The sequence below is a fragment of the Podarcis raffonei genome, chromosome 5 (genome assembly GCF_027172205.1).
Source record: "Podarcis raffonei isolate rPodRaf1 chromosome 5, rPodRaf1.pri, whole genome shotgun sequence".
Taxonomy (NCBI): domain Eukaryota; kingdom Metazoa; phylum Chordata; class Lepidosauria; order Squamata; family Lacertidae; genus Podarcis; species Podarcis raffonei.
This window is the reverse complement of record NC_070606.1, coordinates 27060693-27132781: the sequence shown is the minus strand read 5'-3', so window position 1 is coordinate 27132781 and position 72089 is coordinate 27060693. Positions and strand designations below refer to the sequence as shown.

Sequence of the window (72089 nt, the reverse complement as noted above, 5' to 3'; positions counted from 1 at the left end):
GAACAGAAATTAAGGGGCCCCAACTTCTTCCTTTACCTGACTTTCCTCTCCTTTTCCTGCCCCCCTGGATATTATGAGAATTTTTTTCTTGGATGCACCTTCCAGAGAGCCAGTGTGGTGTAGTGGTTAAGAGCAGTGGACTCGTAATCTGGTGAACCGGGTTCGATTCCCTGCTCCTCCACATGCAGCTGCTGGGTGACCTTGGGCTAGTCACCCTTCTCTGAAGTCTCTCAACCTCACTCACCTCACAGAGTATTTGTTGTGGGGGAGGAAGGGAAAGGAGAATGTTAGCCGCTTTGAGACTCCTTAGGGTAGTGATAAAGCAGGATATCAAATCCAAACTCTTCTTCTTCTTCCTTGCTTTCAACCCACTCCTTTCCTCTTTGGGGATTTGCTTTCTGACATCGAGAGGATGTCCCAGCTCTGCAATCCGTCATGCCCCAGGCCTTTCTTCTTTCCTGGCACTCCCCAAGGGACCAGCTTGCACTCTACACTGCTGCTCCCTATCCCCAAACAGACAAGCCCCTGCTCCTCCCAGCAACACTAAATCCAGAAATTGGGTGAAGAGCAGTGGACTGTGAGTACAGCATTCTGCCAGATCTAGCCATCCAATCGCTCTAACTGCGTAATAAAGATACAGTGTTATGACCCAGACTGCATGCTGCAGTAAACAGCATCTCATAAAACAAACATGAATCATCTCTCAGATTCCCATCATTACACACCACTTCTTGGAATTAAGGCTGTTCTGGAAAAGCCAACTACAGTCTGTTGTGGGGCTCTTCATCCTCATTTCCTACCTACAGGCCCCAGTGCCAAGATCTTAATACCCCCCCCCCCCCAGTTTTGGTTCCGCTTGCATTAACAATGTGTTGTTTTGGGCAGTCATCCATACCTAGGCTGCTTGGCTATTAAAATGTCTGCTCGGTGCTGCAAATGCGCATTTATTTTCCAATCTGATCAGCCAGTGATGGGTAATTTAGAAGGCCAAGTACATGGCATATTTGGGAGCACCAAAGGGCTGCTTGTTTTATTGGATACAGGCCTGCCTTCCAGCATTTAAGAATTCATTGGGTCAAATTAGAATTATGCTTTCGTAAGTTGGCACACATGGTACGTTAAACAGCAGTAGCCTCAAACACTGTGCACAGCAGAGAAACAAAATCACTAGCATATCCATTAGGGTAGCCAGGCGAAAAAGAAAACAGGAGTCCTACGGTTTTTACAGGTGCATGGGAAAGAGAATGATTACAAATTATGCCTCCTGAAACAATTATTAAACTTTCAGGAGCCCTGCCCTCTTTTTCACCTGTCTATACTACTTAGCGATATTTTAAATACCGGTATATTAAGCAGTATAGAAATTAAATAATCCATGATCTATATCTTCCCCAGGTGCAGCTGGAAATGAGGGAAGGTGAAAAAATGTTTTTTTCATCGTGTGCAGAAGTTTAGGGTTGCCATATTTCAAAAAATAAAAACCAGGACACCCCAAAAGTGTAATGTCTGGGGCGTATGGTGGCCCTATGATTGTTCCTTGGCCAAGGGAAGTGAGACCTTTGGTTAACTTGACCATTCATCATTTCATTTGTGAGAGTCAAGGGGCTGAGCTGTAGGCGGCTGTCTGAGATGAGCCAGGAAACAAGCAAGCATCAGAGCCAGGGAGCAGGCCAACGGAAACATGGGAGGCCTTGGAACAAGGAGTACGTACTAGTTTTCTCCTGTGGATAAAACGGGGGTGGGGGGTGGAGGCAGGTGATTTGGAAAAGTGTGATGTGGAAAGTGTTACCCCCCCCCCCACTCCTATGCTATGGTTATGATCGAACTGACAGCCTGCGTGTTTGCAGTAAGAATATGGAAGGAAGTGGGATAGAATCAGCATCACATCTCAGGCCTGCTTACCATCTCACCTTGAGACTTTGAATATAATGTTTTAAGTGGCATGGGTGAGCGTAGAATCCAAAGTACATAACTGTGATAACATATTCCTTGTTCCTTTAAAATGACATGCGTGCTAAAGATCATGGCCTGAAGCCAACTCAAACGATAAATGTTGCATTAAAACCAACTGAAGAAGTGAGTAATGGTTAACTTCAAGCACATGTTTCTGATCATTTGGAAAGGGAAATGTAGGTACATGTGTATCTTTCTATGGGTATAGCCAGGGGGGGCAGTTGCACTCAAAATAAATAAAAATAAATTAAAAATACATAGCAAACTGAGGTTCTGACCCCCCCAACAAAAATCCTGGCTATGCCCATTCATCTTTCCCCCTGTGATTCTTATAGCAGTTTCTTTAGAGGTGAGAGGTAGATCAGGAAATATCTCATGGAAGAGAGGGTTAAACAATCCCTCCCCCCCCCAACACTGCTCTGATTCTGATTCTCCAATAATTTATTATAATAGTTTAGAATTTAATTTCATTATCAGCATGCCTGTTGCAATTCTACTAAACTAGTGGTTTAAAGAAATATGATTAATTCTGCCCCTGTCCCTTTCTGTGGCTGCTCAAACAGATAACCCTAAATCTTTAGTGCTGCTTCAGTCAGTTACAGCTATATTATTCTTTTCAAAATATGCCCAGTACTACTAGTTCCAGGGTAGTGGCACTGTAGCTGGGAAAGAGGCATTTCCTGTAATAAGAAGTAAATGTTATTTCTGAAAATAGTTGTGTCTGATTAATATTCAAGACACAGAGCTGCATTTGGGGTTTCGCAGCTGCATTAAGAGGCTACAAAAGAGCTGTCAAATCCAAGCTGCCTCTGAGTTGCTAATGCAAAATGGATACCAAACGAGAGCCTATCAAATCACCTACTACATTCTGCTAGTGAGACTTCCTAGTCTCCACAGCTTGTTGCTAAGATCTGTCTCTATCAATTCATGTATGTTTTTGATTGCTTTGAGTCCCAGCAAATTCTACATGACATCTCTCTTTTTTCCTTACGGAGGTTGATAATGGCACGGCACGTTCTTCTGGCTTTGAGGAGGCATACCATATTTACAAGGCACACAGGTGGGGGCCAGAAACGGATGCTAAGTCCTGTAAAACTGTGGAGGATGCTTCGTTGACTAAAATATTTCAGTCAACATAGCTTCCCTATTTTTTTTTTTTATTATTTTAAAATTGCCCTATTGTTTTCTGTGCCAGTATTCACTGGAGCTTTTGAGCCCTCCTTTTAGGAAATTTGTGGGGTCAGTGCTTTTTTCTGGGGGGACGCAGGGGTACGCATACCCCTAAACATTTTGTGAATCTAAGTTTGACCTCATTGAGGGGCAGTATTTCAATATGAGTAGGAAAACGAGAGTACCCCTGAACATTTTTTTTAAGGAAAAAAAAGCACTGGGTGGGGGTATACTGAAATGACATACAAAAGGGGCCAGTGAACACGCTGAAGACATTTTGTAGCGTTGCCCTCACTTTATAGTGGTCAATGAGTCTTTCCCTCCCACACTTCAAACTTATTTTAAGCTTGCTGAGATGTGGGTCTCTTTCTACAAACAAATGCTTACATGTCAGCTATGCTTGCTAGAACGCCCATGTGATGATGAAACATCTCGCCACTGTGAGCATGAGCGGTGCTTTTCTAAAACTTGAGATCAAGTAAAGCTCGGATGTAAAGATGGGTGCAAAGAGTCTTGTACTAAAATGAATGTCTTCATAGAATTAGAGTACTGTAGAATGGGAAGGGACCCCATGGATCAGCTAGTCCACATATATGGTCTGAAGGCGGAAAAGACCTCTCGACCACCCCATACATTTAATAAGGTTAGTGTTCCATGGGATCTTGTTCTCAGGTTTGGTGCAGTCCCATCACTCCCTGCATTAACTGTGACAGCATTGCGTGTGGTGACTTCATTATAAATGCTGAAGGGGCTAAGCCAGAATCAGAAAAGGTCCTTGAGGAGTCCATTCTTCTGATTTTGTATGTCATGTGGCAGAGGATAGCAACACATGTACTGAAGTGACAGTGTGTAAAAGTGGGAGGGGCCTGCTACTAATTCAGGAGTCGGAGCAGGCATTCATTCCTCCTTGGCCCATTCCCAGGCAGAACCATGCTAAATTGGTGCTTTCCAGTTAGTATTAGGGCAACCAATATATAAAGAGCTTAACAAGGCAATCCTACTCAAAAAATATGTCTGCTTCTATGTAAGCATCTTTATGGGCTTGCCCCACACTAGTTCTGAATTAAAAACATTTACTTTGTGATATCCAAAGACGAGAAACAGGGGTGCTGTAACTTTACTGAGGCTGCAATCTGAACTCCACTTACCTGGGAGTAAGTCCTGTTGTGTTCAAAAGGATTTTCTTTTGAGTAGTCATGGTTAGGCTTATGATGCTAGTCAAAGAAAGGGATTGCTGGTCAAGGATAAACATGCTGACACCAAACACCTGGAGGCACAGAATGTATGCCTCCACATGCCACATGAATGTATATAAAGAAATGTTTAAAATGCCTTGTAAGCTATGTCTTCAGGTTTTTTGGCACAATGGTCGTGCAAGAATTGTAAAGCGCCAATCCTAGCACACAAACTCGTTACAGTATGTGCCTATGCCATGTGAAATAATATTGGAGACCAGAACAATATTTCTTTATTTGAAGCTAATGAAAGATGGGCATGGATCTGTCAGCGGAGCTTTGTACCACAGGCATGGAGCCCTTCTATTTGCTGTCAGAGAACTGTAAGGCATTTTCTTCCTTGTGCTTTACATACACGTTATTTATGTAGGACATGATCCTTCCCAACCTAGCACTTCTAAGCCCCATTGATTCCACGGAGGGAGATAAGCATATGCTTCAATCTTTCCCACTAAAATCAATGGAGCTTAAAAGTGCTTGGCCCCAGCCATGCATGTGGAATGAAGGTCAGAAGAGTTACACGGCAGAAAAATAGCTCTGCAGCATTTATGTGTACTTATAATTAAGACTCAAGTTTTTATTGACTTTTCTTTCAAAGGTTGAGGATACAAAAAATCCTCTGGTTTCAGTGAATACAGAGATTAGTTTTCTCATTTAAAATGTGCTTCTTTTTTAGTGTGTTGATTATTGGTTTATTAATCTTAAAATATATAACCTGCTTTTCCACTTGTTCCCTCGAGACGACTTACATATTCATCCCAAGACATACTGAACAGTAAAAAACAAAAACATACCCAGTATATATATATAAATGAAAAGGTAGTACAAGTTGTTGAAATATCCTGTTTACCAGCGCTTTCAAACCATAGGGCCTTCCTCTAAATAATGCAATATGCTGCAGTTTCACGCTTCTTTCATGCATGAAAGGGAATCAAATGTAGAATGGGGCTCTAGGCTCATGTTTCCGGTTCTCCTCTCAAGGTAGTGAAGCACTGCCACACACACACACACACTCCACATGGTGTGGTCAGACGCCGTGCACACAGACCTCTCTGTGTATACGCCTTCCATGCAATATGGAATCCTGCACAACTGCGTCTCTGAAATCCATGGAATACATATGTGTGTATTCTTTCCTTTGGAGATGATTGTTGCAAGTGAAGCCAGTGGCACCATGCAACCTCGATGGGTGGTACAGAAATACAGTCAAACTCATATTCTAAATGATTTCTTTTTATGAAAGCAGTATATAAAGCAAAAGTGGGAGAAAAGCTGTGAATATATGCAGTAAAAAAAAAATAGTTTAGTGTACTCAGCAAGTAGGCTAGTAATGTAGCCTCTAGTACTGTACAGAGTTTTCCAAACTGTAAGTCGTGACACGCCCTGCGGTTCTCCCGGGGCTGGAAAGGAATTATTTTAACCTCTGGTTTGCTAGTAAAACTGAATAACAGTGTCACAGAATGATGCATGTTATGTACTGAAGTTCTCACCCTGGGCCAGCAGGGGTATACTGTAGATAGTTCAGGTCCACATATGCAAATAAGGGGTCGAAAGTGATGTTCAGTGATTGGATAGTTACTGAAAATGGTTACTGTTGCGTTCTAGTGGAGCTCTATATAAGCAGGCTGGCTGAACCTTTCAGTTCAGTTCTGTTCTGGCCTGTGAATAAACAAGAGATGTTTGAAGAATCGCTGTGTCGTCAGATATGTTCACCCACAACTTATCAATGCATGTCTAAAAAGTGTGTCACCAACGTGAAAAATTTGGAAGGCTCTGCTCTAGTTGTTCTCGGAGCCTCTTAGCAAGGTTGAGGAGTGAAAAAATAGAGGCTTACCCCACCCCGGTCCCAGTGTTTTAGCACTAGGAATCACTCTGAGGTGACAAGCATACCCTCCAATATTTCTCTGGGACATCCTATTCCATAATAATTTTAAAATTTATACTCTGGGTGGCTTCCAACACATATAAAAACACAACAAAACACAAAACATTTAAAACTACAGGACTGCCTTCAAATAACTTGGGGGGGGGGCAGATAACTTCATAGCCTCCCACATTTTTCTGATGAAAATAGGGACGTCCTAAGGCAAAGTGGGACATTCCGGGATAAAATCAGAAACAAGAACAGCTTCTGTAGATCTGGAACTGTCCCAGGAAAATAGGGGCACTTTGAGGATCTGGACAAGTGAAGAAGAATGTGGCTAATTCTGTGCCAGACCAGTATGTGGATTTAAGAGAGGATTGTGATTTCTAGTTATTGTAGCCAAGAGCACAACATTCTTAAGTCTAAAAGCCTTATGGGAGCAAGTTTGTGTCACTACCCCACTCTGCCCTGCTTATTAATTTTTTTTTGGAGGTGCTTTCTCTTAAATATTTTGTTTAAAACAAATTTCTTTTTAAAACATGGCCGTTCTCCTGTACTCCCTTCCACCTACAGATGGGATGTTAACACTGCTCTTTTCTAAAAACGCATTAAGATAAATGCAGTTGGGACATGTTTTGTATGACTGTGTAGAATTCCTCATACTGCTGCCAGATACTGAGGCTTGTTAACAATGTAATGCTAGCATAGATAACTTTTTAAAATTCCTTTGGCATTGCTCTCAATTAAATAAATGGAAGATTCAGACCCTTGTTTCACATACCTCTTTTTTCCCCTGCTCCCCTCTGGCACATATGTATCATAGTCAATGAAAGCAGCTGGCCATACATAATTAAGCAGTGTTCACTTGAGACATCAGCCTCTTGTTCATTTCAGTCCATCCACTGTGTGTGCCCATTGTACTACATTGCCCTTGAAAAGAGAAGGATGCTAGGGGCTATAAAAATATATATGACAAAATTGAAGACAACTTTTACAGTGCGTGGTTTAAAATACTTCCAAACCAAACAGATAACCGAAAGCAATTTAGAAATGGAAGAAGGCCAAACACACCATCTACGATGATCCACCTCTTATTGATGATCCTCTTATTGTTTCCCACCTAAGTGCTTTTTCTAATATTACATGTAATGCATCCCCAATAGCAGTTTCCATTGCTGCCTCTAATTGTTTCAAACATTATTTGCTCACCCTGAAAAGTGATTGCTTTCTAAATTTCCTGTTACCTACTGCCATCTGAATCAGATTTTCAGCATACTCTTTCTGTTTTATGTCTTCCTTGTCTGCATGCCTTGGTTTTTGTTATGTACTGAAGTTCTCACCCTGGGCCAGCAGGGGGAGACTGTAGATAGTTATGCAAATGAAGGATCGAAAGTGACGTTCAGTGATTGGATAGTTTGTATGCAAATGAAGGATCGAAAGTAACGTTCAGTGATTGGATAGTTTTAGAAAGTTGCTACAGTTACGTTGTTCTGGAGCTCTATATAAGCAGGCTGACTGAGCTCCTCAGTTCAGTTCTGATCTGGCCTCTGAATAAAGAAGAGCTGTTTGAAGAATCGCTGTGTCGTCGGATATGTTCACCCACAACTTAACACTGGCGACGAAGGTGGAATTGATGGACATCAGAGCACAGCCAGATGCAGCCACCCTCTGAACTGAGCTAAATCACTGAGCTGAATCACTGAGCGAAATCACTGAACAGAACCAATTCAGAGCTGACTGTTCTGGCTAGAGCACTGTGTTCCATCCATCGCCCTTCACGCCGGCATCGGAATCATGGCTTCACTTGTGCCTCTACCGCCGTTTGCGCCAGCCTCTTAATCATGGGACTCCTACCTCGCTCGGTTTGACTGCTACCTCCAAGCCAAAGAGCTGACAGAAGTATCAAAGGAGTGGAAGCTGGGCCTATTCCTCAGCCTCTGTGGGCCTGAGGTGTTTGAGACGGCCTGAGCATTGGTTGCGCCTGAAGCAGTCCAGGCAACACCGTGGGACACAATTCAAGAGAAGCTCTGCAACCACTACTCGCCCAAGCAGTCCAAGATTGCTGCCCGCCATGCATTCTACCACCGGAACCAGTCAGAGGGGGAGTCAATTAACAACTACACTGCCGCCCTCCGACAGGCTGCAATGCACTGCGAGTTCTGAGACTTAGTCGATGCCCTGATGGATCGAATCGTCTGTGGGGTCCAGGACATCCGTCTGCAACGGCGTCTCCTCGCCAAGCCAGACCTCACACTGCAGAAAGCCATTGAGGAGGCCGTGGTCTCGGAAGCTGCCGAACTCTCCGCCCAGGAGATCCGCAAGGCCAGCAGCCCACGTCTTGCTAGGAAGCCAGTTCCAGTGCATCATGAAGAGGCCAGCCGTGATGAGGCATCCTCCAGTGAAGACGATGACGTGCACCAGACAAAGCGGGAGTGCAGGAAGTTCCAAAAGAAGTCCAAGGGCCAATCGGAATGTGCTGGCTGCGGAGGCAACCATTCCTGTGCCAAGTGTCGATTCAGAGATGCCATCTGTCGGAAGTGTTCCAGAAGGGGCCACATCGCTAAGGTCTGCTGATCGGCTCCGGCTGACACCCCCCATTCACCGACTTGCAAGTCCAAGTCTTCACTCCAGTCCGCCAAGGAAAGCTGTTTCGCTCTCACCAACTGCCGCTGCCCGTCTGGAACCACGATTGGCCAAACCGACTCGCCTACGCGACGCAAGCTGAACGTCACGGTGCTCATTGAAGGAGCTCCATGTGACATGGAGATCGATACTGGGCCTGCCCTGTCCATTGTGTCTTGGAGCACCATCAAAAGACTGGTAGCCAGAGTGTCCAAAAGGCAACTCAACTCTCACCGCGTACACCTGAGAGACTACCAGGGAAATGACATTCCCGTGGTAGGCGTTGGCCGGTTCCGGATCGCCTTCAAGGATTTTTCGGGCCTGCTCTGACTAGTGGTGGTCGAAGGTCAGCGGCCAAGTCTCCTAGGGCTAGACTGGTTTGATGCCCTCAGCCTGGAAGTCACCGGCATCAACTGCATCTCTAACGCAGAGACTGAGGGTCTGGTCAAAAACTTTGCCAAGGTTTTTGACGGCACTTTGGGGCAATATACAGGTACGCCCATCTCCTTTAGCCTTGATCCACAAGTCGCCCCCATCAAGCTAAAGCCACGCCGGGTTCCCTTTGCTCTCAAGCCTAAGGTGGACGAACAACTGGACAAGCTGATCGCCCAAGGAGTTTTGGAGCCGGTTGACCACGCCAAGTGGGAAACCCCCATCGTCTCGCCTGTCAAGCCAGACGGGTCAGTGAGAATCTGCGCTGACTACAAGTGCACGATCAACAGGGCACTTCAGCAGCACGCTTATCCGGTTCCTGTTGTCAAACACCTGCTGCATTCCCTGGGTGAGGGTAAGGTCTTCGCTAAGCTGGACCTTGCCCAAGCCTATCAACAACTGCCCATCGATGATGCCACTGCTGAAGCCCAGACGATTGTCACCCACCGAGGGGCATTCCGTTGCCGCCGTTTGCAGTTCGGGGTGAGTGTGGCTCCTGGCATCTTCCAAAGCCTTATGGAGCGTCTCCTGCAAGGGCTTCCGGGCATGGTACCATATTTTGATGACGTCTTGGTGTCTGCAGACTCACACCAGCAGCTGTTCGAGCGCCTCCGTGCCGTGCTGACCAGGTTCCAGGAGGCTGGGCTCAAGGTAAAGAGGGAGAAGTGCCAGATCGCCGTTCCACAAGTGGAGTTCCTGGGCTATCTTATTGACGCCTCCAGCCTTCACCCGACCACATCCAAGATCCGCGCTATCCAGCAGGCCCCCATCCCAAAGAACAAGACGGAGTTGTAGGCATTCCTGGGATTGCTGAACTTTTATAACATGTTTCTGCCCCACAAAGCCACGGTGGCTGAGCCTCTTCACCGATTCCTCAGCACAAAGACACCTTGGTCCTGGGGTCATCGGGAGATGGCGGCCTTCAACGCAGTCAAGGCTCTCCTTTCATTGGACAGTGTGCTGGTACAGTACAGTGAACCCAGGCCACTGGTCCTTGCCTGCGATGCCTCACCTTTTGGCATCGGCGCTGTCCTTAGTCACCATTTTCCAGACAGAAGAGAAGCATCGCTCGCCTACTTTTCCAGGACGCTATCTCTGACTGAACGGAATTACAGCCAGCTCGACAAGGAGGCACTGGCAATTGTGGTTGGAGTGAAGAGGTTCCATGAATACCTCTTCGGCAGGACTTTTGACCTCATCACCGACCACAAGCCACTCCTGGGCCTCCTCGCCGGTGATCGTCCAACTCCACTGGTCCTCTCACCGCGCATGCTGTGATGGACTGTTTTCCTGGCAGCCTACGACTACCGGCTCGTCCATCGCCCGGGGAAATCGATGGGCCATGCCGACGCCCTCAGCCGTTGCCCTCTTCCAGCTTTTGTGGAAGACCCGGCTCCTGCTTCATCACTCCTCCTGACTGAGGATCTTCCGGCAGCGCCTATATCGGCTGCCACTGTGGCCTCCACATCTGCCCAGGATTGCACCATCAGCCGTGTGCTCAACTGGGTGTGGAGGGGGTGGCCACAAGGGCCTTTTGCATCGGAGTTCCAGCCCTTCGCAACCAGACAACATGAACTCTCAGCTCATCGCGGCTGTCTGCTGTGGGGAGACCGCGTCATGATTCCCCAAAGACTCCGTCAACGTGTCCTTGAGGCTCTGCATGTTGGCCACCCGGGAATCGTCAAAATGAAGGCGTTGGCTCGATGTTACGTCTGGTGGCCTAACATGGACAATGCCATCACTGCCTGGGTTTCCGCCTGTCAAGCGTGCCAAGAATCGAGGCCTGCACCACCGGCAGCTAAGGGACACACCTGGGAGACACCCAAGACACCCTGGTCGAGGGTGCACATCGATCTGGCCGGCCCCTTTCACGGCCGGACCTTTATGGTAGTGGTGGACGCCTATTCCAAATGGCTGGAGGTGGCCCTGATGCCCTCCACCACTACCGAGGCCGTCATCCGGGTGCTGCGAGGCCTCTTTGCGACGCATGGGTGTCCTGATGTACTTGTCTCTGACAATGGACCACAGTTCACGTCAGGCACTTTTGAGCGGTACCTTTTGGGACTGGGCATCCGCCATGCCCTAACAGCACCATTTCATCCATCCAGCAACGGGCAAGCAGAAAGAATGGTGCGCTCGGCAAAAGAGGCACTGGTGCGCCTGGACCGGGGAGACTGGCACGAACGGGTCACTGAATACTTGTTCGTACAACACATCACCCCTCATGCGGCCACAGGGCGGAGTCCTGCCGAACTGCTTATGGGCCGGCACCTCAGGTCCCCGCTCGACCGGCTGCACCCAGACTTTGCTGTGGCCGAACCCCCAGGCTGTGCCAACGCACCACGGTCATTTGTTCCAGGAAACCAGGTCTTTGCCCGGAACTATGTGGGGGACATTCCTTGGGTGCCAGCCAAAGTAGTGGGAGTCACTGGACCTCGCTCGTACCAGGAGGCACTCGAAGACGGACGCTTGTGGCGCCAGCACATAGACCAGCTTAGGTGCAGGGTTGGGGACTTGGACACTACCGTGGTGCCCCCAACTGCGCTCGTGGCTCCGGAACAGACACTTACAGATGGTGAGGCTCCACCTACACCTCTCTCGCAAACTGCCGGCGTGGAGCTGAACCAAGCCACTTCAGAGGGTCTGCCAGACTTACCACAGACTCAGACCACTGCCGTGCCTGACATTCCACCAACTCCACTTGCGGAGGTTCCACCCACAGCAGCGGATCCAGGGGACTTGGTTTCAACGCCACCTAGGGTCGCACCACAGCCTCAGCAAGAATTGGGTGCCCCCCCCGGACTTGGCTACCAGTCCCCGGCGGTCTGGCAGAGTTTCCAAGCGCCCAACTTATTTAAAGGACTATGTTGTTGGACATGTATCACTGTTGGTCTAAGTATGTGAAATGTAACCAATGCTTTTGTGCCTAATTGAACCATTACGTGTAGTGCTGTATATAAAGAAACCATTACGATTGCAACTAACGCCTTATCTCGGTGGGGAGGGGTGTCATGTACTGAAGTTCTCACCCTGGGCCAGCAGGGGGATACTGTAGATAGTTATGCAAATGAAGGATCGAAAGTGACGTTCAGTGATTGGATAGTTTTAGAAAGTTGCTACAGTTACGTTGTTCTGGAGCTCTATATAAGCAGGCTGACTGAGCTCCTCAGTTCAGTTCTGATCTGGCCTCTGAATAAAGAAGAGCTGTTTGAAGAATCGCTGTGTCGTCAGATATGTTCACTCACAACTTAACAGTTTTGCTTCTCTCGGTTTTATATAAGCATGGCCATATAGTTTTCTGTCCCTGTACCCCACTTTCCACGTTGCTGTAAACACACACTTTAGAAATTATTTGCCCATTTCAGGGCATAAAATCACACAATCGTGATGCAATAACTGAGCGCCACAGGAGTTTCAGCAACTTTCTCAAGGTCCATTCCTTCCCTAGGATGAATAGAAAACAAGCCTAAATATAAGGTTGTTGTTTAAAATGTATTTTAAGATGGAAGAAAAAAAGATTTTAGAAGACTCCATATGTTTGGCACCAAATTAAGAGAAAGTTAATCATACAACAGTTCCCGTGAAATCAATCAGGCAATTTAGTGATTTTAACTTAAATTAGAATGGATCGGGCCCTGCGTGCAAAGATAAGAGGCAGAAATTCTGCTATTTTTGTTTATCTTGCAACCTCTGCAAAATATATCTGTGTAGTGAACTGAAGAAGTGTGCATGCACACGAAAGCTCATACCAAGAACAAACTTAGTTACACACACACACATCTTCTGGCAGCACATAATGTTGAAAAAAATCACATGAAATTCAACTCTATGGGTTTTGCTATCAGTTTTCTGTCAATAGGACTATAACGGTGAGTTTACCTTAAGGCAGTATGGAGCCAGAGTCTTGCTCTTGACAAATGAGTATTAAGAGCTCAGAATGTCAGGTGATGTGCCCAAATCGGAGCCTATTGTTAATATAAGAAAACCAGATCAGAGAACAGGGTAGATAAGATACTCGCCAGATAAGGATGATGCAATCCAGATCACTATGTGAAAAGAAACAATAAAAACCTGCAGTTTGGGGTCTAGGGCTGAGAGAAGGAAAAGCATTTGGTTTCCTAGAAGGAAAGCATTTGGTTTCTTGGGACTAGACTTTTTAAACTTTTTTTTAACTCATTATGAATCATTTCCCATTTTTCCTTGCTATTCTACAGATCCACCACATGACAGAAAGTTCCTTGCATAATTACCTGACTCTGACTTGTATATTTTTGCTAATTTACTTGGTGTCATATAAGTTTCCTTCAAAGCATAGCAAGCTGTAAATTTCAACCCTGTTTTCCACAGCTTTTCCCACAGGTCCATTTCTATATTGTGACCCACATCTCTTGCCTAACAAATTATTGCTGATTGCACCATTTCATCCTTTGTTTCCTATTCCAACAATAGTTTATACATCTTAGATATTAAATTATCATTATTTTTTAACAATTCCTTCGTGAAATGTGAATTTTGATCAACAAAACCGTATTTTTATCAGCTTAAATGTTTCAAACACATATGGGGTGCTCCAAAATGCGGGGTTTTCGCTACAAAACGGTTACAAAACTTTGGCAGCAGTTTCAACCAGACTGGATAACATTGGGTTTAGGGGAACCCCGTCGCCCCTGGGTTTGAGTGTGTATTGCTCCCTTTGTGGAGTGCTACAAAACATGGGGGGGGGGCACCCTACAAAATGATTACAAAACTTTGGCACCTGTTTCAAGGGGATCCCTGATTTTGGGGTTTGCAGGTAATAAACGCTCACTTCCTAGGTGAAACTTGCTTAAGGGGAGGGGGAAAGGCTTGGGGAAAATAGGTTATTATTCCCTTCGTGGTCTAATGTCCTATGAAAAAGCAAAAGGCTTGGGAGGAGGCAGAGTAATCCCATTCATGGGTGTAGGTAGGCAAAAGTGGGGTGGGTCATTACTTTAGGGCAGCCCTCTATTTAAAGGCTTCTTCTTTCTGAGGAGCTGCCAAGCTTCGTTTAAAGATAAAGGTGGACTTCGGGTCCCCACCAAGCATTGTTTGGACAGATTGAGAAGGAAGCACAAGGTGCTGCCTTCCGTACTAAGGTGAAATATATTTCTATTTAAATGATAGCGATTTCTCTCTCTAAATTTGTGTCTGAAACTGAAAACTAACAGAAAAATTATAACGGTGTCCTTTTCGGGTGTGATGTATATAAGGCCACTATAAATTAGACAACTTTATGTTTTGCAGCTAGCTGGGGGAATATCTCATCCCTCACAAAGCAAATGGTTATTGGATTGTATACCAACTTTTACTCACGAGTGGACCCATTGGAATTAATGGACTAGGTTAGCCATGGCCATTAATTTCAACGCATCTACTCTGTATCCCAGCTAACAGGTTGGCCGGCCATCATCTGTGTCATGTAGGCACGAGCTAGTTGAGATTCCTGCCTTTCAGGGGGTTGGGCTAGATGACCCTGGGGGGTCACTTTCAACTCTTATGATTCTGTGGACTTTTGGATCAAGCCACCGGACGAACGCTACGGCCGCCGGTTTGAATTTGGGCGGGAAAAGCCGTTGTCGCGGGGAAGGGGGGGCGGTGTTTCCACCTTCAGAACGTCGGGATTGGGCCGAAGCACGAGCGGCGCGCGCACTCCCTGCCCAGTAACTGTGCAGCGCGAGACAAGTGATAGAAGAATGGGCGGGGGGGGGGGGAGGAGGAAGGGCGCAGGCCTACAAAGCGAAGCGGCGGCAACAACACGCGTGCGCACTGCCTGCCGCATTACGTCAGCGTCAGCTGTCAGCCGCCGCCGCCGCCTCAGCGGATGGGGCAGGAGGCCGGCTGCGAGTTCCGGGGCGTGTGCATGAAGGGAGGCGGGTTCCTCGGAGGACGCTGGCCGGCTGCGAGCGAGCGAGTGAGGGAGAGAGAGAGAGAGCGACCGAGGCTGCGACCGCTAATCCCCCTCTCCCAACACTGCCGGTACGCTGAGGGACGCCGGGAGAGGCCCACCCGTCACCTGCAAGGCGCTGCTCCTCCCTCCCCGCCTCGCCCTTGGGTGAGTGTCAGCCGCGGGTGTGTTGAGATGGAGAGTAAGGAGCCGGCTGAAAGGACGGGGGGGGGGGAATGAGAAGGAAGGGGCCGGGTCTCTGGTTGTTGCCCCCCTCCCCATGCCCTTTCCAACATCTTCTCCCGCATTGTAAGGTTGGCGGGGCAGGGGGGGCAGCGAGGGGCCTCTCTGCTCGTGGGCTGAGTCAGCGGACAGCTGGTACCTTCGCCCCATCTCTCTCTCTCCCTCTTCCCCCGGGGGCGGGGGCTTCTGACCTCTCTTCTCTCTCGTCCACCCCCCCCCCCATCTGCGAATCTCGTGGTTCTTCGGTGGGCGCGATTGGCTGCACGGCCGTGTGACTGACTGTGCTGGAGACGAAGATGCTGCATCACCGTCGTGACCACTAGCCTGCTCTCTCTCTCTCCCTCTCCGCCCCCCCCTTAAAGAAAAACCAGGCTTAGGAGATGCTCGTGTCGTGTCTTGGAGAGAGAGCGGGGAGGGCGGACTTAACTGCTGCGTCGGGGAGCAGATTTGCTAACCCTCCGGTTGATGGAGGGAGGGAGGGAGATGCCTGGGCTCAAATCTGCTGGGAGAAACGCCCTAGCTCTGCCAGGGAAGCCTTGTCCCTGAGCTTTCTGGGGGCCCCCTAGTTTATGCGGGGTGAGGGGAATTCAGTTTGTGCTTGCTCATGGTTGCCTACAGCATGTATTTCTGGATTCAGCCCAGGCCTTGAAAAGAGATGCTGGGGAGACCTGACAGGAGTCGAGCACTGGTTCTAACTGCAGGCCTTTCTCAATCCACCTTTGCTGGTGTGAGCCAGGAGGTGGCCTTGCGACAGTGTTTCCTGCCTACTAGTGTTCCTGTAGGGGTGTCCTTTTTATGCTAGGGTGGGGGCATGTATATGTGCGTGTGGCCAGGTAACACTTCTTCCGGCTTTAAAGGCCGGATGACATCTCCATATTGCTTAAAAACAGACAAAGGCTGCTGCTTCTGTACCTGGGCTGGTGACTGAAGGAGTGCTACTGTGTTTATCCTTATTTCAAACATACAATGACTCATTATAAGCTTGTCCCGTCAGCGAAGGTAATATTGAGTGTCTTTCTTTGTTTTCTTATGTTTCAGACTTTGAAGCTCTCTGACCTTGGGCAAGTCATCACTTCTCAGCCCATTCTCTCCTACTGCTATTGTGAGGATAAAAGGCAGAATGTTTGTAAAGCACTTTGCAAATGGAAAATGATGTTGAACTAATAATTAACAGTATTTAATTTTTTTCCAAATAGTTCACCATTCAGTCCATTTGAGAGAATTTCTGAAACTTGAGGATAACAACATTCGTGGTTACTTTTTCACACACTCAAATTCTTGCCACAGTCTTCAATGGTTTTGTATGACTAGCTCCTTTTCCCTTGTCCTTCTCTGCTGTCTTGTCCCTTCTGCTTCCTGACAGCTGGTATAAGGAGAGGGGTCAGGCAGGCATCAAACAATTCAATCTGTTTGGGAGAGACTGAGGCTGAATTCAGCTGACATGGCAATTCATGGGTTGTTTTTACATCTGAACCCATGTTTGCTCACTGACTTTGTGTTTTGGGATATAGGAACATTGTTTTAAACTGGTTTGCACTGACAAGCTTGCCCCAGCTGTGGTTGCCATTAAGTATGAGTTCATAGTGCAACAGCCTCTTGAGACTGAGCAGCAGCCATAAATGTAGTTTGTTGATGATTTGTGGAGCTGGAAGTGAATTTATGAAGATAAGTGCTAAACAGTAAATGAAAACAAATAAGCAATTCTAAACCATGGTTTGCCAGTTTTACATTTGGAAGCACAAACTGTGGTGTGGGTTATTAATTATAAGGAAAAATGTTATGCTTGGATGTATGATAGGGTTGTAGAAGGCAGTATGATTTTATCTCTATTGCCGGTCTTAAAAGGGGGAAACCTCTCTGGTAATCTGGTGAGCAATCTCTCAGGTTTCTCACAGTGGATTGACATTCAGCTGTAACCTCTAAGGGCTCATCCATACAAAAGCTTCCTGCACTCCCATTTGGCACTAGTACACAGTTGGGAGTTGATTTCAACTTACTGAAACTAGAGAGGGCAGATTTTGTCCATATATAGAGAGTGTCTCTGTGTGTGTAATTGGATCTCTCTGTGTGTAATTGGATCTCCTCGTTTGTCTGATGTATGTATTTTAAAAATTGTTGGATAAGTAAATGATTAGAAATTATACAGGACTAACAGCCTGGTCCTCTGCAAAGAACACCAAAGTCTATTGAAATTGGTTGGATGGGTTGCTGACTCAGCATAGATTGGGTTATGGTTCTTTAAAGGGGTTCTGGTTCCTGAGATGAGAGTCTCCCTGGGTGTGGTCTGTGCAGCCAGGTTGGTAGTTGAGCACTGTGTCAGAAAGCAGTAATGATAATCATTGCACAACTGTTAAAAGCAATTAAAAATACTAAATTTAATTTATTTAATATCCGAGGATGTGGACAGGCTGCTTGGACGAGTGAAACCAACCACCTGTCTCCTGGATCCTTGCCCATCCTGGCTTATAAAAGCTAGCCGGGAAGGACTGGGCGATGGGCTTCGTGGGGTGGTGAATGCTTCCCTCCGTGAGGGAGCCTTCCCAGATCCGCTGAAAGAGGCGGTTATTAAGCCGCTTCTTAAAAAACCATCTTTAGATGCGGCCACGATGGCCAACTATCGCCCAGTCTCAAATCTTCCATTCTTGGGAAGGTGATTGAGCGAGCGGTTGCCAAACAACTTCAGGCACGCCTGGAAGAAGCGGACCATTTGGATCCCTTCCAGTCGGGATTCAGGCCTCATCATGGGACTGAAACTGCCTTGGTCGCACTGGTTGATGATCTCCGGCGGGCTAGGGACAAAGGTGAGAGCTGTTTCCTAGTTCTGCTGGATCTCTCAGCGGCGTTTGATACCATCGACCATAACATCCTTCTGGACCGTCTTGAGGGGCTGGGAGCTGGGGGCACTGTCATACAGTGGTTCCGCTCCTTCCTCCTGGGCCGTGTTCAGAAAGTGGTGGTGGGGGATGAGTGTTCAGACCCCTGGGCTCTCACTTGTGGGGTGCCTCAGGGTTCTGTCCTCTCCCCCATGCTTTTCAACATTTACATGCAGCCGCTGGGAGAGATCATCAGGAGGTTTGGGCTGGGTGTTCATCAGTATGCGGATGATACCCAGCTCTACCTCTCTTTTAAATCAGAACCAGTGAGGGCGGTGAAGGTCCTGTGTGAGTGTCTGGAGGCGGTTGGAGGATGGATGGCAGCTAACAGATTGAGGTTGAATCCTGACAAGGCAGAAGTACTGTTTTTGGGGGACAGGAGGCGGGCAGGTGTGGAGGATTCCCTGGTCCTGAATGGGGTAACTGTGCCCCTGAAGGACCAGGTGCGCAGCCTGGGAGTCATTTTGGACTCACAGCTGTCCATGGAGGCACAGGTCAAATCTGTGTCCAGGGCAGCTGTTTACCAGCTCCATCTGGTACGTAGGCTGAGACCCTATCTGCCTGCGGACTGTCTCGCCAGAGTGGTGCATGCTCTGGTTATCTCCCGCTTGGACTACTGCAATGCACTCTACGTGGGGCTACCTTTGAAGGTGACTCGGAAACTACAACTAATCCAGAATGCGGCAGCTAGACTGGTGACTGGGGGCGGCCGCCGAGACCATATAACACCGGTCTTGAAAGACCTACATTGGCTCCCAGTACGTTTCCGAGCACAATTCAAAGTGTTGGTGCTGACCTTTAAAGCCCTAAACGGCCTCGGTCCAGTATACCTGAAGGAGCATCTCCACCCCCATTATTCTGCCCGGACGCTGAGGTCCAGTGCCGAGGGCCTTCTGGCGGTTCCCTCATTGCGAGAAGCAAAGCTACAGGGAACCAGGCAGAGGGCCTTCTCGGTAGTGGCGCCCGCCCTGTGGAACGCCCTTCCAGCAGATGTCAAAGCGATAACTACCTGACATTCAGAAGACATCTTAAGGCAGCCCTGTTCAGGGAAGTTTTTAACGTGTGATATTTTACTGTATTTTTGGTTTCTATGGAAGCCGCCCAGAGTGGCTGGGGAGGCCCAGCCAGATGGGCAGGGTATAAATAATAAATTATTATTATTATTATTATTATTATTATTATTATTATTTATTATTATTATTTATTATTATTTATTATTATGTTCAGAAGGTAACAGCATGGATAGATTTCTACTACTCACAAACAGTAGTTTCCTTAAGTTACATTATTAATAATACTGAGCTGGATTCAGCTAACCCCTGATCTGTTAGGAGGTCAGTGCAATGACTCCCACTAACATAGCAGGACTCCCCCTCTGCTCCCCCAATTTACACTGGAGGTCTGGGAAAGCCCCCAAAATAGCATGCAGTGGGAGGAGAGCGGAAGTTGTTCAGTTGGGGAAATAGAAATACTTGTGCTGACAGAACAATCTCCTTAACATTGTGTTGAATTCCATCCACTTTGTCTTAGTGGCAGGAAGGGTAGTTTCTTCATTGTTGCCTATAAGAAATGCTGTTAATGTTGCTGAGTATAGGTTTTGAAGTAGTAGTCTTCAAAACAATGTTAATCTTTAATATTTCTAGGAAAGTTAAGAATTATTTTAGAAGTGTTCTGATCCCTGCAGAAATCATTATGTCTCTTAGCATAAGAAGGCATACCTCTTGTATTAGGGATATGGAAGTCTTTATTTGGTCCCTAGAAGTAAATGTTGTAGTTCAGATTGTTGTGTCTTTTCTTTAGAGGATCAAACAGAAGAAGTTACAGATGGAATCTGGGCTGTCCATTAGCCTCTTTGAAGGCTAGCATCATTACTATCTTTCTAATGATTTGCAGTGTCATCTGGTGCCTAGCAGTTCTTGGCAAGTTCCATAATGAGATGAGCATTCACATTTTTCAGGATGTAGTACGTTAATAACATTTGTAATTCTAGGCTGTAAAATTGTAATAGCAATAGTAACCAAAAAATGAACGAAAGAAATGAAATTTAAAAAGAAAAAAGGGTTGTGTCACAAAGCAGCCTTTCTCAGCCTTGGCTCCCCAGATGTTGTTGGACCACTGGTCTTGCTAGCTATGGATGATGGGAATTGTAGTCCAACAACATCTGGAGACACAAGGTTGAGAAAGGTTGCCTTAAAGGCTAGTGCTAGGACTTCAGTCTAGCACTTGGAATCTAGTAAAAGAGAACATAATATGCAACCCAAACATTCATGAGGAACGCCATTCCCTTTCTCTCATCACCTTTTTCAGGACAAGACAGCAACTGTTTGTTGTCTTTGAGCATTCCTTATGGTGTGGATGTTAGCTGTGCCAATGCAATATGTTCCCTATTGACCACAATCCAGGTTTAGTTTCTTTGTGCTCAGTTCTGCTTCTGTGAATATGTTCAGGCAGCATGAGGAAAGCCATGTGTGTACAACTCTTGACAGGGTATGTTTGGGAGATGGGCAAAAGGTTCCTCACTATAAGTGTAAGGAATCACTACAGATGGTGAGATCCTACTCTCCTTTGCTAGCTGGCCACAATAGATATCCATGTGGTTGATATCTACTTAAGAAATGTATCAGTATATATTTTATCTGAGTACCATTAGCAAAGGGTGCTATTGATCTGATATTGAAGAGAAAATGGAATGCAAATCAAGAAATACCAGGTGCTATAAGAAATAATTTTGTCAATGGTAATGAGTTCTGCATTGCTTTAAATGATTCCTAATCGGGCAGGAATTAAGGCCCATTTGGTCCAAAGCAGTGTCAAATGTAGCACAAGACAGTCCTTGCAACCAGATCTTACAATATTGCCCAGGTGTGTCAATGAGCAACATAAATGAGAAGATGGAGACAACGTGTGATGATTTTAAAAGATGTCCTATAACACCTTAAAAGCTTTTTTAAAAAATCCTGTTGACATAATACATTTGTAACAGAAGTGAATGAGAAGTAACTGATTCTGTCTGGAAGCTTACTTGCTTGATGGTTAGTGACTGAGTGTCTCAATTTTCTGAACATAATATGATAAGCCTGTTCAGTTCAGGGTTACATTTGGAAAAATGCTAATATAAAACATTACAAACCATTGGGTTCTTGGCTGTTGTTCTGATGAACCCTTCATATATATTTAAGTGCTTATGTATCTCCCACATTTGAAATATTAAAATACAAGACTGTCTTCAAAGGACATAGGAGAAACAATTCTGGGAAGAGGGTGTTTCAAGTCAGGGTGCTGTCGTGAAAAATACCCTGTTGTATGTCCTGAGCTATGATTTTTAGTGGGGGCCACAAGCAGAACCCCCTGCTTTTTGTTGATTGAGTTGTCTTGTATCAAGGAGGTGCTCCAGCAGATATTTAGACTCCAAGTCGTTAAGGCCTAGCAGCCCACAGGCAGCTATTACAATGGTTTTAAGAGCATTGTTCTATGCTCCCATCTTACTTTCCCAGTTAATAACCAAGCAGCAGCAATCTACACTTGCTACAGTTTCTGGACCATTTTCATGGTCAACCCCACTTAGAGTTGCAGTAATCCAAATATGAGGTCACCAGAGTATATGGCACTCATGCCAAACCATCCGTTCAGGAACAGCTTTAGCTGGTGAGTGAGCCACATCTGGAAATAGGTACTCCAAGGCCCCCTAAGCCTCCATTGACAACATGGGGTTAAGGTGTGCCCCAAAGCTACATACATGCCACTGCAGGAGGAGTACTACCTCATCTAGAACAAGCTGTTTCACCAATTCCTGGAATTGAGCTGCCTGGCCACACTACCACCATCTTATCAGCATTCAGTCTATAAACTTAGGCAAACAAACAATGTACAAAAGTTAAGGGCTACTCTGCTCTTGTGAATGCCAGTGAAAGTTGTAAAATCACTTTCTCACAGGCTTATTGGTAGTTCCTGTATAATGGTGGGGGACAACTCCCAACGTCTATAAACATAGAGCATGATCCAACTAAAGTTAAATGGATTTATGCCTGCTGCTGGAGGATTTCAGCAGTTGCCAGACTCTTCCATTTAAATTAATAGTATCTAAAGATATTGGCCAGATTGTTTTATCCAAAATGTTTAGTAGACATAGTTGGTTCAGTTGTATTTAATAAACCTAACCTATTGAATTTGGTCAGTGAAGGTGCTGGTTAATTCATATTTTTTAATAATTCCAATCTTACACTGCTAGATTCAGTATAAATTTATAAAGATTCCCTGCCTGGTCAACTGTTGTTCTTCATCACAGATGTTGACTGTTTTTGTTGATGATCATCGGAGATCACCAGGCAAGTGGATGTTTACATGTGTCAGATTATAAGTGCTAGGATTCAGTAGTCCATTAAAAAAAAGGAAGTGTTCTGTCTCTGGGTAGCATTCTATCAAAGACTAATTGGGTTTAGCTAATGCTGGAACACTTTTCCCCATCTCATAATTAAACTTACCGTGCAGGCGTCAGCAGCAAACAATATTGTAGTTATTGTACCCGACTTGATTACAGAATGCTGCAAACATTCTTTAGTTTTTCTTTGTGTTTCTCCATAGCAAAGGATTGTGGAATAGCCAGTAGACTTGTTTCCTATGTTCCATTGTAAAATATGTATCAGTAACACATTACACACTGTAATATATTGATCTCAGAACTACATATGCCTCATAGCACAAAAATAATGATTCACTTTTTAAAAACAATCTATTCCCCCTCTATGTTCAAGTATGTTATCAGAGTGCTTTAACAATGGAAACACTACTACTCGAATAAGCACAAGAGAGAGTACATTAGTGAAGGATAGGGGTGTTAAAGCTTCACTTAATTATTGTTTGCTTCTTTGTATCAATCAAAATAAAAACAAACAGACATAAAACTTAGCCAGATTATATTTGTATGGGACCAACTTCCCAGGCAATCATCATAGTGATTTTTAATTTAGATGGTTAATTTTGGTCAACAGCGTATTTGGAATTACCGTATTTTTTGCACCATAACACTCACTTTTTTCCTCCTAAAAAGTAAGGGGAAATGTCTGTGCGTGCCTACGGGTGGTATGCCTACAGATTTTCCTCCTCTAAAAACTACGTGTGTGTTATGGTCGGGTGCGTGTTATAGAGCGAAAAATGCGGTATTTACACACCTGGTGGCTAAGGGTGAGTAAACATTCCATTCTGATAAGTTTGAAAGATCTCCAAGTGCTGGCTCTGGTATGGTGACTGCATCTTTCCTTCCCAAACTACATTTGAGGTGCACCCAGCATAGGTAACTGACTGTGGCAGGATGGAGAAAGACTTACTGTCTTTCTGATTGGAAGAGGAGATGAGTGAACCTTGCCTATATCAGTTTTTACAGTGCTACATTGAAAATATGGCTTTTTCATGTGACCTACATTTCTCATGAAGGAATGTAGGTCATAACTAGCTGGAAACTAGAGTACATACATTGGATGGCGATTGATTTGACTGTTCAGTTGTTACTGTAAGCTATTTGTAAACCATAGCCTTCTTTAATATTTAGATTTTTAAAGTATAATGGAATGCATAAAGCAGTGCATCAAGGTTATTGGATACCTATTATCTGCTTTGGTTATAAATGTTTTCCTGTGGCAGTTGAGTTTTGTACACTTGCTATAAGAGCTTATGATCAAAGCTGATAAGGATTTATAGAGCTTTGGGTGACCCATTTCTAGTTCAAAAATTACTTACTAATCTAAGTGAAATGAAGTCAAAGGCAACAAGTTACCAGTATAAGGAGTTTCTACTTATTAGATATGAAGGATAGCATTTAGCTGTTTCAGATGCAAAAAATGCTGGCAGTGCCTCAAGCATGGAGCAGCCCAAGCTACTTGCTAGGGCAGTTTTATTTTATTATACTTGATGTATGTGTAGTTTTGGTATACACAGCAGTAATTATGTTACCATTCATCGTAAGCCCTGAGCTCTTGTGTACACAAATAAAAAAGTGTAGAATTCAAGGTCCAAAAATGAAATTTTCTGCATGCATGTTAACATGATTGGAATGCTTAAGAGTAAAATGCTTCCATTTTGTTGTCTCCTTAATTTTGCAGTTACAAACAGTAGTTAAAAACTTATCAAGTATGGTACCCAAGCTTCTCATGACATGCTCACTGAAAGCCTATAGTATTTTACCCATTTGCGTACACAGTAAAAACATTAAACCTTAAAAAGATTCCTTAACCAGGGCTGCCTTCAGATATCTCCTGAAGGTTATTACCCATCTCATTGACAATTGATGGGAGGCCATTCAACAGGGTGGGTGCCACTACCGATAAGGCCCTCCACAGTTTCAAGCCATTTTCAATATATGGAATTAATACTTTACAAGAATATTGGTAGATTAGATCAGTGTTGCCACCTCATACATCATGTTCTGGGCTTGAATTCACAGGAATGCCTTTATTCTCTTTCAAATGGAACAGCTGATCCTGCGCAATGTTTGGCTTCCGTTGAATGAAAGTGTTTCTGTCTTTCCACCTGTGCTCTCAACAGCTTAGATATTGTGTGGATAAATTGTAACTGTTGCTGTGGAGTTCTTGGAAATACAAAATATAATCTTGAGCTACATGCATCAGTGTGGACTCTTGAGCAGGTAGCAGTGCTTACTTGGTGACAACACTTGATATTAAAAGTGTGTTGAGGTGACATTTGGAGTGATTCTGTGGTCAATGATTTGTATTGGCAGCAGCCCACAAGTTGGCTTCTGAAGAAGTTGGATATATGATGCATTTTGATGAAACCTCCCATGTTTACTTCAGATTTATCCCCAGATCATCACCCTTTGCCAACTTTATTATATCCATGAACCTAGTTCCTACATCTGTCTTCTCCGCTTTTCTAGCGTAACTGTGGTAAAATTGCATTTGGCAGATTTACATGGGTCTCTTTCTGAAATACTTGTTCCTGTGTAAGAAGATTCTATTCATTGTAAATGTATTTGAGTTGTTTCAGTAACAGATAGTTGCTCCTTTAAGGATGTCAGGTCAGATTTATATAATACACTGTGTATACACTCTGTAATCACGGTTGTGCAGTTAACATTTTCATCTTTTTCTCTTTCCTTCTCTTTCCAGAGTCAAGTAATGTTAAAGGACAATATCTCATGGAAGGACTATAGCTAATGGAAGAGAAAAGTCATATCAGGACATCATTGGTTTCCAGGTTACCAAAGTATGGAACAAAACCTGCTGGAAATATGCTACAGACCATCCCAAATGGGACAGCTGTTAATTTATCAGGGAATACTCGGAGCGTTGACAAAAGTTTTGGCAAGCAGAATGGCACTATTCGTATGTCTTCCTTCTCTTTTAACTGGCGAAAATCAAATAAATACCAACTGGGTGATCAGGTCAGCAGTGAATCTGACTCTAGTCATAATTCCAATGAAAGGCTGACAGATTCTGAAAAGTGCCCTCAGTCTGAAGGAGCAGTTGGTAAAGAAGTGCTCAGGGTGGGTTCAAGCAACACCTTGTCAAAACTAGCTAAGCAAAACAGCATGTTTGTGTCACCTACTGAAGAATTAAACCAAAAGGCTTTGCCTGGGCTGTCTAGTTCTGCTAAGTACAGTAAAAGTTCCTTGTTAGGCAGAACTTCATTTTCTGGACTTCATGCTCCAAAATCACACTTGAATGGAATTTGTGGGAACCGTTCAACTATAGGCTTGCAGAGGAATAGAGGTAATTCTACTGCCACCAGGAGCAGCTCAGGGGAGAGTTTGGCAAAATTGACTGACAATGATAAATCTTGTGAAAAAATGGTTAGGTCACAAAGCTTTTCACATTCCATTCAAAGCTCTATCTTGCCCCCTGCAACCCTAACTAGGTCACATTCTTTTAACAGAGCTGTGGATCTTACAAGGCCTTATCAAAACCAACACTTAACTATTAGAGCATCTCAGAGGTCAAATCTATTGTCAAGAAGTGCACGGCAGTTGGATATGCCCAATGGCAATGAACCATTAAGATACGGGTTTTCTAGATCATATGCTGCTTTAGCTCCCCAAGGTTTGAAAAAACAACCACTATCCAATGGCTCTGGGGATGCACCTTCTCTCAGATTTAGAACAGCCCGTCCATCTTTATTGAAGCCTGGCAACCAACATTTGGGGAGAAAGATCCCTGTGGATGGCAGCACAAGTAAAGATACCGAAAACTGCACAGAGGAGGACTTGATTTCAACAAATAGCAGTGGAGGAGTTGATGCAAAAGGAATGCAAAACAGTGAAAGAACTGAAGATGGAGAAACTGTACATAATAACGTAGATAAAATTATTAGCATGGATGGTGATGTTGATGAAATATCTATATCTTCCTTGTCCTCTTCTGAGAAAAATGATCTGAGCGAAGACTTTAGTGATGACTTCATAGATCTAGAAGATCCCAACCGACCAATAACAATTCAAGAAGAAGTGGTTTCTGTTCAAGAGCTGGAGCATGGCAATGGAATACCACTAGATCAGATTTTGTCTCTAAAGAAAAGTGAAAGATCCAACTGTAATTCTGATGAATGGCTGAATATACGTGTGTCTGGTAAATATATGTCATGTTTTTTCTTTGAAAATAGGAACCTAAGCTCTTACAGTATTGCCACTACTATTTTGTCACCTAATAGTGTGCATTAAATTTTTTGGTTAGATTATAAATAACAAATATGTGAAGAAGTCTACCAATAGGTTTTATTGATTGTTCAAAATTTTATTAGTTTTTCTATGTATGTTTAAAGAGTAGGATACATGCACAGCCAGTTTTAGAGGAAAAAACAAGTTATTTCTTGGACTTAGGTGCTCTGGAGGAAGTTTTCCCCAATGTGTTTTGTCCACAAACACATTATTAACTAGTTCTATATACAGTGGCACTAAGAAACTTGGCTCTATTACAAAACTATTTTTAATTGTCCTAATGGTACCACCAAGCAGCTAATTTGTACGTCTCCTCAAACAAGGTAACTATGAAGCTGTTCTACTGTTGATTGCTGTTCATCTTCCTGGATTCTTAGTGCCATCATGCTAGTGGACAGTGTGCAGATGCAAATTCTGTGTTAAAATAATGTGCCTGATCTAGCCAAATTTAACCATAGTTTAAGTCCTCTTTAATTTGATGGAAGAGTAAAAAGCAAATGCCTAGCTTGTACCTACTGAAGTCTATGGAGTTTATTACTGCTTAAACTGTGACATAGTACTTAGTACTTTATAAGAAGCAGTTTAGGTGCAACAGTCTAACATTTGTGGCAAAAGAAACTATGGCAAGCTATCATTGTTATTATTTATTTGATTTATATACCACCCTGTATCAGTTATGTCTGTTTTGGAAGGGCTAATTTTAGAAAGTTAAAGTTTTGCCTCATGTTCTCTTAGCCATGTTTTGCACCAAAAGAAAAATAGTTTATACTATAAAACACTGTCAAACTATGAGTTGAGCTATGATCCTAGAAGTAAAGTAATATCAGTAGGTTTTGGTATGTTTGCTTTATAAATTGAACAATTTCTTAGAAAGTGTTGACAGATGGAATGCTTGTAGTTGTGATCAGAATATAAGAGGTAATCTGTATCTTTATTCCAACAACAGCAAGGGTCAAGATTCAAGGACGGAGTCCTGTTTCTTCTCCTTGGTTGCGTCTGAAATTTGAAAAGGGGAGACAATTGACTTCTGCTTACTCCAGTGGAACATATAAAATGTTTGCAACATGAGGTTCCATCTAGTTTGGGAGGAGGTTCTGAACAACAATTTGCTAATCTGAAGAATTTGCTAATCTGCCAATTCTTACTGGAACTCATGACTAGGTCCACTTTCTCAGCAGCCAATGTTAATATTATGTTTTAATTGTTGTAACCCATCCTGAAATATTGGGGTGAAGGTTAATGAAAATAAAAATAGTACTTATTAATAATATCAACAGGAAAGAACTATGTAGCTTAGTTAATTTACAAAGTATTGTGAACTTGCCATTCTTAAATATGTTTGTAACATTGCTGGCCGACCTGCTTTACAAAACTCTTACTATTTGCATTAGAATATTTACTTTTCAGAAATAGTACAGAGAGAGAAGGCATGTGGGTGGCGCTGTGGTCTAAACCACAGAGCCTAGGGCTTGCTGATCAGAAGGTCGGCGGTTCGAGTCCCCTCGATAGGGTGAGCTCCCGTTGCTCGGTCCCTGCTCCTGCCAACCTAGCAGTTCGAAAGCACATCAGAGTGCAAGTAGATAAATAGGTACTGCTCTGGCGGGAAGGTAAACAGTGTTTCCGTGCACTGCTCTGGTTCGCCAGAAGTGGCTTTGTCATGCTGGCCACATAACCCGGAAGCTGTACACCGGCTCCCTCAACCAGTAAAGTGAGATGAGCACCGCAACCCCAGAGTTGTCCGCGACTGGACCTAACGGTGGGGGGTCCCTTTACCTTTACAGAGAGAGAAACTGAGGTGACTGAATGTAGGTAATGTAGCATGTAAATTGCAAATTTTGAGAGTTTGTATATAATGTTAACTTCTTGCTTTTGCTTTTATTTAAATAGTAGATGACAAGAGTGAAAGTGCAAAACATCCTGCTGGGAGCAATGTGATTTCCTCTGACATGGACTACAGAGCTGGCTCTTCATTTGAGCTTTCTCCATCTGATAGCTCCGATGGAACCTATATGTGGGATGAAGAAGGGTTGGAGCCCATTGGAAGTGTCCATCCATGTGGAAGTTATGATTCTTCAGAAATGAATAGTATAGTAAGTATAACTTGTTTATTATTATTGGGATAGTATTCAAAAGCAGTTAACTTTCTGCAAGGCTCACAATAACCTAGTTCACCTGCAACCTTAAATTATAGTCTTAAAACAAGACAGCTTTAACAAAGATGAATGCTTTGCTGCTCCCCTGTTCCTAGTTTGACATTATGTGTAACCTGAGCTTGTGCTGATTTGCTAGACCTTGGTTTCTGCTCTTCGTTTGGATTTGCACATGACAGACCAAGCTTTGGCTTGTTTAGTCTCCCAGTGACACAAGGGGTAAAATGCTTGTGTTTATTTAATTAGAGTTTAACTTAAAGGGAGTATGGCATCCTTTGTAAATAGGCAACACACTTCTGATGCAGGTGAAATGAGACCATTGCAATATTTTGTATTATGCTCAAACGCCAAGTCTTCCAATATCACATTTATCACAATTCTAATATCACAATTATATTTGAGGACAGTGACTTTTTTTCTTTTTCTGACTATCTGCTTTAAATCATGAAATGAAGTAGAAACAAGTTCTTGCTTGCAATTTGATACAGTAAGCCTGCAACTTGTGTGCTTTTAACAAATGTGCATTTAGCTTTATGGATGTGACAATTTTTTTAAAAAAAGATGGTTGGGGTTCCTGGAGAAATGACTTTGGTAATCCCACCCTCCATTGAACCCATTGTTTTAACTACATGCAATTTTGCTGAAATTCAGTTTTTAAATTCATAACCAATAGAACAGTAGCATGTTAATTTAAAGTCTGGAATTGTAGATTGGAAATAGTTGGAATCAGAGCTGCAGGATTTCATTATTATTACTATATATTTATACCCCATCTTTTCCCCTGGTAGGCCTCAAGGTAGTTTAGTCACCTGAAGTATGCACTCATAAATGTTGCAAAGTAATATATGATGCAGAGGATATTTTGTATCTTCATGAATGGTTGTCTACATTTAACAAACTCTTCAACTAGTGTCCTCACTTACGTGAACATGAAACAGAAATAAAAGCTTTTGGTCAGAACAGGTATTGTAGAATTATTTCCATTAAGAAACACTTGCCACAGTAGCAGTTGCTTCTGTTGTTGGGATAGGTAGAATGTGGTATTGGTTTTAGAATTGAGGAAGAATAAACCTTTTAAATAGCCCTTATTGCTGCAAGGATATGCTGAAATATGTGTGGGCAATGCCAGCTGATATTTCAGAAGCTGAAGAAATGCTAAAATTTCCCATGCCTGGAGGTGGGCTTCATAGTCTGGAGAGCAGAATGGCTTTACATAATCCAGAAAATGAGCTTTTGTTCAGTTTGGGTGCTGAATTTGGATTGCCTAGGTTGAGAATTGTAATTTAGTGAAAAAGTAAATGCAACTCTGAATAGCTCTTCTAAAGCAGGGTTCTGAGATCCTGCTGTGAAAAATTTCACAACTTCCAATTGCTTCCTGCATTTGCTTTTTAGTGGTTATCTCCTTGCATTCTGTGGTTACAGCTGCTGCATAAGGCACTGTGCTTGTTTCCTCTTACCACAGGAGAGCTTCTAGCTGCAATTGAATGATCTGCTTGAAGTTGCAGATGGGCTGCGTTGTAGCTGCCTTTGGCTATTCATCAAAGAAAACATTTAAAACAAAACTGGCAATGATGATACCTGGTGAAAAGTGAAAAATATCTTGCAACTTAAATATAATTCGTTTCACTAAGCCACATTGTTAAACTCTGATTTAGATTACTTATAAAGACTGCTAGATGTGTTGCCTGTATAAATTCTTTCGATTTTTTCAGAGGGACAAATTCTGGATAAAGATCTTTCAAATATAATGATGTAGGGGAAAAATATTCTGTACTTGAAGACAGACAAAAAGAAATTAATTTTCTCTATAAATCCCCCTGTCCTTCTTTTAGCAGTGCTTTCACTTTTTCTTTTCTAAGAGTCTGTTTCCCAGTCTGTCTTGCTGCTGCTGCTTTACTTAAAGAAATCTGAAATCATCTTTATATTTTTAGCACTATAAATATATGTGTAACCTGCTCTGAACTCTGAAGATCTGGCAGGAGAGAAATTCAGATAAATCTACCTTCAAGATTTGTTTGATAGTCATTATGCCTAAAATATATTTCACTTTGAAAGTATATATTGAAATTCTCGAGTCTAGCAAGATTAGTTTGGTTTCCCAGGCAACTGGAGGTCTTTATTTGGCTAACCACAACTGCATTTCTGTAAGGCTGAGTAAAATTCCTAGAGCTCTTGTTCAGCTGAAAGTCCTTCTTGTAGAGATCAAAGAGAATAAATCTATTGCTTAAGTATTTATCTCCTTCGAGAGTGTATCTTTTTCTTTTTGTGAAACCTGTAGATTTTTGTAGTAAAACCACAATCACTGACTCTTGTTCATAGTATGAAATATAAATGGGTTTGGAAGGGGTTACAGTTTGAGTTGGAAGTTTCATGTAAGAAGCAGTAGCCTATGTAATGTTACCTGGAGCTGTGCTTAGTTGTCTGATGCTTGTAAATATCTGTAATCAAAATGTGTTAAGCTGTATGAAAAAATACAGGCATTTAATCATAGATTTGGAACGGATCATGGAGTTCATTTAGTTCAACCTCTTGCCTTGTGCAGGATCTTCAATGCAGCTATTTAAGCCTTTGCTTAAATATCTTCATTAAAGTAGAGCCCACCCCCTCCTGAGGTAGCTCTTACATTGTCAAACAGCTCTTACTGTTAGGAAGTTTCTCTGATGGTCCTGTTTACAGTCTGGTTCTGCTTGCCACCTCCCCAAAGACAACAGGTTGGCTACTACGAGAACAAGATGCTGGACTAGGTGGGCCTTCGGCCTGATCAAGCAAGGCTCTTTTTACATTATTTAACTGAAACCTGGTTTCCATTTCCACATCTTAGTTCTAGTCTTGTCCTAGAGAATAACAGAGAGCTAGCCTGCTCTACCTTCTGCATGACAATATCACCATCCTGTTTCTCGCCAGCTAAACAGTTAGTTTCTAGATTCTTCACCGTCCTGGTCACCTTCCTCTGGACATGCTGCCGGTTGTCTGTCTCCTCCTTAAAAGGCAGTGTCCAGAGCTGAGCATAGTACTTCAGATCTGATCTGCTTAGCAGCGAATAGTGTGTGTTTCTGTCAATGCTGCTGGAGATTGCATTTAGTATTTTACCAACCTCTTTCAACTGCTAGTTCAGCTTTATCTTTATCTTGACTAATTTAGACAAATCTTTTCAAAGTACTGTTGCAAAGCTAGGTTTATTCCCTCCTTATATTTGTGTATTTGATTCTTGGTACCTAAATGCAGGATTTTATTTTTATCTCTGCTGAATTTTTATCATGTTGGTTTGGGTCCATTGTTCCAACCAAGATAAATGCAAGCTGCATATTTGATAAGCTTCCCTTCTACTTTGACCAAGTCATTTGTAAAAATGTTGAACAGCATAGGGCCTAAGGCAGAGCCCTATGCCATTCCAATGAAAGCCTTCCTTGAGCTTGACAAAGTCATTAATGAGCACCCACTGGGTACAGTTGTTCAACCAGCTGTGGATCTACCCAAGACTTGTATCATCTAACCCATATTTTACCAGCTTGTCAACAAGGATATTGTGCAAATTTTGTAATCATGGTAGCTGTTTTAGAGTACATTGGTCATTTTATGAAATAGTAGCTCTCTCCATTTGAAGAATCCCTTAAAAATAAACATATAATCTAACTCTCTGTAAAGTTGGTTGAATTCTCTGTGGTGCTGAATATCTAGTGCACTTCTTGGTAACTTCATGAATGGAGGCTAGATGGCAGTATAAGAGCATAAGCTGATGGTTTAAACATCCTTCGAATCATATCAGGTGGACAGCTTTCATGGTGCCTCCTTTATTCTTTATGTAATTGAATATAAAAATACAGTATTAAATGCAAATATCTGCAGCTGTAAATGTATCTACTTTCATTTGCCATAGTGTAAGTGTCTATGCTATACATATCTAATTATTTGCACAGAAGTTAGCATGTTTGCCATAGCTTTCCAATGAGTAAAATACTGAAAAACTTACCAGGTACAAAGTAGCATCATTAGTATGGTGTTAGTTCCACTTAAATGACCCTGCCTATATTTTATATCTGGTGATAGTAGCTATTTGCGGCTATTGCACTATTTTAAAGGTGTCATTATTTTATTTATTTATTTATTTAAAACCATTCTACCCTGCCATCCCACTGAAAGGACTTCACTAATTTAGTTTTGCTTTTCATACCATGAAATTTAATCATGTAAATTTACTATGTGTTCTTTGAATGACTTTGTGAATTTACATATTTAAATATTTGCTCTGCATATTTTGCTCTCATTGTATATAACAAATTGCATTTTCAGTACCTTTGTTTTCCATTTAATTTTAGAAGTAGAGAATACTTCCCATAATGCAAATTTTAATACTTCTATATTAGCAGATTATTAAGCGTTTTGTAATAAGCTGCTAGATTTTGCATAAGCAAATGTATTGGTAGTATTAATATTTTTTAAAATGCTGCTCAAAGGAACTTAAAATTTAATATTGCCTTTCTGTGATCTTGCTGTGAAGCAAGTTTTGGTTTTGCTCATGTCCTAAACTAGATCATGTTCATGTTTCTGTTCCCAGCTTTCTGGGTTCAATTCAGCTAAGGTTTTGAATAGGTGGAGCAAGGTTTGCTAAAGTAATGGGACTTTCTCCCCTCTCCCTGTGTGCTCCTTACACTCCCTAAAACTCTTCTGCCCTCTCCCCCCCCCCCCATTTAGGTGGTGTGGGGTTACACAAGGGGTGGAAAGGAAGTCTGGTTGTACAAACAGACTTCATTTTGCTCTTACATACCCCCCTTAACACTGTCTGGATCTAGACACATCAAAGAAGTATTTCAGTTTAAAGCGTTGTAAATTTGAACAGGGAAAACAGGTAGAGAAAAATGGGACACTACATTGCCATCTGGTGGCACCATGTTATATCACATATGCAACACATATAAATTGCTTTTTCTTTACCAGTCTAGCTGAGTCCACTATATTGAACTCCACCTTATGTATCTAGTGTGTGTGTATATACGTATATGCTATAGGTTTCCTGAATGTTGTTTGAAGAGACAAGTATTAAATTAAGTATTTGGGGGTTAGGGTTGCTGCTGGGGGGGCAAAGAGTAGATTTTGTGTCGCTGGTAGACTGTTGGGCAGTTTCTGGTTGGCCACCTAACAGGTCCTAACACCTACTAGCAGCTGGGATTTTCCAAAGAATGCTGTACTATGTAGGTATTGATTTTACCCACCAGCAAGGAAATGGTACACACTCAGTACCACATAACACAGATTAGTTATGCCTTAACTGTTAGGAGGGCATACTTGTGGTCTTTTGTTTCATAATATAAGATGTATCTTTGAACCATAGTAATTCTAGTCTATTGTTGTTTTTAAAGAAAATACCAAGCAAGATCTAAAGTCTGCCTGTCCCTGCCTTACAGGATGTTATCAAACTATAGTTGTATTCCTGGTATATTTTTGTGCATTTCAGGAAATGGGTGTGCTGTGAACTAAGTATATACCTTATTAGTGGTAGTAAATATGCATTTTAAGTCAGTAATGCTAATGCTTTTTTTAAAAAAAGATAATCTATGAGCATGTTTGTCATCTCAGTCTGTTCATTAAACCTGGGCCTTAGATATTATAATACGTAAAACAAAGACAGCATTGTAAGTGTTGTTTTCCATTCTTCTCATAGACGTTATACACAGGATGGCTGTCCTCATTTTTCTTTTTTTTAAATCTCTAGTATATGGTATGTATGCATTCATTCTCGGATTTGGTTTTAAGGAGCTTGATTATATTACTCCGAAACCTTGAGAGATGCTAACGAACGTTGTTTAATCTTCTAGATTATCTATATTTTCATTTTGAATGTGGGACTGCTTCCCAGATTCTTTCAGAGTAATGGTGTTGGTTTGTTGCTGTTCAAAACCGAAACTTCTTTACCAGTAAGACACTTGTCTGCATTTTGTTTCCAAACTTACCAAAGCTTTGTGATTGCCTTTGGCAACAAAACAAAATAGAGAGTTGTAGAAGGCACGCCCTGCCACGCTGAGCAAATATGAGCCTATAAAGAGAAATGTGGGAGGAATCAAAGTAGATGAGAACCCTAGGAATGAGTAATACTGCTGCAGTTGGCACTGACCTATATGTTTAAATCTTACAAGCTAGTGAAAAGTAACCATATTGATAGAAACCATCCCAGTTCACACACTCCATGCAGAACTAGTATAAACATGTAGAGATGGAGGTTGAGGTTTCAGTACACATTCTGTGGGCAGAAGCCAGTGGAAAGTTCTCCTTCATAAGTGTTTTTGAAAAGAACCAGGGAAGCTTTGCAAAAACATGCCTTTAATTTTAATTCCATGTGTGCTAGAGACATACCATTTTAACCGTATGTTCTAAACATGTAGATTTTTTTTTGAACTTCATGCACTCATTCTTGTAGGATGGGTGGGGAGAGTAAAAAGTTTCTTGAAGAAATGGAATCACATTCTAGTGCAGAGGATAGACATCTAATGAGTTCTTTTAATTTGTTTAAAAAAGGAGCATGTACTAATATAACAGCATTACAAGCAATATGAATGCTCGTTATTACAAATGAATTATTATTGTGCTTAGTTATTGCCTTCACATTTGTATAGGCTAGCTATCTTACACCTAATATCTGGCACATGCGTAGCTACCATGGAGCGCAAATGTGTGCTAAATCTCCCTATTTTTTGGTGTTTGCGTCTATATGAATAAAATTTGTTAAATTGGAAGAGACATTTTTTGTCCAAATTATTCTCTAATATTTACTTCAGCAAATACTTCATGGATGTTTTTGTTTTGATTTTATTTTATTTTATTTTTATTTTTTGCTTGCTTGCTTGCCTGAGTCAATAAGATGATGGAGGGGTGGTGGCTTCAAATGCTAATAGTAGCACTTCTTTGTCACCATGACAACAGTCATACTGACCTATGTGATTGTTTAGTTAGCTTCAGGGAGACTGGAGATGTTAAGGCAATGTCAGTGGTTGCTGCTTCCTGATTGGACAGCTAGTTGATTAAGCTTAGAAGGACTCCCTGACTTGCCACATGGTTTCTATGGTAGCTGCAATAGTAAGCCTAAGTTGTGGAGCATTTTTACACTTAATCATCTTCCTTTTTTCATTCTTAAAGGTATGAATGCTATTACATTGTGCTAATTGTGTTACCTGGGTAGGAGTTAAATTGTGTGATGTTCTAAGTCTGATAGCTCAAAACATAACAACATAAAATTCTATATATCAAAATCAATCTAGTTGCCCCCCTCCTTTTTGAGAAAGAGAGAATATCACTGTTGGGATTGCTAGTCAAGCCTTACTTTTCTGTAACTTTCTGACTTGTTTCAGGTAATGGTTGTAAGGCAGTGGGGAGAACAAAACCTTGTCTGCCAATCCTTCATTTATTTGAGTGCAGGATATCACTAAGCTTGACACTATGGCATGGCCAGTGAGCTTTGCCCAGATGTTTCTAAGTTTATATTCTTCTTACATGTATACAGGGATATATTTGTGCTGTTTTTAACGACAGAGTAATTTTCAGCTAATATTTTTCTAACGTAATAGACTTATTAAGATTGATAAAATTATAAGTTTACTCAGTAACTATCTATATTTAAAAATCACTTTCAAAACTAAATTATGTAGAGCAGGCAGGGGAAACCTCCACCTTGTAGGGATCCTAATTTTGTCCACAAGGTTCTCTTCCCTAAGTGATGCCCACCTGCCCCACATCTGCTATCATGTCAAATGTGAGGCAGGTAAAGACTTGGCTACAAAGGAACAGTTGGATGCCTTAAAGTACAGATTGGCACTGACAGCAATCCCCCCCTCACTAGGATCAACTGCAGTAGGCAATTTCTGACCAAGAGCTCCTGAGGGCAACTGATCCTTGCAAGCCCCACTTTCGGTATGGATCTTCCTTTGCAGCCTGGTGATGGCAGATGACTGACAGGTGGAGAGCTGCACCCACCTATTAAAGTGGCCTGTGGGATTGCTCAGTTCTAGCTGGCCTAGCTATCCCTGAAGTTTCCCCTACCCTCTGCATCTGGCAATTTACATCTGTAGATGGATCTGCTGTAGCCATTGGAATGATTCTTCTGTCCCTCTGCATGACTAGCATTGCAGCTGTTCAGGCAGGCAGGTCTAATACCTGCTCTGGTTCCTTTCTAGCCTTGATTTCTAAACCTGTCTATTTTTTATGTGGAAGATTCAGCACCATAAAACTAGTGTATTATAAGAAAGGGAAGGGAAGCTAGTTCTCCTGGTACTTCCAGGAGCTTGAAAAGATGACACACCTTGGCTTGGAGCATGGTAATTTCACTTTGGTGTTCTGATGTGTGAGACAGTTGGAGAGTCAATGAAATGTTTATTTCAAAAGGCACATAGTTTAAACTGGAGAGACAGACACAAATGTGCACATCTTGTAGCAGGTATTTTTTATTTTCTTGTAGGATATTTTGAATAATCTTGATTCATGCGATCTTGAAGATGATGATCTTATGCTCGATGTTGACTTACCTGAAGACGCACCCTGTGATAATGGTTAGTGAAACAATTTGAATATGTTTAAATGCTTTATTGCAACTTCCCTTACCCTGGCTACTTTGGTTGCCCATCTCTCTTTCCTTGCCAACTATGACTGTCATTTCCTGAACTTGGGAAACATCCACAGAGGTACCATCAGCAACACTGAGCCCTGTGTTCAGCTTCATGTCTTTATTCAGGGGAAATTGCTGCTCCTACTACTGTAATACAGCTTCTAAAGCATCCTGTTCTGAAAACAGCATTTCCTTAAAACCTTTTTCAAACAGTTTATGAGCACTAATTTTACTTAGTGTCGTGGCTTTCAGCTTTCAAAGTACTTTTAAGGAGAATTCTTGATGTGTTTTGTATTGCATTCTATATAAGAGATTTTTAAATAATCACATACTTTTTATTGTGTAAAAGCTCAGCCAGAGTGTAAAAGTATTTTATACAAATACTTTTGGCTGTCTTGGGATTAAGTTGTGAAAGCTGTTACATGTAGACTGAGTTCTAATATCTATTAAAGAATAGCTTTTAATATACGATTGTGTTGAATGTTTTAATGCACCTTACTTTATACTTGTTAGATTCCTCATAAAAAGTTTATTAAATAAGTTTGTTAGAATAGTTCATAGGGCTGTATTTTACTTGTTACATTTTGGAGTCTGTGAGGGAACTTGCCCTCTATTTATAGCAACCGTTCTAGTGCAGCAAGTATGTTCTCAGTGAGGAAGGCGGTAGTTCTAAATCACAGGGTCAAATTGGGCTCATTTCCCAACAATACGCAAGCAGGGAATGAGCAGGAAGGAAGGCCTGTTTACCACGGTCTTATGCAAAACTATGTCTGAGTAGGCAGTAGAATAAGACTGCTCATTTTTATGAAAAGCTTCTCGTAGCCGAGGCCTGACAATGTGAAGAGAAAGTGTCTGGGTAAGTAAAAAGCCTAAAGGGTTTCTTGAAACTTTTCCTTCCTGGTAGTATTTTCCATTATTATTTTTTACTTGGCTTTTAATAGCTTGTAAGTAGCTGCCAGTCACAGCTTTCACTTACTAATCTGTTGTTGTTGCTCGTGCAAACTGAGAGATCTCTGAAATCTCATTTTCATTATGTGATAGAATGTATATGTTAAAACTTTTTTGTATTTCTGTTTTGTATTGTGCTTTCTGTTTAAATATTCATATATCTATCTTGCCATAAAATGAAATGCTGTTTCTGTTGCTTTTAAAGGTTACTCTTAAATCTTAGGATTCTGATGGTAAGGGAATTACTCATTACAACAAAAAATACTGCTGAATTCTGTCAGCATCAGTTTTAAGTTTTGATTACTTCTTGTCCTTTGTGATTGAAGCAATAAGTTTCTTAACTGAAGTAGTAATGTGACCTTGTGGATGCAGTTATTTAAAACATATGTATCCTGCCTTTTGCTGTTGAACTGATGAACAACAGTAATTAAAGTCTCATCACAGTTTTATACAAATAATTAAAAGCACCAAGTTAGCAGCAGTAGCAGTTGATAACACAAATTTGTTGTACATCAGTTCCTGTACTTATTTCCGTACATCATTGTAAATCAGTAATGAGTTATATCTGGCAGCCACTTTGCATTTCTGGGTGATCATATTTCCATTTAGATGAATATTGAAATAGTTTCTATTATCTATGTAGTGGATTGTGAAAATATGAATCGTTATGAGCGGCCAGAAAGAAATATTCGACAGCAGAAGGAGGGGTTGTGGAAGAGGACACCACAACGATGGAATGCCCAAGACCATTATCATCTTGGTCATACTGACCATTGTTCCCATAGTAGAAATGATCTGAACAGGTAAGGCCCTTACTTTTCACTCTTTTTTGTTTGTTGTTAAAACTATATATAATAAAAGAAAATTATTATAAATTAGTTTGAAGATGGTTTTTAACACCAGTCAAATTAAATCAAATAAACAAGGATTATTTGGTGTTATGTTGGACGGGATGCGAGGAAACAGAGAATTATGTTCACATGTGGTGGGGGTGTAAATATGTACAACTTCTTTGGCAAAGGGTGTTTAAGGAGATAACAGAAATCATTTGGTTAAAGCTGACTGAAAGTACTTAGTGCTTGTAGTCTACAGTTTATATTGTAGAAAAGGCTACTTTTTCTTGCATATACTGTACATATGCTGTCGAAAAACATAGGTATCCTTTTTTCTTCAAGACTATTTGAGCCCTATGCATAATTGATTGATTTAAGGATGGAGTGATAGCTGTAGTAATATTTGATTGGTATTAAAGATTTCAGAATGTTTCTCTTACTGAAGTACATCAGAAGATTGTCTATTAAAACATTTCTAAAACACTTTTCAGGAGCTGCAACTATTTTGACTCTCCTCCTGTCGGTCACCTTGAAGGATATGGAGCACCAAGCTTGTACCCACCTCTGAGAAGTTTGCCGGCAAACACTGTGATGCTGGATGAAATGACCCTTCGGCATATGGTTCAAGACTGCACATCTGTGAAAACTCAGTTATTAAAATTGAAAAGAATATTTAATCAGGTTAGCAAGTTTTTAACATGGGAATTGAAGGGACACTTGTCACTAGTTTGTGTTACGGTACTTGATGCTAATAAGTGTGTGTGTACATACATGCCACCATACCAACTGACCTAACCCTCCTTTGATTCTAGTCTTTATTATCAAGTAAAAGACTAGGGTGGCTTGGTGTTGTTGTTTTTTTAAAAAAATAGCGAGCAATCGTATTTCATTTGAATTAAATTGCTTCATTTGTGATCAGTGTTAGAAACTGAAAAATGAAAGCTAGGAGCTAAATGGCACCTTAAACCTAGGTTATGGGCGCAACAACGGAATGTCTAGGCACACTCTTTTTATAACAAGAATACATAGCTGAAAATGCAGCTAAAACAATACGTTCATTTTTCACATAGTCTAGTCCTTCCCCTGCCCACCCCCCTAATATTCTTAAGAGGGTCTCATTTCCAGTCTTCAGAGAGTAGCTGGAAGTGGGGAGGCAGAAAAGGTCCTCCTTTTCTTCTACTCTGCAGTTTTAACCTGAAATCTTAAGCGCAGTACTGTGCCCAGTGCTCAGAAACTGCTTGTGCTAATGAAATTCCCTGTTGCCAATGAGCCTAGAACAATAGGAGTTTCGAACACTGTGATGTAATTGTGCTCAGACGCATGGAAGTGAAGCAAAATCTGTTAGAATGCCCTATGTCACTGAAGCTCACTTCATAAGTTCCCCTTCATGCAAGGGGGAGCAGAAGTACATGTTTTGCCGAATGTGTGATGTGGTTCTGTCATGGGGAGGAAATAAACCTGTGTACAGGGGGCTAGATTAGATGTGAGAAACCTTTGGGCTTCCAGATGTTGCTGAACTGTGACCCTCATCATCCCTGGCTATTGCCTATGTTTTCTGGAGCTGATGGGAGTTATACATCTGGAGGGCCAAGGGTTCCCTACACCTGCTTTAGATGAAATAATGATTGTGAATGTTCTAACACTTCTCAGCCAGATTTGTAGTGCTCATATTTCTATGGTGTTAATTCACATGCGTGTGGATTGTTTTTCTTCTGCATAATAATTCGAAAAAGAAAAAGGTGTGATTGTTAGAGAGACTTGCATACATAGCTTTATTGATAGGATTATACAAAGCTTTAGTCAAAGAACTGAAAATGTGTAAGTTAAATTGAGTGTTAACCTAATTGTTCTGGACTGGATTTGCAAATGTCTAGTCTAAGCCTCGCTAGAGAGAGGGAGGCCTGCTTCTGAAGTTACTTTGCGAAAACAATAACCGTAAACGTCATCCCTTTTTCCTGTGCATAACTGTCTTGGCTCAGACTTTCTATTTTTGTACCTGTGAATAACATACCTGACTTTTCTAAGTACGAAAGGACTTCAGCTTCAAGAAACCCTACCCAGTAATGGACACTCTAGCTGCCCTCCCTCTAGTCAGGTCCTCTGGCAAGTAGAGTACTGCTGTTAGCTACAGAGCAGCCTGGATGGAAAAGTGGAACGCTCCTTCCTTTAGGAGCTGTGCTTCCCAGGGTGCTTGTGTATGTAAAGCACTGCTCTTAAGTGCTATTCTGCTATATTATTATTATTATTATTATTATTATTATTATTATTATTATTTATTACAGTTGATCTGTTACTCACCTGGTAAACCACTGTCTCAAGGCCATTTACATGTAAGATCATTAAAAACACAAAAACAACAGATACATTTAAAACAATACTAAAACCCCAACAAATGGACACTCATGGTAAAGACCCATTTATCCAGCTGGGAGAGCCTGCCGGAACAAAAATATAAAGCACAGCATTTTGAAGGCTTCCTCCTGCGCATCTTTCCCTCTCAATTACAGCTGTGTCTAAGAGCACTATGTAGTGAGGGAACAGTTTTCAGTACCTGCTCCTCAAACTGCTTTTTCTTGGGGAAAGTGAAATAAAACATCACATCATTGTGCTCCCAAGTAAAATGTGTGCTGCTAGTACAAATTATGGTACATTGGTAAAATGTATGATTAATTGAAATCTTCCATTTTCTAACATATCAGTACAGTGCTGGCTTTGTAGAGGAAGTTCACTTATTACAGTTATGATGTCACTAATGATGAGGTCCCTTTGAACAGAAGAAGCCCAACATTCTTAGTTCTTAAAAACAACTAAGTAGTCTATGGTGATTATGTATCTTTCAGCTAGTCTGGGAAGTATAAGAAGAATTCAATATATGCCATGTAGACGGAAAGTAAAATTGGAAAAAAAGGTTGTTTTCAAATACTCAGAATATTTCAAGGGGGGCTTTTTTAAAAAAGTAACCATATGTAACCTGGTCTTTTTTGCATGCACAAAGGTGCTACACTGTATGTGTCCTATCAAGCTAGGGATATAGTGTAACAACCTATTATGTGTGGATCTTGGCTGGAAATAGTGATATTCAGTTTGCTGTTGCACTCCAGTGAGAACTAGGCCTTAATCCTGCCTCTGGACTATACGACTTCAAACTGCAGGTGGGGGATGCTCACATGATTGAATGTCTTCTTGTATATAGAAAACTAGCAAGCCGAGTAGAAGGTGCAGATATCCCCAAACACCTTCTTTAAACATTCATTTTTATTGGTTTTTTTATACCTATTGGTGCACTGTAAATAGTGTACAGTAGAATACTTCATGAAGTGAACATCACTTGTGGTGGAAATGTTTTGAATGGAGGAACCCCCCCCCTTTAGTAGTGCAGCCAAAACACAAATTTACAATCTCAATCTTACCGAATCTGTTGCACTAATATAACCAAAGTGCCTGGTTACACATAAGAAATAGTTTAAATGCAAGCTTCACTTTTCTGTAGTTCAGTAGCCTTCTAGGATGCAAGATTCCTGTAAATCCCTGAACCAAAAAAGTTTTGGTGAAGTGGAATGGTATAACACCCCATAGCTATGTGACCTTTTAATAATTATTCAGCAAACAAACTAGAAGTAACAAATTAAGTTCCAGCCCTTATAATTCTTGAATAAATCATTGTGTGGTCTAGGCATTAAGAAACACTTACTTTCATCTCTCTCTCAAAGCAGTTTCATAATAAAGCTAGTATTTAACATGTTGAATACTGCTGGGGGGAAAGTTTCTTTGAAGATGGATACCAGAAATTGTTTGACAATTTCAGGAACCTGATAGATTCTTAGTGCTGAGAAACTAAAATGAAAAGTAAAATCAGTGCATACAATTTATTATTATTATTTTTGTATAAGATATTTATTAAGATTTTTTAAGGTATTACAATAAAGTGAAAAAAAGAGAAAAAAGATAAATAACAAAAAAACAAAATAAAAATAATTAAAAACACATAAATTTTCCATTGCTTAGTTTCCTTTAACTTGTTTCCCGGACCTCCTCATACCTCCCTTTTTTGTATTCCACCACAAATTGTTGGTTCAGCAAATCCTTACCATTATATTATACCTCCAAATATCCACTAAGTCCATATTGTCTGTCATCTCAAAAAAGGTTTTTGGTAGTCTACCATCCTTGGTAACTACCTGTCTTTGTGCCTTGTCCATGTTTGTAGATACTACTCCATTCATGTCCCCCATCAAAATCAGATTGTAATCTAAATAGTCCAATAAGGTCTCATGCAACTTTTTAAAAAATTCAGATTTCCCCTCATTCGGTGCATAAATTCCTACAATCAGAAATTTCTCTCCTTGAACTTGAATTTCAATTGCCAGGAATCTTCCTTGTTCATCTTTAAAAATTAATTTCGGTAATAGTCTCTCCTTTGCATATATCACAACTCCTCTTTTTTTAACTTTGTCAGATGAAATAAACTCCTGTCCCAATCTCTTATTAATAAGTAGTTTCCTGTGTAACCTTGTTACATGAGTTTCTTGTAGACAAATCAAGTCCAATTGTTCCTTTTTTAGTAAGTGAAAAACACTTTTTCTCTTCCGAGGAGAGTTAAGGCCGTTGCAATTCCAACTTAAAAGTTGCAGAGCCATGATGGGGTTACTTCGCTTTGCCTCCGACTGCACCGAGTGTCTGTTCTTGTTCTGTCAGTGGTGTCTCTTTCTCTGGACCGTGCAATCCAAAGAATAGGTTTGCTATATCTAGTATTCCTTTTTCCAGTGCTCTTGGCTCTTCTCCGGATTCCGCTTCTTTCTGTAGATCTTCTTCGTGGTCTTTCAAAAACCTGTCTTTATCGTTAACTGATCTTATTTTTATCTTTCTTCCTTTATATTTAAAGGATAGGCCTTGGGGAAATTCCCACCTAAAGAGAATTCTATTTCTTCTCAACAGGGCAACTAGGTCTCCGTAGTTAATCCTTAAGTCCAAAAGATGTTTTGGAATATCCTTAAATATCTCCACTCTTGAGTCGTCAATTTCCAAAGTCCTTTGATAGTGCAGATTCAAAATTTTATCTCTCTCCTCTTTTGTTCGAAAAGTAATCAAGCAGTCCCTCACCTTGTTCCTCCTTTGTCCTTTTCCAAGTCTGAATGCACTCACTATCTTAAATTCTTCCTTCCCCAAGTCCTGTTGCCAAAAATCTGTAAATTCCTGTGTAAGAAAGTCAGCCAGATTATCTTTCTCACGTTCTGGTACAGCCCTGATTCTTAAATTCCTTTGTTTCTCTTTCAATTCAATCATGGACAGTGTCAAACCGTGGTCCTCCAATTGCTTATATACTGATGGTATCTTCTCTTGAGTAGCAGTTGCAATATCTTTTGCTTCTTCAGCTATCTTTCTGGTCGAAGCAGATTCCTGTAATAATTTTTCAATAGACTGTGTATTGGTAGTCACCTTCTGTCCCAAATTGTTAATGCTTGTAGTATTCAGATCAATTTTAACTGATGCTTCAGCTACTTGTTTATTTGTCTCAGCTACCTGCTTGGCTAGGTTTTCCAAGGATTCATTAATTTTTCCAAGTGCATGTGCCAAAACGTCTTCGGACGACATAACTTTTGGTTTGACCTGTGGAGGAGCAGCCCCTGATGTTCCAGATGCTCCAGATGTTGAAGCCCTTTGCTGCTGCGCAGTGTCTGTCTGATAGTGTCTGCCAGACCTAGTAGTCTTTTCCTGCGCCAGCTCTAACTTTCCTCTTCCATCTGCCATAACACTCTCATGAGAATCCAAGGTCAATCCCACGGTTGAAAGTTTGTTTTGGAAAGGAATTTTCCTATAACCCAGTTGTTATTGTAGCAATGTCAAACCTCCTCTAGGGGGACACAGTAACAGCCGGAACTTGCAACTTTTAAAAACAAATATAGTCCTTATGAGTCCCCCAATTCACTTAAAAACAACAGTTTCAGTCCACTTAGACAGTTACTTTAAAACCAGGAGAAGTCCAGAAACACTGTATCTCTTTTTGCAGAGCTAGGTCAAAAATCCTCTGCTTACCGATAGGCTTTCCACTGAGCGGCTTTCCTTGTCTAGGGGTAGTCCGTTCCCAGGTTTTAGGCAGCGGATTTTAGCTTCCTTTTCCTCTTGTTTTTGCGGGTAGATACACCTCAAACTTTCCCCCCTCCTCTCCTGCAATCTGGAGGGGAGACCGCTTTCCTGATGTTAAGATTTAAGTCTTTTTCAAAGACGTCTTTTCAAGTTTCCGCTTTGCAGTCTCTTTGCTTTGATCTATTTACAAGAAGGGAAGGCAGACTTCCTGTTTATACCTTCCCGCTTCGGTGTCGAATTGGCTTATTCTTACTCCTTTTAAATCCAATTTAATCCTACTCACGGGTAGTTGCTTTAAAGTCCAATTGTCCCAGGAAAAAGTCAGCGCTCTCTGATCACGGCTGTGTGGCTTCACTCCGCGGAAGAAGCAGTCTACTCTCAGCACTGCGCAGCTCACCCCGTCCCGCTCCAGAGCCCTTAAAAGGGTCCCTTCGCAGATTGGGGGGGCGCAAATGGTGCCCGCCGAGTCCCCACGTTCACAGGCTTCCCCCACCTGTGATTTTTAAAGGGCCCCCGCTTTGCCGCAGCGGTAAGACCTGATCCCGCGGAGCTGGTCCCTCCAAGACTCAGAGGGAATCCGCCATTAATCGATGGCGCTGACCCGGAAGTCCCAGTGCATACAATTTATTAGCAGATCTCACTATCTAGTTTTGGAAATCTGTGTTTGAAATAAAACTCTGATAAGATGGAACCATTTGGAAACTACCAGATCTCCCAAGGTCAGTTCAAAATGTCAGGAATAATCCAAGAATTAGTAGTATTTATCATTCAAATACTATAGGATTTAGGTGCTCAAATAAATGGAAACCTTTCTCTTCTTGCAGAATGATGAAAATGTGTCACTCCACAACATCACATTTTCACTTCCTTCAAGCCCAGAACTGCAGGAGCCTGAACCAGTTTATAAGGTAAACCAACATTGCTTATTTCAGAGTTGACCCTTTTGAATGAAGGAGCTAATGAAAAAGCATCAAGTGTGTAGGTCAGCACTATTTATTTATTTATTTATTTATTGAAAGAATTATCTTGTTTACCCTTAGTAGGTATGACAAGGAGAGGAGTTCCTTTCTTTCTTTCTTTCTTTGCAAAGCAGCTGCAAACTCTGCAGACTGTTTTGAGAGATAAGAATTGTGGTGGAAAAACTGGGCAAGCAAAGAACCATGTTGCTAGGCAGAATGAGGAGAGAAGACAGTTTCAGGAAAAGCACCACTAAGAAACACTTGGCCTAGGGAGCAGGTTTTGTTTTCCAGCTGCTGTTGCCACATGTATTTGGTAAGAGGCTTGGGCAGGATTGCAAACAAACCAAACTTAAGGGAGGATCTTAACTTCAGACATAATGTTGGAGTAGATTCAGGGAAATCAGATTAAGTCTATTTATTTCAGTAGGTTTGATGTAGTTTGATATCACTCAGTGGTCTGTTGCCCCCAAGTAAGCTATAGCTAGTTGTCCATTTAATTGTCCAGAACTTTCAAACCATAGCTTAACTACCAGTGGTGGAGCATTCACCGCCTGTGTCCAGGGCATGCATACACCAGGGTACGTTCAGGACATGCTGTGGGGTGGGGCATGTTGCCAGAGCGACCCCTGCCCACTGCTGTAAAGCAGGGCACACTTATGGGGCACCGCAAGCTGTTGCAAAGCAACAGGCATCACCCTGACCCCTGCAAGCCAAGTGCTGCTTTTGTGAGTGGCAGTGGGCTCACAGGAAGGGTGTCATATGCTGTTGAATCCTCTCACTGCACCCTACAGCTGGAGGGCAGCTGAGGACACCCCCAAAAAACTGCCTGGGGTGATGGCCCCCCTCAGCCCCCCATTCTACACCACTGTTAACTATGATACCAGAATATGGCCAATATTTGCAGTTTTGTTTTTTGTTTTCGTTCTCAACATTTGGTAATGAAAATAATGCAGAGCCTAAACTTTAAAAAGCAATTTACTCCTAGACAAAGATTTTACTTTCTCTCTTCCCCGACCTCCCGGACAGATAAGAATTATATTTATCTACTTCATGGAAAACATTAAGATCTCCACTTTTTGTTTGCCAGACTGATGATTTGCTGAATGAGATCACACAGCTTAAAGAAGATTTAAAGAAAAAGGATGAAACAATCAAACAACTAGAGCATCGGCTTGTGAGTATATTATACAGTATGCTCTGCAGAGAATGTGATATCTACCATAATTTCTATAAATCAATGTGACAGCACTTCTTGTTCACTTGCGTGGGACTAACTTCAATATTTAAGTCAGTGGGAAATCCTTTTATAGGAGCTGCTTATGTAAATTGGAGCAGTCACAGGAATTCCTGGATCAGGAGTATGATACCTTAGTGTTCTTACATATTATGGCCATGTGCTGTGTATGTTAACTTTAGAGCACAGGATTCTTAAATAACAGGAGTTCAAACTGCACCATTCTTCATTTTAACATATCACACTGTCAATTTATTTTACTCTTAATGCAGCTGCATTTAGCAATTTGTATCAAGTATAAGATTTGACATGAGAAATCTAACTATACTTTAAAGAGCAGCAGATGATGTTTCTTATACTGTAAAGCCAAAATTACAATATTAACACATTCAGGGGAACTATTATGGAAGGAGGTATTTAAAAATAAAAATGAAAAACTCTCCAAACAGTTGAAGTTGCTGTGAATGATTTGGAAATATTTCATGTTAATTGCAGATAACTGTGATATATTTAAGTGTATAAAAGTATCAGGATATATATATATGAGTCTAGGTTCCTTTCTGGGAGACACTGGGTTGTAACTCATGACCTTGTTCTGTTTAGTGCAAGACTTCCACCTGTACAATGGGATGGGACTTTAATTTCCTGTCCTTGCTACTACCCCCCCCATCAGTTATGGGTTTCTCCCCAACTTTCTGGAGGAGATCTGGGGGGGTTGCGGGGAGTGAATGGGGAGAGGAAGTCCTGTTCTGCAGGTGGAAGCCCTTGAACTAATGGAATAACTTGATGGGTTACAACTCTTTATATTCTGCACTGCTGTTTGTGTACAGTTTACACACTGTTCAGTTTACACTTGAATTAAGTATTTCTAATGTCTATTATGTGGATCAGCCTTTGGACCTCTGTATCCATCCTTTTCTTCTTTCTTAGCAGCAGTTTGTGGCGCCTGTTTTGCAGTGGTAAAACCCATGAGAGTACAGAAGGATTGTTTTATGGCCTTACTACCTCATATTTTGTTTAATTCATTTGCTAATGATATATTGTGTATTATACTATCTGTAAGACATTTTGAGATGTTTGTGTAAAGTAACTAAAACGCATAATAAATAACCATCAAATCATTTGTCTTTTGCGTATGCATAAAGTCTGTTAGGTGTGTCTGCAACAGAGACAGCAAGATATCTGAACAGCCTGCGTGCACATATGCTGACAAATACACACAGACCTCCTGGAGGAAAAGTGCTGTGAGTAGTTGATGAAAAGTTACAGTTGTTTATGTAAGATAGCTCCTGGTTTAGATCCATTAGGTTTCATCATCTTGCCATGTTACCCAGGTTCTTTCAATTTCTTCTTTTTAGTTGTATATAATTTTAAAGATGTTTTGCAATCTGCTACATTGTATATACATAGTTATTTATCGGGTGACGGAGACATACAGTTCTTTGTGTATTTTTGTGTGTGTGTTGACTCTCATTTGAGTCTTAAAAATGCAATTTAGGATTTCAGATAAGCAGGATTTCAGATTCCAGTCCTTCCTGATTCCTAAGTATCATTTTTAGGAATGCCATCAAAATGCAATATAGTGCTAATGTAATTCATATTAAACTTTATTTGTCCTACTCAGGATTGTTCCATTGAAATGAATGGACATTAGTTACTTAGGTCAATTAGTTTCAGTGGGTCTGCTGTGAGTATAACTTAGTTGGCTATGACCCACTATTTTCAAATCTCATGAGAATCTATTACCAGTACATATTTTCCTGGCAAGGTTACCACTTTGTCTTTTTAATAACTGTCAAATTTTAGTCCTGGGTTTATTTCTGTTTCCAATTTTGGAATCTGAAGTATTGGTGTAGATGACAATATAATTCTTTACAAGTTTGATGTATTGTAGTAGAAAATTTTCTCCATTAGCATTCATAATGCACAGCAGCAGTGGAGCACACATTTACCAAAAATATGAAATAGCTCTCGTAAGAAAATTGTGATTCTTTTGGATTTCAGAATAACACTAGACACCAGCAGAAATTGCACTAGTTCTAGATTTGAATGAGAAAAAATGGGGTTCACTTGTCCTTACCCCTTTTAGTTAATTTGAGGTTAGTGTTTTCATATTTCTGAGGAGGAAAGAGAGGATTTCCTAATTCTATGCATCTTATTCAATATTGATGGTTGAGCATCTTTTCTAGGGTAAAGAAAAAAATTATATGCAAACTGTAGCAATATATTTTGACTGTTGAAATGGCAATGAAGTGTTCTGTGATGTCACATGCTCTACACATCACTGATTTTTAATGGAGTTTCCTAACAGTGCAGTTTATGGGTTGCTAGTATGCAGAATGTGTATACAAATGGTACAGGCACCTGTGTGGACTTGATAATATGGCTAGACGTGAACAAATGGACCAGTGGACCCGGCTGTGGCATAATTAGGCCTGTAGCTCTGTCCTGCTCACCTATTAGTAAACTAGAGGCAAAATAGCACTAAAAGAATTGCCCTGAAACGGCATTATACTGCTCTAGTTCTCATGGCATATTAAACCATGGTTAAAAACAAGCCCATATTTTAATGTGAACATGCAGTGTACTAGTGCACACTACTGAAAAGTTCCTGTTGCTAAGTGTGGGTACGTTGCCAGGAAACAAGCCAGCATCTGGATTGTGATGCCTGAACCTTGGCTTGTTTCTCTCTAAACAGAGAAGCAGTATCCCCAGGTTGTTCTTTGCTTATTGTTTACAGTTTGTAGGCAGTGAAACAAATGAAAAGCCAGGTTCAGATGTCATCACAATCCAAACTCTGACTTGTTTCATGGCAGTGGCAGTAGTAGGGAAAATAGTAGTTTAACATGCTATGCAAACCAGGACATGATTTGAGAAGTACTATATGGTCTTTAGTTGTAAATTATTCTATGAAACTGCCCCAGAAGCCTCTCCTATACTATTTCTAAGAGTTGTTAGTGGACACTTTGTTGTGGACTAGAAGTGAGCTTTAGGGTTTTGTGCTGGAAAAAAAACATCTTTCACATTTTTCAGTACATGATTTGGAAGAACAAATAACAAAAAAACCATACTCAGATCATAGTGATTGGATGTGTTTTGTATATTTGTAGGCCAGGGGTCGGAAACCTAAGGCCCATGGGCCACAAGTGGCCCGCAGGGGTTGTTTAACCAGCCCCCGAGCCGCCCATTCGGCGAGTCCCCACGCACTGCGCTAAACCAGCGCGGCACGGGGACTTGCTTCCATGGCGCCAGAAATCATGTCGATGCAGATGCCAGAAATCACGTCTTCACAGACGCAGATGCCTGAAATCGCGAGTGTGTGCATGATCGGGCCCATGGAGGGATCTCCGCTGGAGTGAACTGGCCCAGGCACAACCCCTGTTGTAGGCAAATAAAACTAGCACAGTGCAATATGTACTGGAATTCATACTTGATTAGGTTAAAGCAAAACTATAAACTCAGAACTCCTGATTTGTCTCTTCTTGACATTCTGACTCTAATCTACTTTGAATAATTTTTGAAGGATATTTTAAATGAACCTCACTGATTCATCAACAAATTCTATAATATTCTATATTTTTATTCTTACTATTTTCATTTGAAACTAATTCAGTATACAGATAGATATACGCATATAGGCATGTTTTAGTTGACCTGTTGAGACCCCCATATTGAATAATTTTGTTTGTTTATTTATTTTTTAAATTCGTATAATGCCCTTCATCCAAAGATCTCAGGGTGGTTCACAGCATCAAAACACAAAATGCATAATAAAAACAAAAACAAGAAGTATTATTAGAAATCACTGTCATTTTCCTATAGCAGAACAGAAACAATAACAAAAAATGACTAGCTGAAATACTGGGCCCATAGTAAATAATGAAAGGGGTTGAATGTTTCTCCTAATATTCCCCCCATCCACCCAGAACAAGATATTGTTGCATGCCACCTCAATCCCAGAGCAGTGTGAGATTCCAGGGTTTCCAGGCACCCAAGTTTGTGTTTCCTTCAGAATGAGGAACAGCAGAGACTGCGGTGTCTTTATGATATATGATTTATTGACACTGCACTAACATCCCATTCTGCATGAGCAGAAATCAGGCATACTTCTTCCTCCAGCTTCTAACTTACACACACAAAACTCAGCTCACAACTCTGTCTTTATCTTACTAACTACACACATCTGCTACACAGAGCCACTTCCTTTGTTACCTTAGTGACCCATACTTAGAGCTATCCCCAGAAAGCTTACCTGACTATTCCAGGAATTTGAATCCTTGCTTAGATTTTAACACTAGCTGAATCCAGAAATTACTCCCCCGCATATAAAATTTCAGTGTTGTAAGCTTGCACTAAGTAACTTTTCTTTCAAGATAAAAATCGGCTTGGAACAGAATTAACCCCCTGCGGTAAAATCGATTTTTGTGGTCTGATGGAATTTTGCAGTGTGCTGTAATAATTTGTTTTAAATATAGGAGAACCATTCTTGAAGTGGTGTATAACCTCCTCCACACACACACACACACACACACACACGGGGGGGGGGCGGCATTAATTTATGATGATAGGCAAAATGTGAAGTTATTTTTCCTACCCAATTTTGAGAAGTTGCTAGGGATAAAATGGACCCTAACTAGCCCAAAGTGTGTGGTAGTGTCACTTTCCCTTTCATTTTAATAGGGGTAGACTGGACACTTGCTTCAAAAGGAAGGACTTGTGTTTTACCAAATCGACTACAGAGCTTCTGTTGCTGCAGTTTTCAGGGCAGGCACGATGGTGATGTATCAAAATCTGCAACCTATCCCTGAGTTGTGCTACTTCTGGCTCTGCCCATGGTTAATTTTCAGTTCTCCTCCCCCATTAGTTGTCAAGGGGGGAGAAAAAAGAATGCAGCAGCTTTGTTTCCACAAATAGGTAGGCCAGCTCCGCAGCTTATGACAGAGGGAAACATTTAAGCCCATTTTTAAACCTCCTTTTTACACCCCCTCTGCAATAAGGTTACAGCATTACCTTAGGAATTACAGCTGTTAATTCATCTCTCTCATAAATATTACACAAGAGAGAGATGGGAGGGCAGGCATGCTAGCAGCTTTATAATGCATTTGTGTACTTCTTTGTTGTAATTTATTAAAGAAAAACCTTCATTGTTAATAGCTGGTTTTCAAAAAGATTCAGAAGAGTGCAAGTTATGTGCTAGGGGTTCAGCCAAAGGAAGAAGTGATCATAGCAACTTTGCAGTCCACCAGTGGAAAAAAGCAACCTTTTATTATTTCATATGTTTAACTATGAATTACTGATGTTCAACCAAACCACCATAGATTTACTGCAGCCTTGTAGAAAAGGAAGAAATCTTATTTAAAGGTTGCTCAGAGTTGATTCTTCACATAGGCAACCAAACCAATGGATATTTACGTAACTGTTTTGCAATACTATCTTGTCTATTCTTCATACCATTGTACCGTTCATTGTATGTTATCAAAAGTATCACCAATATCTCATGTAACATCAAGCAAAGTTGCTGAATGTTCTACTTGTATTGCAAGCTTTTGTTTTCTGGAGCTCAGCATAATATATAGAATCCACACATGCAGGTTATAGAACTATTTTAAGAATTTAGTCTCACCTGAAATTTCCCCTCTATCTAGCTAACTATGTAAGATTTAAATGTAGTGTGTGTATAACCCCCACCACAATATAATGACTGCAATTCCCTATGTTTCAACTTAGCAAAATTTGTCCACTCTTTCTAAAATAGCAGTCCTGTGCATATTATTTGAGAGCAAGTCCTATTGTGGCTGCCAAATGCATTTTTAAAAGGCCGAGTTACTCAGGATTCATGCATGTGTGCACCTGCTGCAGAACAAATTGAGAGGACGTGGTTTCACTATCCTCAAAACAGCATTTCTCTATTTATTAGCATGGAGACAAACAAACCAGGCACCCCTTTTTCTACATTAAAATGGAGATTGGTATTCACATGATGATTACTGCCCAGAGGATGCATGAACTGGCCTTCACGTGGCAACCGTTTTATGCAGTGGCTGGAATGAAAAGCAATTGCCATGGATAATTTTTAACCGCTTCTTAAACTATTTAAGCTTTTTTGGAGTTACATCTTTTTACAGTCTGAAACAAACCTAAAACCCAAGCATGCACTCGATTGCAATTATCCATGCTCTGATAACATTTTTGTTAGTCTGAATGTATTATATATGGGGCTATCCTTAAAACATGGTTTGGAAACTACAGATAGACCCTGTACCATGAGACTGTTAATCCAGGGCATCTCATTAGAAACATCTCCCATCAGTATCAAAAGAGCTTCACTGACCACCATTTGATTTTCAAACCCAGTTTGAGTTGCTCATGTTGACGCTAAAGTCCTTTCTCAACATCACCCTGCCCACAAATTCAGCTATCTATCAACACTCCTCTTCAGTTGTTCTGATGTTGGACAAATGTGATGACTGAAAGAGGGAGTGCACCTAGGATCTATTCTGCCCTTTGGGTGCCAGTCTAGCTATTTTTATTTACCCAGAACTTCTAAGAATTTTACAATTTCAGTAAGCCATTTTAATTAGTGTATTGTCTTGTGTTTATGCTGATTGGATTTTGTGAGTTGTAATTATTTGTGTACGTCAGGCTTAACATCTCATCCCAGGTGTAAAGTGTGGGTCCCATTAAAACATCTTTCAAAGATCTTGAGGTATGCAGGCAATAGAGAATCTACCCAAGTTCCTTGCTATAATCTTTTCAGGTTTGAAAGGCATACACTATTAAAGCCTTCCCTGTTCTTTGGACATCTTCGCTGATCTTTATAATAAATTAGAATTTGATAAACAAACCACTTACTTCCACCAGGTACTCTGAAACAATTTTAAAATGTATATAAAAAGGCTATTCTTGTCTTGATTGACTTGGTGTTGCATTTAATAAATACATTTCGAATACCTAAAGCCAATTTTTCCTTCAAATATTTTCCAGAATCGAGCTTTTACAAACCTTGCTGATCTTTTCAATTATTTCAGATTTAAAAGTACTTGTTCTTAGTAAGAGGAACAATGTGGCTTTTGGTGCTGTTTGCCCCCTCTCTGTTCTCTTTTTTATTATTCTTTCTCCCCCATCTTTCTCTGCACAGGGTGGGTATTCTGCTCCTTCCTTCTCTCCCTGGCAGGGCTCATTCCAGGGCATCCCTCGGACTGTTCCACCGCAACGCAGACAGAGTGAGTCTGTACTTCTCACTCATATCCCTCACTGTGCTCCAGTAGCAGTTTTCCCTTTGCACGCACTGTTCATTGTGTAGCATTCTGTTCTTTCAAGCAAAAACATAAGACACATGTGAGTCTGTGGTCTAACCTCAGCACCTCTTTCACTTAACGATATAACTGCAACTTAACAGCTTTATCAAATCGTTTAATAATAGATCTTAAAAGCTACCTGAAACCTTTATTTCATCTATCCTGAAAGTTTGCTTGTTCTCCACCCTTTCATGGCTTTTAAAGTGCGTGTTTGTCCCGTTTGTTCATGTTATCAGCATGTATGCTCATCCAAATATATTTGTTTGATATTTGTGGAGATGTGTTCATACAAGTCATACTTTGATAACAGTATGTGACACATTGCTATATTTGGAAAATTAAACTTTTCTTTCAGCTGTGAAGCTTTTCTAAGAGATCTCTCAATCAGCAATGTGCCAGAGTAACAAATTAAGGAAGTAGTGGCTTTTCCAGCAATGCATGATTTATTAATATTACTCATTAACTAGCAACAGCTTGATCTAAAATGGGATATTGTTCTTTATGCACAATAGAAAAGACAAATTTGTTGATTTGTACTGTACTAAAATAGAGTAGAAAACTAGTAAAACTGATATATTGTGAAGCACTAGCTTAAATTATTTCAGGGGAAATATAAAGTGGCTACCTTGTTTGTGTAAACATTTTCATTTGCTTATGGTAGATTTTTTTTGCATTTTAAATTATCCATACCCTAGAAAGCTGATTTGCAAAGTAAGGATGTATTCCAATCAATTTTATTAAAAGTTGAGTGGTGAAATACTTTTTTTAGTAGTTTGAGAATTTGCATTCTCAGCTTCAGTTAGATGCTGCTAAATAAATTAAGTATGGGCAGAAATTAAGATCTTCGGCAATGTTCTTAAGAATATAAAAGGATGATAACTAAAGGGCTACGTATGTTGTGAGAATGCTATTTGGGAACTAAACAAAGACTGAATACTAACTGGTAAGTGTGTGTGTGTGTGTGTGTGTGTGTGTGTGTATATATATATATATATATATATATATATATATATATATATATGCGCTCTCTTTTGAACAGAGCAAAAAGCTGCTCCTATTTTATATTGTGGGCAGAATTGGAACTGAGAACTGGCATTATTTGACCCTTTCCCTGGGATTTGGACTTTGCCATATGCAGTTCCTGCTGTGGACATGCCCCTGTTCTAAATAGCAGCACATGGATGTGCTACATTCCCAACATGTGGTTCAAATCCATGACCCCTGAGATTCAGGGGGTCTCATTCCCAAATGAATGCCTAGTTTCCATTATACTGGACTACACTTGGACGAGGAACTGCTTTGGCTGCTTAGCTGAATTTGCCTGGGTCCATCTTCTCATAGAGTTTGGGTTAGATAGACCTCTGTTGTGGTGCAACAGGATGCTCCTTATGATCTTAGTATGTCTTCCATATTTGGTGGTTCATTAATTTTCAGTGCTATAAGCTGTGCAGTGAAAGTTGCTTAGGGCTAGAAAATCAGTGAAATAAGTAATATGAAAGAGTTCAGTGGAATGCACTTACTGGCCTAGTTCACACATCACATTAAGCCACAGTTTGAAACAGGATGGAGCACCTATGGCCCGGGGGCCAAATGCAGCCCTACTGGCCTCTTCCCAGACCTTGGGACTCTCTCCGAGTAAAGCTCCCTCCCCAACAACACTGTTTCCCCAAACTACACCCCTAACTGGCCTTCCTTCACATTCTCCTTTAGAGGTTTTGCTTGGCTGGAATGTGTCCTTGGACGCTGATAATGACCCTTTTTTTATCTGGATGGACAAAGAGAGGTGTGTGAGCATGTGTAGAAACTAATGTACTGTAGAAAGGAGCTACCCACTTTTGCCTTCCCAGCACTAGCATGTGGTCCCCACTCCCAGAAGGTTGTCCAGATGGCAGTATAGTTTTCAGGCTGAAAATGTTTTCCGAGTCCTAATTTAAAACAAACCTGTTTGCTTTTTGTGTTGTCCAAATCTGGGCTCATAGTTTGTTTCCTTCCAACAAATCACAAGTAGTAACCAAGGCTTTTTCTTTGCTCACTGCTTGACATTTGTTTGAGAGAAACGGGTCCAAACCTGGGTTCACATGAAACGACAAGCCTAATTCTGGCTTGATTTGTCTGTGGTGCGGAAGCAGCAGGAGTGTGGAAAAGCAGCATAGGAAGCTGCTTATGTGTCTAGACTAGGTGTGGTAAACCTAGTCTAGTTGGTAAACCTAGTAAACATGTTGTTGGACTCCAACTCCAAACATCCATGGCTGATGGGATTGGAATCCAACAACACATGAAGGGACTGGAGGCTCCCCCATCCCCCATCTAGACTGGTAAACTTCAATCCCTCATACCCAGTTGCCTGGGAGTTTCTCTGTAGAGTCTTTGGTATGTGAACAGTCACAGAAGTGCTGATTAGTTTGATGATCAAAGGACCAATCATACCTATATTGAGTCAGGATGGTGGAAGTAAGTGGAACAAATTTGGCATAATTTCAGGATAGAAACTTGTGCAAAACCAGCTAGGGGTTGGGCAGAGTAGTTGTGGGTTTAGGAGATTATGAGCTGTGGAAATACCCTGACTCATTTTTGGGTGAGGGAAAGCCAAAAGGAATATGAGCTTATAGTGTATCACATACTTTTTGAGCATTAATGATAGACTGCAGACCAGGGGCAGGCAATGTGTGGCCCTCTGGATGTTGTTGGATGGCAGCCCCTATCAGCCCCAGCCAACATGACCGATGGTGAGGATGATGGGAGCTGGAATATAACAACATCTGGAGGTGCACAGGTTTCCTACATCTGATATAGACAAATAAAGCCTTCAAAACAATGTGATGAGCAGGAAATAAAGAAGCTATTAGAATTTCTGTTTAATCCTTCAAATTATCATAATTAGAGTCAATGCTGAGTTCCTGATAAAGGTGAGTAGAAATTAGGTGCCAAGTCAGTTTTGTCCTTTGAAAAGTTGGCATAGATTTGTTCTTAAGATTCAGGGATATACATGCTTTATGTAAAAGACCTGCGTTAGTACACTGGAATAAAAGCTTTCCTCAATAGGTTCATATACACAACCATGTAATGAAAGAGAGGGTACTCTTTGGTCATGGCAATTGCTCATTGTTGTGTCTTGGTCCTCTGACACCACTGTCCTTGTCTTTTTCTTGTCTCTGCTTTCCATTTTGCTATTGGCAAGGAGTTGAGGAATTAGTCCATTACTTCTATGATAAAGCGTGGTACAGTACAACTTCAGATTTCTTCCTCCTTCCACTTCTTCACTATTGTGTATGCTGCCTGCATGGTGCATGCATGTCAAAGTTGTGCATGCAGAGTTGTCTTGTTTTCTCCATACCTCATAACATTAATAGGAAAAGGCTGTTTCATAGTTCTTAATGAAATCAAAGTAAATGTTTCATCTCACCTGTGTTATAAGCAAGAGAATCACATTTTCATGCCTGTATTTTTCTACACCTTACTGAGTGGCATTAAGTTGTATGCAAAATTGCAAAACATTTGAAGTAATTTCCAGTTTACTGTGTGTGTCTTACGTGGCAATTCTCTTCATTGATTTTCTGCTATTGAGCACCCTGCGACAACTCATGTAGAACCAGCCTTCACAGGATACTGCTATATTGTGGCAGGGTATGTGTGGATCCTTTATACTAGAACATCTAGAGAAATCTGGAAATGGATAATTTCTAGAACCTATATTTATTGTAAAAATACATGTTGACAATATCCAAAGGCACAATTGGTGTTTAATACTTTGTCATAATCTGCTTCCTTGGTTAGACAGCATTGGAAGTATTCTACAACACAATAAACATATAGTGCTTTTCTTAGTGCACACAGCATTTCATATGAGTTTTCATTAATCCTTATAACATCCTTGTAAGAGGCTGTTATTACGTCCATATTACAAAGTGAGATGGGGATATGGTTGGAAGAGTGATTACTTAATGCTTCCCAATGAGTTCATGGTAGAAATGAAATTTAAATTGGGACCTGACTCACAACTACTCCTGTCAAGCAACATTAGTTTCACATTAATGGAAAGCTCCACAAAACAGTTTAAACAAGTAGCTATCATATACATTTCAGTTAGGTCTGTACCAGGTGTTTGCTGGTGAACAACTTAAGGGTGAAAATAGAGCTTTAGAGGGGAACCTGGCAATGGAGATACGTCTTCTGTTTCTCTGACATTTGCTCCATAAAACAAATTAATGTGTTTGACCCCTTCCCCTGCAGCAATTTTTTTACATGAGTGCTACAAGGCAGGCTGCTTTTTGTAGTGGGTGAAAGTGTTTGTGAAAGTCCCTCTCCAATTTCATCTCAGCCATGCAATTTCAATATACTTCAGACTATACATGTATAGCCAGCCAGTCAACTTATTTAACCAGTTAGCTTATTGAAATACTTCTGTAACTGAAAGTAAATGAAAACTCAGGCTTAAATTTAACTAGATCTAAATTAAAACAAACTAGTAGTACATAGGCATTCCGTACACTGGAAAGCACTTATTAATGCCTATGCAGATTTCTACAGTTGATAACATTTGTTTCAATAAATGGCCTATTCATTGTGATTATAGAAAATACTGTAATTTTGAATATGTAAACATATTTCTCTTGCTTAGACAGAAGGTGCATCTTTAAACTAAGGTTATTAAAAGTGGCCAAACCATTCAATAATAACTTAGCAAATTTCCTTCTGGATTCAGTATAAATGTCAGTAATAAAAGTACATAAAAACAAATGTTTTTGATCACCTGAGCTCAACAAATCAAAAACAAGGAATTTTCTGATCACATTCCTCATATCAAGTAGACATGATTTGGAATATCAGTAGCCATATTCAGATTATCATATCCTGGATGATTGAGCCAAGATATGAACAAGACTTGTACCCACATAGGCAGCCCCTTCATTCCTCTTTTTGATGACATGTTCTCCATTGGCCCTTCCATTAGGATAGGCCATGAAGGAGGCTTGCCCAGAGGGGAAAGAATCTGGGGGCAGAAACTGAAGACCCCTGTTAATTAAAGACTTCCTGGCTTTACTGCATGGATGGGTAAAAGGCTTATGATGTCTCTGCTTATTGTTAATGTAAGATTATCCATAGTGGCCAATATGAGAAATGTTTTATGCAGGGCAAACCATGTTAATACCTGAAAAGAATGTGGACCGTTTTTTAAATGAAGATTAGGAGCAAACTCTTTCCATCTTTTAGGGAAATGTTTTCTTAATTTAGCTATGATAAGGTGGTGTAGTTTTTTTTTGCCTGACATTGATTTTTTAGATATTGTGGAATGATCCTAAATTTGGCATTGAAATCCAGTTTCTGGATTTGATTCTGCTTTGCTAATGAGGTATTATCCATTTTAAGAGGCTTTTAATACTACATAAGGATTCAGAACTTTTTAGCTATAAATTTCAATTCCGTCTGAATTCAAACTTCTGGCATAGAAGTCTTTGAAATCTATTTTGTGGAATTTCTAGCTGTTCCGTCTAATCTTGGCTCCATATGACAAATTGGGAAAAGATTTCTGTGTGCCGTACCTGCAGGGGAATTAAATTTTTTACTTTGGCCAGATGGCAGGTTTAGCAACCTTTTACTATGAAAGTGACCCCAATTGTTAAAGCAAACTGATTCAAAGAACTGTGAGCATAAGGAGAAATGCATCAATGCAGTGCAATGCCACAGTGTAGTGGGGATTGGGTTATTGCAGTCTTCTCCAGTGTGGTGCCTTTCAGATGTAGTTAGATTCTCAGCTCGCATTATCCCTTACTTTTGGCTATGTTGGATGAAACTGGTAGAAATTGAGGCCTAACATCATAAATTGGGGAATGCTGGATTACAGTATTAGAAACAAGAAATAAGGAAAATATAGGATGCAGCCTATTCATTTGAGTAGGCCATAGAAAGGTGGTGATACTTTGCTTGTGCAAATGAGGGGAATCCTTAGGGTCTGGAGTGCTCTTCTGTTAAGTCACAGGGCACAGCCCGCTACATTAATGCATTAGTGCAAAGATGCACTGCAACGACTATTAACTAGTGATTTTTTAAAATGCATAATTGGATGGTAACCTTCAGTAATGGTAGAAATGGAGAAAGGGTCTGCACAGTAAAGCGCTGAATTATTCCTTTTTGTCTTCATCATCCACTGCCATGCTTCTCCACTTTGACAGTCTGGAGATGTCATGGCAGATACAAGACAGGACAACCTTTCTGGCTCTTCTGCATGTCCTTTTCTGTTAACCATTTCTTTTCTCCCTTTCCATCTCCTAAAATAGTAAACTGTGGAATGTTAAGTCCTCCTACATGCAGTGTTGCATGTACCTCCCTGTTACTTTGGAGTCTCCTGCAGCAGTTAAGTGACATGCACACATGGAAGTTGGGGTTCTGTCAAGATTGCTTAGACACACTTAGGTTGTCAACATTGTTGTGGAAAACACCTAGTTTACATACTGTATTTGTTGTGTGTACCTGCCCTGAGACTAGGAAATTAATACATCATATTTAATATTCAAATTGCTAAGAAAGCAATCCCTTATGTTGACAGCAACTCTAGGTGCTGGAGGAAATGTAGAAGAGCAAAGTGGGCATACAATTTATAAATATGAAGAAGTAGAACGTCAAAAAGATAGGCACTGGACAAATGACAGAAAATGAAAGAATTTTAGGCAAGGGGTAGGATTTACAGGTGGATTTTCTTCACACCACATTACGGTATCTGGCACCTGTATGCCTTCTTCTAGTAGTAATATATTTTCATTTCCTTGAGTTGCCAGTATTTTTACTGGGGCATATGGTCAGAAATGATGGACTGCTGGGAAATACAAGAAGTGAATAAATATAAAGAAATGAGTAAATATTACAACAAAAAATGTTAAGAAATGTTGATAGTTTAGAAATATTTAAGGTCCTTGGAATATTTGTTCCTGCATTTCTTGGTGCATATAGAAAATCATTAATAGAACCATCAAGTGCATATCTGCTCAGAAGTAGGTTTTATAGTAAAGTGTTATTTACTGTCAGATAGATGTGCCAAGGATTGCAACCTTAGAATATTAAAACACTTTGTGTCAATAGAACTCTTTCATTTTGTGAAGGAGACTTTGCAATGGCTGGCTGTCTGTAGTTAGATTTCTACAATACAAGAGCAGTCCTAGAGTGCAGTTAAGAAAGGAGAAGGGGTTTCCATGACTATAGGAGGTGTGCGTGTATGGAAACACACACACACACACAATGTTGTTTTCATATAGCAAAAGGGAATTTCATTACTTTGCAAATACATCTGCTTAGCAAAGTTGACAAATGTTATAGCTCACCCAGTCATGAATCTCCAGGACTGGGCAGTTTGAAGACTACTTAAAGCATCTCTGGCCCAGGGAGATGCACTTAACCACATGCAGAATATGTGGATGTTTTCATTTGAGGCAACCTGCACTTTCCAGGCAAGTCCCCAAGCTGCTTTTTAAACTCCCCTAAGCAATAAAAGAGTACGGTTGGGGAGCTACTGATAAGGAAACTTGTGCTTCACTCTGCACCATAAATACTGGCTTGTTGAGAAAAAGTTATTTTCACTTTTGTTTCAGTCAAAATAAGATGGTGAAGCTTGTAAAAAAATACTGAGGTTTGGATGGCTGTGAGGATGTACTGCAGTGTAGAAGTGTGTGCACACTCTCTTTCACACTCACACATGGTGGCCTCCTAGATCCCTGATGATTATCATCACCCAGAGGGGGTTAGGACGGAAGCAGACTGTTCTAAAAGTGCTTCTGCAACCTGATCAATGGATGATTGCTGACCTGAAAAAAAGTGCATCATTTGTACATTGCATTCTGATTACCTGCTTGAGTTTTGCTTTCCTCCCTCTTTCTGTAGTGTATGGGAATCCTCCTAGCTTGATTCTGGTATAAGCTGTTATCCATGCATATATCTTGCAGTCACACCCTTTTCCCTTGTTACTAATTATATTACTTTATTTTGGGTCACTTTGTAACTGCTTTTAAAACTAGCTTTTCTGGGAAGCTGTGTAGTCTTCTTTCTCCCTCCCACTCCCACAAAACATTGTAGTCTTCCCATCAGCCCTGCGCAAAGTGACTACACTCATGCAACAGTGGTATGTCATCTAACATTACATCTACAAAGCTAGGATTGCTATACAGAAATTCATTGAGAACAAAAATAGGCTAGCAACCCAGTCCTAACATATACAGAGCTGTATCTGCCCACAGTGTTGACATAATGATCATTGTAATGCCATTTTTACATTTGTGGTTTAACGTGTCGCATTGGCTCAGTTTGCAGTTGACACTAAGCTAAAACACAGCTTAGCATGAATGAGTAAGGCCTTGGATAGGAGATCAGGTTCACTTTACTCCCCCAGTTCTACTGCTCTCCTGTGAAATAAGCCACAGTGGGGACATCTCTGCCCCACAGGCCTAATCAGACCCACTGAGCTTCCACATTTGGCCCACTAGGCTGTTTTGGTTAAGCCATGCTCACATGTCCTACCCCTGATGCTATCTGTAGCATGAAGTGTGTGACAGGTAAAGGTACAGCTCTTTGCTGAAATTGGGTTTGTAGGCACCACTTGCAAAGCCCTATGCCTTTGAAACCACTGACACTCAACTGATCAGTGGAGCTTGCACTGAGCCTTTGTTCACATGGTTTGATGTCAGACCATGTGGGCAAAGGAAAATGACACATGGAGGGTGAGGGAGGTAAGTATCTGACCCACTGACTAGCTCTAGTTCCCCATATAAACCTAGACTCAATGGTTTGTCTGGAGTGAGACAAACTATGAACCCTGGTTCAGATTACACACTAAGCCAAGCCATAAAAAAGCTCAGAGCAGGACAGCAGGACAGGGGGAGCAGCAAAGCGGCAGAAATATCTTTTCCAGGAACTTCCACATTTGCAATAAGCCAATGGCTTACAGTTGTGTGTGGTCCTGGTCTTTGACTAGCTCTTGATACATTCCAACTTGGGTATTTATGTAGAAAACTTGGGACTGGATAGTCAGTATGTTCTACTAATTTACAGTGTGTTGATCTTGTGAGGGGCCAGAGTACTCCAAACTATAGTCTCCAGGTCTTTCACTTTCTAAAGTTGTGGGAGAGGGAGGAGCACATTGATATTTCTTACAGAACTAAATGTAAGCCTTTGTGTAGGGTAGGGTTTTTTTAAGTGCCCAAAATTCCATTGGTAAAATGAGATGAACTTATACATAACATGCAGTGAACATAATAGGCTGCTTTATCTCACCCAGTTCTGTCTGCTCAGACAGGTGGTAGTTTTTTGAGGTCTCAGGCAAAGATCTTTTCCAACCTTGCTACCTGTGTTCTTTTAAATTGAGGCAGTATGAATGTGGCTATTATACACAAAGCTCATGCTCTTTCACTTAGATATAAGTTCTTTGTTGTATATTTACATCCTTTTCTCGGGTGTGGCAATTGCAATATAATGTTCCTAAACTCAGGGTTCATTCTGTATGATTGTATTATGCAGTGACTTCATTAAAAATCTCTCTTTTTAATCTCTAGCTTTATAATCAAACCTTCAATTCATCTGTTTCTTGAAAAAAGTATTTTCAATCCATTGCAAAGTGTTATTTCAAAGGGGGGGGGGCAGCAAATTCCTTATGTCAACGGCCTAGTTGCAAAAGCATTCTGCAAGCTCTCAGTTCAGACCTTTGACAACAACAATCAGACCATCTGCTGGCAGCCCATTGAGTTGTCAGGGAGCCGGGAGAGAAGCTTGGCCTTACCTACAGTTGACTGGTGGCCCCTTTAGGTTACCTCAAAGGTAAAGCAGCCATCAACAGAAGAAAAGGTTTCCCCTCCCCACCTTATATAATAAAACCTTAAGAATTTTATTCATAGCTGTAGTGTATGAGCACTTAATAGGAAATTATAGGTGTAACTTCTCATTTACATGTGCGTGCCATTAAATTTGCTTACCATTTCTTGGGCATTAACGTTCTTTTTGCTACAATAGTATGTGTGTGTGGGTTTTTATTGTTTGATCTGGCTATTTTTCTTGCTACAATTGAGTTAATAATTTTTCCCCTGTGTTGCACAATTTATTTGAGATTGCTGGATTCTATTCTTTTGTTGTTTCAGATGTCTGGAATGTGCTTCACCTGTTTTTCAAATGTAAACTTTTGAGGGAAAAGCTGGATTTCAAATTACCCTAACAGATCAGTGTGTCTTTCATTTATATTAACTGATTTTTATCTAATTGTTGGCATGTAACTCTCTCTCCTATAGCCTCAAGTACTACAGCCTTCCAGCCACCTTCCCAGTTTCACAGACCTCGCCCAGGGAAAATTAATAAAAACGTCACGCATCGGGGCCCACAATGAACCAACAGAAGACCAAAAGAAAAGTGCTGGCCATGAATCTCAAAATGCTGCAGATGGCTCCTTCACCAATAGCCTAAATGAACTGAGCACTTTAAATACACAGTTAAATGTAAGAAAGTCAGAGGAGAATGCACATTCCACCAAGAATGTAAAAGTTAGAGAGAAGCCTAAAGAACTGTCTGGTAGAAAATTTAATACACTACATTCGCATCCCTCTTCTCACTCATCTTCCCAAGTAAATACTCAAGAAGTGCAGACCAAATTAGTTCTCAAAAACAATTGCTCACGGACAAACCAGGCTTCAGCGCCAAAGAGTTCAAGAGCCACCAAGACTCCGAAGCAGAATGCTTTAGTGCCTCCTCCAGTAACGGTTGCAGCAGCATCTGCAGATGGCTCTTCTGCTTCAAAGGAGCCTGAACAGCTGCCGCCAAGCTACCCAACACAACTGCAGCTGGCATCCAGTCAGTCTGACCTGAGTCATAAGAGCCAGAAAATCTCAAAGCTTCGTCCTCCAACGATTTCCTTTAGGCCCAAGCAAATGACAAATCCAAAAATCATGATGCCTCCTGAATCTCAGAATACCTGGTCCAAGACAAACCACTCAAGGCAACTAATACAAGCAAAAGAAAATATGCAGAATCAAGATTCAAACATTCATTCTGGTGACTGTGTGGCTCCTAATCGGCATTCCCGCCTCCCTAAACCAAAGACATAATTGAAATCATGACTTGCATATGAACATCTCAATGTCCTGTATTGTAAAGCTGCTTACTCTCATCCTTTCTTGTCTCAGTCAAGAATCTTCATCAAAAGCATGCATGCACTGAATGCTTCAGTTCTTTTGGTACTTAACTATTATAGTCTAATCTCCCTTGATTTTGTGCCATTTAGAAGTCTGTGCTATCCATTGATTGCATTGCCCATTTGTCCCCTTTTAAGATTGTTTGGCTTAATACTAAAGTTTGAAATGGCTACTGGTTGCTAAGAGTAATGCACCATTTGTTTGAGGAGGACAGGCTGCTTGCTGGAAATCCAACCCTTAGTAGTTTGGACCACTGAATGTTAGGTGGTTATGGATACACGTTTGGCTCTGACATCAACTATAAGTGATAAATTAGTTTTTTATCTTCAATCTCAGCCATAATTCTGACTCTGTATCTCAGAGACCTATGCAAAATGCTCCTATTTATTACAACAGTGAACCCAAGACTGTCTAAATGATGTATATTTGGTGTTGAATTGGGGTTTTTATGCCAGGAGGATCCCAAATTGCTGTAGTTACTTTTTGAATTTATATTTCACTGTTCACAAGCGGCAAACAAAATTTCACAGGGTGAAATGGATATTAGTTAAATTTTAAACATTAATCCACCCAAAACCTTTTCATGCAGATAGTTGTAAAATGGTTATGTGCTGTGACCCTGGGAATAATGACTCCGTGACACCTGTGTTGTGGATTTTCGCAACATAACTTTCATGTTAAGATTTAACTTAATTGTAACATTATTTATTAATTTATGTTGCTGTTGCAAGTCTTATGAACCCAACTTGAAATGTTTGCACAAACCTTTGCCATAAATGTAGGGTTTTGAAAATTATTTTTCATAATAAAAGCTTGTTTTTTAAAGAAATATTTTTAAAATACACAGACACACTTTGGGAAAGCTTGTGGAGTCATAAAAACAGAACTGGTACTCTTTCAGAGATTAATAATATTGCATTTGTGGCTAGTTCCTAGGTATTGAATGAGGGATGGAAAATGACTGGTAAAGGAGAAAAAACTCTTAGATACTCTGTATGAAGATGGTTGTAGTTTAAATATTTATGGCGCAATGAAGTGTAAAGATATACCTGTAACTTGCATTAGCAAATATGCAATAAAATGCTCTTATGAGAAACACTGCACACACCCCAAAACCAAATATGTAGTAGGTTATCTAAGTCTTACTCGAATGCCAACCAGAGAACAACGGTTAGAAGGTAGCCTTTTCAAATGCTGCCCTTTGTATTGTTAAATGAAGCAGGTGTGAGTACATTACAGTAGTAGGTTTGAATCCTTTGTTGAATGCTATCTCAAACATTGATACTTCATAAATGAAACCAGAGCATTTGCAGCTTGGGCTTCCTTTAATCCAAGAATATATGCCTCCCTCCGAGGGGATGTTGAAGACGTTTTCATAAATCAAACATGGTTCATTAGTCATAAGACTGACCAAGAATATCCTCTTAGGTTAACTATATCTATGCACCTTAAACCTGTAAGAGCATATGTTTGTGATTGCTGTCCTCAACTAGGGTATACTCTCATCCGCCCAAGAATTGTCAACAGCAGGAAACATTTTCAAGATGCAAAGCTGGTCGATAGGAACTGCAGGGTTGTGAATTTTGCCTCCTAGCACCTTACATTTTGGTGATAACTGATGGGGAAGCCCTATCATTGTAGGCTCCCAATGCAATTCAGAACCCTCTAACTTGCTTGAAGGCGGCACATGGGTCTACATGATTCCCAAGAAGTTATCCTTCAATATGTGAAGGGTCAGAATGAGGCCGACAGCCCCTGTATAACCCTTTTGCATGAGTAATGCATTAAAAGGGCTAAAGTACAACTAACTTCCTAAAGCAACACAACTTCTTTAAACATCAGTTGCCTTTTTGTGACCAGGGATAGGGTAATACGAGGTCCTACAATTTAAATTGTACAATGGTTTTCTCAAACCTTGAAATGGATTATAACTCAAATTCTCACATTATTCTGTTTAATTAAGGCAGACTAAACGCTTCCTTTTATATTCCATCTGTCCAAATAGTTTGATTAAATGGTTACTTGCTAGATGTGATGCTCACAGTAGATATTTTAGCATTTACAGTGGCACAGCAGTTTGTGTTACAAAAGTGTTCCTTTCTGGTTGGAGTCAAGGTGCAATTACAGCATACTCTTTGAAAAAATATAGCATGATCCCATATTGACATATACAGCTGGTACTCAATGGTTTTCCAATATTCAAACATTACTGGAGCAGAAGTTATTGATACATCAACTTGCCCCTTTAGATAAATTCAGACATCTTGTTGAAGAAAAGAGACCAGCTGTCATTGGTAAATGAAGTTTTAGGAATAATTTGATTGTATCTTATCATTCTACATCTACCCTTATTAAGTCAATTTCAGTCCAGCTACAAAAAAATAATTTGTCAACCCACCAACATGTATAATGAGCAGTCTGACAATTTGCTCTTCTGGAAAGGAATTGTCACTTGCCCAGGGCAACTACTCTAAAAGCTGTTTTACACCACATTTTAAAGCTTGGACTTTTACAGATTTCCTTGGATATAAATTAGAAATAATTAAATTATTTATTTTTTAAAATTAATATTACTAAAATAACTGTATTCCTCAGAGCACTTAATGAAAAGTTAGCGCTGGAGATGGTCTTGGTTCTATTTCTTAAATTACTAAAATATAGTACCTAATGAAAATGAAGTATTTTCCAAACATAATTTTAAGATTGCATGCCCCATTTAAAAAAAAAAATGTCTGGCAATTTAGAAACAATGCTGAGGATAGCGGATCGATTACATGTAAGGTTTAGATGGATAATCTAAATTGATTGTGCTGCCAGCAAATGCAAACTTTGGGGTGGGCTGAGTTTGCCACTGTCACTAGAAAAATTGAATGAGTTGCCACCCTGCCAAAGGCAATTATCTGACAGCGGAAGCTTAGCTACGAGCTTTTACCATCATCCATTTTTCAGTCTCTAAACTGGATATGTAATCTTTCCCCAAGTTTGACTATATCAAAGAAAGTTACAAAGTATGTTGAGAAAGTTCAGAGTGTGAGACAAAGCTCTTTTAGGTGATGAGAGGGAAAACTGAAGGCTCATGGTGGATTGGAGAAAGTGCTGTTTGGAGTGCCAGACCTGTAGTGGGACTCTAATGGTTATATATTTCAATAAATATTAATACTTAAAGGGAAGAAATGCCATTAGTACCAATAGAGATGATTATTCTAAATGCAGATATTTAAAAATTTGGATTTTGTTTAGGTTTTTAAACGTGTGCATTCTACCTTTCTGGATCCTCCTACGTTATGCAATAATTCCTAAAGTGTTAAACAGCTCCTCAAAACGTATATATATTGAAGATATCTCTCTTTTAACAGTAGCTGTAAAAGCGAAACAAAACTAATTTTGCACTTTATAAAACTATGAGCTCCGTTGCTTGGAGTTGTGCCTAAATTTAATCTAAATGCCTGTGGTTGAGTTAGTGAAATAGTTTTTCATTATGCATTGGAATTAGAGTTTGGGCTTTTAAAACAATGGCAGCTTTCCATGGATGATGCAGCTTACAAATGCCGCCAGCCTCTTCCATTCCCTGCCACCTGTTCATTATTATCTCCAAATGTTCACTGTATCATTGTGCTTTACTACAAGGTATTGTCCCGCAAACGCTTGTCTCACTAAGCATCTACTTATTTAATACCTAGCATTTGCATACTATCGCTAAAAAATTGGGAGCAATTTCTTTTGAAGGAGAGGCCCCTGGAGACACCAGAACAGAGGCTTAAATACTCTACTTTGTTCTTCAATTTTTATACGGTTCGATATGATTTTTGATCTATTAATGAAACCATGTGCAATACTAAGCACCCTCCTCCCCAAAGTTGAGTGAATCATTTGTGTAATCAATGAGCATCAATTCTTTCAAGTGGTTCTCAGACAAATATATAACATGAACTCCCACTCCAGCTATAGTGAAGTTCAAGTTGACAGCACAGAAATCAATCCTCAGTCTCAAATGCTGGGTTTTTTTGTTGCTGTTCTAATGCAGCATACGTACATAGAATGGCATTTGTGATTTCTTTTGTTCCTTGCATGTCAATACATGTGCATTCATGAAACCTTTCATATACTGGTAGAGTAATACGTCTGCGGATGAAACATAATTACTTTTTTTTTTTTGCATAACTATCTGCATTTTTGCTAGGCACGCCTTCTTATACCATTAAAATGGATATTGGTTTTGGAATGGGGTGTCCATTTTTTCTTTGTTTTCACCTGGTTGCAATGATTCTCTGACCACCATGGGCACAATTCAGGCAAAGCTAAGCACATTTAAGGCCTGTTGATTTCCATAGGTGAGTTTGGTTTGTGCTTGGCTCTCCCTCATTGAAATCAGTGGGACCTGTGTGCTTAATGCTGGTGAAATTTGTCCTGCTGAAATGCAATCATGGTCGTAGATCCGGGTTTCAGTCTCTTCTACAACCATGCTCTCGGAAAACTCCAAAATATTTTGATCACTGCTGTGGTAAAGCTGCTCACTGCCTACATAAATGTCAAAAGCACCACAATAAATTAATATTAACTGCAGTGTTAGTATTAAATTTGGTACTAGCTGCAAAAGTACCCTTAATACATAGTATTTCGTTAAAAAAAATATTAAAGTAAATACTGTATATTGGAACTTGCTTGTAAAGATGATTTAAAAACTTGTATGTAAAGACTTTCCTCAGTGTTGCTTTAGTGAATAAAATTCATAATTCTGAATGTCTTTGTGTGTTAGCAGTCATTTGTCTGCATTTTTGTGGTTTGCTTGGGTAGATTCTGGGAGATGCAGAGTGTTCTGGATCTTAATTTTAAAATGAGCATTCTGCCGCCTAGTGTTATCAACAGAAATCTGAACAAATCACAATCCGTTGGCTCATCTGAAATCGAATGTAATTTTAGATGAACAGAATAATGGAAATAATGGGGTAGGGACAACAATGGGTCCTACAAAAATGTTTTGAACACGTCCAGTCAAAAGTTAATGCAACTGCATTCAGTCGAATTTACTCCCAAGGTATGCATAGCAATTCAGTCATGCTAATTTTAATAAACTGAGTATTACTATGTGTCCTGTTGCTTTTTGGATTTGGTGTGTAAGACTGCACAGCTGCTTACATTTTAAGACTCCTTGGGGGTAATGGCTTTGGGGCTGCCATGATGTGCTCTCTTATTTCTAAATTTACTAGTACACCACTGTGCAACAATCTTTTAAAACAATCTTTTCACTCATTTGGTATTAATCCTTATTGTTATTTGGTGCTATCTTGCTGTCCTCCTCAGAAGAAAATGTCTATATAATAGTTGAACATGTAAAATATTAATAGTTGGAGGGGACAAATATTCTAGTTAATGTACTTTCCTGCTTTTTAATATTGCATCAGTTTGTGCAGTCTCTAAATGCTTCTGCAGATTGCTGCTCTGAAAGTAAGGATTTCATGTGGGAACTTGGATTTCATTGGATATAAAACACTGCAATCCAGATACACATTTTGAAGCCAACACAGTCATTTGATGGGACTTGACTTACGGGTTCTTTAAATGTAGTATGCACTCCACTCACTCCTTGTCTTTCATAAAAAACGATGTCAGGCCTACTGTGATTTTAGCGTGTGTTTCTTTAGCACCTAGCTCTGTGTAAACACTTATTTTTGTATTTACCCTTACCACATTTGTAGGCCATACATTTTCCAAGGATCTGGTAATTTCACCGCTGAATCCTCTTAACACTTTCATAAAGTGACTGGCCAATGTGAGTGAGCTCAAAGGCCTTGTATGAATTTGTACCCAGCTCTCTCTAGTCCTAACTCCCAGCAACCTGTCTACTGTACTACATGGGATGTCCTCTTCCAAATAGCATTTT

General features: G+C 40.7%; 1 protein-coding gene across 8 annotated transcripts; it reads left to right on the top strand.

The window, feature by feature from the left end:
* Positions 1 to 15053: 15053 nt before the first annotated feature.
* CCSER2 (coiled-coil serine rich protein 2) lies at positions 15054 to 67306 on the top strand. Of its 8 annotated transcripts, none has more exons than XM_053388304.1 (13): positions 15054 to 15346; positions 25413 to 26867; positions 28844 to 29046; positions 37550 to 37640; positions 39288 to 39447; positions 39969 to 40158; positions 46386 to 46469; positions 47608 to 47694; positions 48900 to 48998; positions 54893 to 54977; positions 58231 to 58270; positions 58618 to 58676; positions 65312 to 65401. In XM_053388304.1, exons 2-12 carry the CDS (start codon positions 25460 to 25462, stop codon positions 58637 to 58639), a joined length of 2469 nt encoding a protein of 822 aa, XP_053244279.1. In that variant the 5' UTR covers positions 15054 to 15346; positions 25413 to 25459; the 3' UTR covers positions 58640 to 58676; positions 65312 to 65401. The 8 variants fall into 8 exon arrangements, with proteins under 8 accessions (XP_053244279.1, XP_053244277.1, XP_053244278.1 ...); XM_053388299.1 differs by lacking the exon at positions 58231 to 58270 and adding an exon at positions 16460 to 16523 and having other exon boundaries at positions 15058 to 15346; positions 65312 to 67306; XM_053388298.1 differs by lacking the exon at positions 58231 to 58270 and adding an exon at positions 16460 to 16536 and having other exon boundaries at positions 15058 to 15346; positions 65312 to 67306.
* Positions 67307 to 72089: the final 4783 nt, after the last annotated feature.

Bases quoted from the DNA above. Each gene is read 5' to 3' on its own strand.
- CCSER2 (XM_053388299.1), top strand. From the start codon at position 25,460: ATGGAAGAGAAAAGTCATATCAGGACATCATTGGTTTCCAGGTTACCA. The intron at 26,868-28,843 runs GTAAATATATGT...TTATTTAAATAG, and splicing joins GCTGAATATACGTGTGTCTG to TAGATGACAAGAGTGAAAGT. The intron at 40,159-46,385 runs GTTAGCAAGTTT...CTCTTCTTGCAG, and splicing joins TGAAAAGAATATTTAATCAG to AATGATGAAAATGTGTCACT.